Here is a 60,565-nt window from a genome sequence, read left to right as displayed (position 1 = left end):
TTGTCTAACGAAGAACTCCTTTGATACGTAAAAAAGTGGATTGTGTTGTGCGTTTATTTGAATTGGATTTATTATCTTGATATTAATGAATTTTTTACTTAATTGTAGAAGTGTCCCTGAGTGGAAGGTTGATGTTATTATCCCCAAAGTGAGTAATTGGCACCTTCTAAGGTTGCTTTGCTATCATACTCTCTAATTTTCTCTCAGAATTAATCTCCAAAATATGAGATTGTGAATTTTGATTTTCTAATTATTTTTTAGATTTTGGTGGTTTGATTTTAAAATTTGAATTTGTCTCTTTAAGATCCAATGGCGACTTAGGTACAGTATTATGATCTTAAGTAATTATAGTGCTGATAAACTTCATCAGTAATTAAAATTTTACCATCACTTATTGACATGTAATGACTGTTTTTAGATCCTGCAATATACAACCAGGGCTCACTTTAGCTCACTTTCTCATAATCAAAAATTGAAATTAGTAACTCTATTCATCCACTTCATAAACATAGCAACAAAACAATCAGATCCCCTGCTCCAAAGTTGTTTGTTTACCCATTTGCCTAAAATTGGACTGATTACGTGTAAGACACAGCATATGCATCTACTAATGATGCGCCTAAACCAAAAATGCCATGAGATTCTTGCCCTTTTTTTTTTTTTAAATATTCATCCGAGACGAACCCTTGGAGTCACTAGCTTATTTTGTTGGGACATAGCCGATCTTATGATGCTTATGGTTTGCCGGATGGCGTTTGTTTTGTTATTGCCCCTTTTCTAAAAGGGGTATTTTAGTCTTTTAGTATTTAAAGGCATACAGATGAATAAAATTTTATCCAGGATTCTTGTAATCCAATTTTATTTCATTATCAATTTTCATTTTAATTATAATTTCTTTTATAAAAAAAAAACCCCATTGTAACCTCACTACTTACTAACTAGAATTAACCATGATAGAAAGAAATAAAACTAGTAAACATATCCTATCATGGTTATTTAGAACTGATCACATCACTAAAGGGCTAACCATGATAAGAAAAGCATTTAACCTCAATTAAGGTTATCATAGTTAGAAAGAGAATAACTTATATCTGTAATCATAGCTAACAAGGTTATAAAACGACACGCCTCAATAAATTATAATAGCAGTTCAGATTTGATTATATAGTTAATACTAATAACAACTAAACTCACGAAAATTGCTATTATCACATCGTGGATCCACAAGAATTCAATCACATGCAATCTAAGGGCCTCAGGCCCACTACCAGCACCCTAATCCAACGTCCAGACAAAATAAACCAAAGATAGAAGATATAATACGTTCATTAAGGCAAACGATATAAAAAATATAAGAAGGAAAAATAAGTTCCAAATGAATGCAATCCTAATGCGTGGTAATATGAAAAAGATTACATAAAATAAGGTCCAGAAGCTTTACACTGTCAGCTACAACTATTAAGTCTCAAAAGTCTTCTTTGAAGGTCCTGCTAACGTATTGTTCCCAAAAATAGTAAAGCAACGGGAGTGAGACAATGTCTCAATAACTAAATCCCTACCTATCACACACCTTAGTATGGGCTAGTGAAGTGTCAGGTGGGGATACATAGAGTTAATAATAGTTGATAGACATTGTTTAACATTTAAACTCATAATAATCATATAAGACAAATATTTCCACTAATCTCATGCAATTGATACATTTCAAAAGAAATAACATACTTATCATTTATTTAAAAGATATAAATATCAATGAACATCCTATGTCATATGCAATCTCTGAACCCAAATCCATCCTTATATCCTCCTTATTTCTGCCAACTGGACCCATGAGCTAAGTTTCTTCCCATTTGACTAGCAACTCTGATAAGCTCACCACACAAGTGATGTGGACCAACCAAAAACCACAGAGTACTCGGTGGACCATGGGTCCCTCCTCGAAGAACTAGTGGGGTATCACAGTCCCTCGAAGAATTAGTGGGACAATAATAGCGGCCAACCATAGAGCTCCGTACAAAGACCAATACCATGTGGCAAGTATATGAATCTCAATAACTCCAATTATCTCCTTTTCCCACCCAAAATAGATGCACAGGTTCAAAATGACATATTTATATGCATAATCAACCGAATTTCATAATAACACATCATAATCATGATCACCAATTTCTTGCAATACAAGCTATGCCAATCTTTTTTAAAATAACATCCTACAAGACAGTTCATACAAAACATAATATACTTTTATAGAATTAGTTATAAAGCCGCTCACCAACTTCATACTAGAGCATGTAACAGATAGAAATTTAGTTACCTTCATAGCTAACAGTCAAATACAACCAAAGTCTAACCTCGAAAATACCACAATAGAGTTTATATCTACACACAAAATTAAAATGTTATCTCTATAGTATTAGAGTAGACTACTCACAAGATTCTAGTCTCTAATTCCTCCTCTAAAAGCTTTAATTTTTACTCATAATTCTGCTCTAAAAGACCTTTTTTTAAGGTTTGGAATGAAAATATATATAATTTAGACTCGATTCCTAAATTTTTCTTGCTAAGTATCCTTTAATTATTAGATTATATTATTAGAATCATCAAATTCATAACGTAAATAGACAAACCGTAATTTATAACTTTTATTCTTCTTCGAATGACTTAGATAAATAGATTTAATATGAGCCAGGTTATTCTCACTACAGAAGTTAAACCCTTAATCGACCATTGAATTTAATTTCCTATCTATCATGATACTATCCTCCAAATTATAGCTTAATCTAACGGTGAACGAACTTTAAAATGCTAATTTACTATTTAGGACTCTATCTGCTAAATATATAAAAAAAAAGTAAAAACGTACTAATAACTTGTAACTCGAAGATCAAAATGTCGATCCAACCATTGAAATTAATGATTTGTATGTTCCAAATGGGCTTGACCAAATTTCAGTCCGATCCAACGGTTAAGAAACTCAAAACTAGCACTTTTCTGAGACTATCTCAATATGTGTGAAAATTATTTTCTCACTTCAAACTCCACCCACTATCTCCTATATATAAGCTCCTCCTCAAACTCCTTCACTCTAAAGATTAGTCGATGTGGGACTTCTATACCATGGTATAATTTTCTAGAATATCATCCATACACACACCACACACACACACAAACATTATTAAAATAATAATAATTTGCCTATATCTAAATTTTTTGTTAACTTAATACTAAAATATATTATTTATAAATATAATTAAATACTAGATAAAAATAAGGATGTTACACCCCATCATACCCGAGAGCCTTGTGGATTTTTCTGTCATGAATATAATTTACATGTATTTAGCTTTTTATTTCTTGAATCAAATACAGGTCAAGCCCAATGTTTAGTTTTTTTGGTTTGTAGTCTTCTTCCTTTAAATATAATTTACTTGTAAATTGATATTTAAATATCATTTTATTTTTAAAATTTTTAAAACTAAATTAGTAAAAGTTGATATAGGATGCTGAATTGAGATTAATATCTTTATAGGAGAAAAACTGATAACTAACTTATGTATTCTGTTATTTATATTTAAAAAGATTAATATAAATTTTGGTCCCTTAAATTTGGCCCATTTTGGTATTAGTCCCTAAATTTAAAATCCATAGTATTGGTCCCTCAAATTGTATCCGTTTCTAGTTATTGATCCCTGGTAACTTTAGGCCGCCAAAATCGTCTGAGTTGGCACTAACTCTGTTATATTGATGATGTACACATAGAAGTTGGCATGTGCGGATCTTATATGGAAAAAAAAAAAAAAAAATAGATAAATGGACATTTTAAAATGTAGTACAGATGTAAGAGAAATAAGTTACCTGAAGAAATTGACACATTAGCGGTTGAGAAAGAAAAAGGGAAGGGGTTAGGTACTTAGGGTTGAAGAGAAGGCCATCGGTGACGACAAAGATCCGATACCCATAGATAAGGTGATTGAGGAGAAAGATCCGACAAACGAATTTAAGATCAGATGAAGCCAACAAAGATCCGCAATTTTAGGGAAGGGTGATTGGTATTTAGTAAGTTGTTGGTATAAGTTTTTTATTATTTGCAGCATCTTTCCTATCCCATCTTCTACTTATCTTCAACATCTCTCCATTAAAATTACCTTTCTTTGAACTGTTTTTTTTTAAATATATTAGAGAATTGGTTTTCTCAAAATATATTTGAGAACTGATCTTCTCAAATACATATCCAAGAACTAATTTTTGGTCTTCTTGAATATATATTCAAGAACTAGTCCTCTTTGTTGTTCTCAAGGTCCCAGACATTGAGTTCGTTTTACTCCCTCGCTCTCCACTACTTTCACAACTCTCACTTCTCTCTTTCTCCCCATCCATTTTTAACCTGCAGAGTAAAACAATAATTTAAAACAAAACACATGAACCAGTGCAACATAGCACATAAAGAATCAACGCCATTCCAATCGATTATGCATAAAAAGAGCAACATTGTCAACGAAGCAAAAAACCCATCCATATTGATTCACAATAACACAGTCAAAGCTCAAAGCAATGGGTTAATGCTCCAAAATACAACCAAATGAAATAACAATTTATCTAATCATCATACCAATGTCTTCCCATTCAAGAAATGAGAACAAAGCATACTTGAACACATAGCACGCAAGAACGACAACATCAAACGACTTAATAGGTAAAGATCAAATGTACCACACCTCTCAAATATACATCGATTGAACAAAAAATTAACAAAAACAAACATGCAGAGCTCACCAAAACACTATCATGGCTTTAACAAGCATAACTCGGCGAAAATCAACTTTTGTTTTCTCACATTGCACAAGTTATTACTAGAACGCATTAACATATACGGTAGATTCTCACCTTTCAACCAACAAAACTCGCTAAATTACAGTTACTGTTTCTTCCCTTGACTACCGTCGATAAATCACGTTCCTCTGGTGATGGACACGTCATAGTTCTTCGACAAGTGTGGGTCCACTTCACTATTGACCTAACCTTTTTCCCCTTCTTTTCTCGAGTTCTTGCTCTTTTTTATTGCTTGTTCATGTGTTTTCTTTTCAACTCAGCATTTTTTCCTCCATTGCTTATATGTATATGTCAGCAATCCACATTATCAAACTATTTTCCACCTTATTCTTTTTAAGTCAGATGCCACATCATAGGTTAACAGAGTTGATGCCAACTCAGACGATTTTGACAGCCTAAAGCTATCAGGGACCAATGGCCAAAAAGGGATACAATTTGAGGGACAATACAATGGGTTTTAAATTTTAGAGACCAATATCAAAATGGGCCCAAATTTGAAGAATCAAAATTTATATTAATCCTAAATATAAGTCGTATTATTCATGTTGTATATTGATATCTCACCTCGTTATTTGCATTCATCCCTTGCGGTGGGAAGGGGGGACTACTCAAATTCTCTTTTTGTATTATTTTTAAGGTATTTTTTAATGGTTTTTTTTATTATATTTGATTTACATAAAACCTCAATTAGTAAAATGCTTGAATTACCCCATCACTGACATTAACAGTGCATCTTAAATTTATAACAAAGTGACCTATAAATATATATTCAACAAATTATTTAACAAAATAAGATAAATTCAAATGGTTACGTTATTTAAAATTTAAAAAGGTCACATATATTTATTATGCTACATGTAACATTGGGCGAAAGAAGTTAATCACGTAACAAGTAAATTTAAATAGTTAAAAAAAAATTAAATGATTACTTGACTAGATAAAAAATAAAAATGCAAACTCTTGTCAGACAAAAATCAATAAATAAGTTAAATTTAACGGTAAAGTATACATTTAATTTTTAAATTTTATATAAGGTTTTAAATTGATTTCTTAACTTTAAAAAGTATATTTTAAATCCTTTAATCCCAAAATCTTCAGTTTTAAATAATTTTTTAATAATCATAATTATTTTAAAATTTAAACTTAATATATTAGTATTTAAAATTTTTTATCAGTATTTAATATCTCAATATTATTTTTTTTGTTAATAATTTTAGAGCTAAAGAGCTAAAAATATATTTTTAAAATTAAAAGATTATACTAAAATATCTTGCATAAAATTAAAAGACTAATAATATGCTTTGGCTTAAAAGTAAATATAGGATAATAATAATCAGGATTTAAATGATTATTTCCCCAAGAAAAACATTCAAATGATTATGGACAGCATTTTCAGAATAAAAGCAATGGAATAAAATTAAAGATTTATGATTTCATTTCCTTTTTTATTGTAAAATCTTAATCTTAATCAGTAGTTTATGGTCTATTTCTATATGTTTTACAACTCTTGAATTTATGATAACTAATCATGAATATGTTGATATAAATTATAGGGCTGTTCACGGGATGGATCGGGACCGGAACAGCCCGTCCCGAGTGAACAATAACGGGACAGATTTTCTGTCCTGTGTCCCGCCAGTCCCGGGGTTGTCCTGGTCCGGGTTGGACGGACGGATCCGGGACGGGATCGGGACGTCCCGAAATTTTTTTTTATTTTTTTTAAAAAAAATCTGATTTTTTAATTATATTTTTTGAGCTTAAATCTTATAAAAACATCTTTTTATTTTTTTTATTTGTTTGGCCACTTTTAAACAAAATCTCAAAATATTACATATAATAGTCATTAAAAACTCTAAACAAAAGCTTTTAACACAATCAAAACTTGCTAAAAATTCTAATCATCAATAATCTCAAATCATTAACAAATATAAAAACTCTAAATAAATATATCCATAGTTCCATACAATAGTCTCAAATTTAAAAAAATATGAAAAAATGATATTATATAAATAGAATAAAAAATAAAAATAAAAAAAGGAACCGGGACGGGACCGGGACGGGACGACCCCGTCCGTGTCCCGTCCCGTCCCGTCCCAGTCCCTTTTTTGTCCCGTCCCGTCCCAATAAGACCGGGACCGGAACGGGCCGACCGGGACGGATCGGCCTTGAACACCCCTAATAAATTATGCTCAACAGTTGCTGACATTTTAGTCCAACGAATGATTTATCAAATATGTAAATGAAGTAACGATTGTTGTGCATTTATTCGGGTTGGATTTACTATCTTGATATTAGTAAAATTCTTACTTGATTGCAGAATCATCTTGAGTGAAAGGTTGGTATCATTGTTCCTAAATGCGAGTAGCACCTTTCAAGGTTGTTTTGTTGTCATATTCCCTAATTTATTTTCAAAATTATTTTCATATAGTATGTCTAAAAGGCGGTATCACAGCTTGCTTGCTAATTCTCTTTTGTTCACAATTTTTATATATGATGCATTATAGATATTTTTTTATTTTTTTATTTTTAAAAAATTTCACTATCAAAATCATTAAAACGAAGCTAAGTTTTCGGTGTGGAGTTTCAAATCAAGAATTTCAATTTGAAATTTATTGCCTTTTGATGAGATCTTTGCTCATATATTATTTCTCTTGCTTTTATGAACTAATTTATGGACTATTTTTATTTGTTTTGCAACTCTTATGAATAGTTGAGTTCATAATAACTAATCATAAATATTTTAAGATAAATTATGCTCACTGACTAACTTTTTGTCTAATGAAGAACTCTTTTGATATGTTAAAAAAGTAATTATTGTTGTGCGTTTATTTGAATTGGATTTATTATCTTGATGTTAATGAAGTTTTTACTTAATTGTAGAAATGTCCTAACTGGAAGGAGTTTGATGTTATTATGCCCAAAAGTGAGTAATTGGCACCTTCTAAAGTTGCTTTGCTATCATATTATCTAATTTCCTCTCAGAATTAATCTCCAAAATATGAGATTGTGAATTTAGATTTTCTAATTATTTTTTAGATTTTGGTGGTTTGATTTTAAAATTTGAATTTGTCTCTTTAAGATCCAATGGCGACTTAGGTACAGTATTATGATCTTAAGTAATTATAGTGCTGATAAACTTCATCAGTAATTAAAATTTTACCATCACTTAGCAATATACAATCAGAGCTCACTTTCTCATAATCAAAAATTGAAATTAATAATTCTATTCATCCACTTCATAAACATAGCAACAAAACAATTAGATCCCAGCTCCAAAGTTGTATGTTTACCCATTTGCCTAAAATTGGACTGATTACGTGTAAAACACAGCATATGCATCCAACTAACGGTGCACCTAAACCAAAAATGCCATGAGATTCTTTCTTTTTTTGTATTAAAAATATTCATCCGAGATGTTTGTTTTGTTATTGCCCCTTTTTTAAAAGGGGTATTTTAGTCTTTTAGTATTTAAAGGCATACAAACAAATAAAATTTTATCCAGGATTTTTTTACTACCAAACAGATTCTTAGAATCCAATTTTAATCATTCTCAATTTTCATTTTAATTATAATTTCTTGAGAAAAAAAAAAAACCTCCCATCATACCCCATAGCCTTGTGGATTTTTCCGTCATGAATATAATTTACATGTATTTAGTTTTTTATTCCTTGAATCAAATACTGATGAAGCCCAATGTTTTTTTTTTTGGTATATAGTCCTCTTCCTTTAAATATAATTTACTTTTAAATTGGCATTTAAATATCATTTTATTTTTAAAATTTTTAAAACTAAATTACTAAAAGTTGATATAGGATGCTGAATTGAGATTAATATCTTTGAAGGAGAAAACTGATAATTGACTTGTGTATTCTGTTATTTATATTTAAAAATAAGTCGTATTGTTCACGTTGTATACTGATATTTTATTATTTTAAGGTATTTTTTGTATTATTTTAAGGTATTTTTAATGGTTTTTTTATTATATTTGATTGACATAAAACCTCAATTAGTAACATGCTTGAATTACCCCATCACTGACATTAACAATGCATCTTAAATTTATAACAAACTGACCTATAAATATATATTCAACAAATTATTTAACAAAATAAGATAAATTCAAATGGTTACATTATTTAAAATTTAAAAAGGTCACATATATTTATTATGCTACATGTAACATTGGCAGAAAGAAGTTAATCACGTAACAAGTAAATTTAAGTAGTTAAAAAAATTTAAATGATTACTTGACTAGATAAAAAATAAAAAATACAAACTCTTGTCAGACAAAAATCAATAAATAAGTTAAATTTAATGGTAAAGTATACATTTAATTCTTTAATTCTATATAAGGTTTTAAATTGATTTCTTAACTTTAAAAAGTATATTTTAAATCCTTTAATCCTAAAATTTTCAGTTTTAAATTATTTTTTTGAATAATCATAATTATTTTAAAATTTAAACTTAATATATTAGTATTTAAATTTTTTATCAGTATTTAATATCTCAATATTATTTTTTGTTAATAATTTTAGAGCTAAAGAACTAAAAATATATTTTTTGAAATTAAGAGATCCAACTAAAACCTTGCATAAAATTAAAAGACTAATAATATGCTTTGGCTTAAAATTAAATATACGATAATAATAATCAGAATTTAAGTGATTATTTGCCCAAGAAAAACATTTAAATGATTATGGACAGCATTTTCAGAATAAAAGCAATGGAATAAAATTAAAGATTTATGATTTCGTTTCCTTTTTTATTGTAAAATCTTAATCTTAATTAGTAATACCGGTGTACACACATGTAATGGGGGCATGCACCACAACACAGAATCAAATTATTTCCTTTTCCTTACCAATCAGATTACATGCGCCGCTTTTTTAATCCAAAATTCATCAACAAACTGGAAAAAAAAACTTGTACTGCGTATCTGAAAAGCACAAAATTTAAATACCTATATTTTTTTTAATTTTCAGCCTCTTTTTTTAATATTTCACATCATACTATTTCTGCTCTTTAATATAAGACCTTATTTGACTTTTATTTTGATTCTAAATATAAAACTCCAATCCACTTTGTCTCTCATATTTATAAATTTTTTTCTAAGATAGTCCTTCTAATAATGGTAGTTCTAGTCAATACACTTGATTAGTAAGGATATTTTAGGAAAGACAATACTTATTTAGTACAAATAACTAACTTAACTTCTTTCTTAATCTCTTCAAATTAGTCAACTAGCTCTTATAATTAAGACCGGAAAGTATATTCTAATAATATTGGGTTTTAAACAACATTAGTTCCTTTTTTATAAGAAAAATAACAATAACTGTTATAAAGTCCGAACCTTGATTTTGTTCAACAAATATTCAGTCTTTTCTCCTCAATTTAATCATTGATTGATATACCTGAGATCCTTAACTTTTAATAACATAAACTTGAGCTCCTTAATTATGACTTTCCCATTAAACCCTCAATCATTAACCATGATCATCATATATTATGGTCCTATACTTTTTCTGTTTTTTGTTTTTTAAAAAAATATTATCAATAATCACACTAGGCAGGCAAAAGGAAATATCGTCAATATATACTGTCTCTGTTTTCCTGATTAGCGCCTGCCTCACTGGTACTTCCCTTCTCCTCTCTCTCCTCTCTCTCTCTCTCTCTCTCTCTCTCTCTTCTCCCGGCACTTCACCGGCAATGGCGAAAGAGAGAGAGAAGAAGCTGCTTCTGCCTCCTGGCGTACTGGGTAACTATACAGCAGAGCTCAAGCTTCTTCTCATCACTCTTCTTCTTCTCTGTTCGGTCGCTACTCTGCTTCAGTTTATCCCTTCTCGTTTCACCATCTCTGCTTCAGATCTCCGCGTTTGCATCTCACGTGTCTCCCAAGTGCCTCCTGCTTCTTCTTCGTCTTCCTCTAATTCGTCCTCTGCCTCGCAGAAATCTGTAAAGCTATCTTCACCGCCATCTCTTCCCCTTCCACCTCCTCCCGAAGAGAAGGAACGTGTTCTCGAGAATGGAATCATCAAGAGAGTTTTCAAGCCCTACGGTTCAGCAGCTTACAATTTCGTCACCATGAGTGCTTACAGAGGAGGTCTCAACAATTTCGCCGTTGTGGGTTTATCTTCCAAGCCTCTTCACCTTTATGGCAAGCCCACTTATGAGTGCGAGTGGCTTCCTCTGGTCCGCGACGACTCTGCTAAACCCATAACCACTGTCGCTTACAAGATTCTCCCGGACTGGGGCTATGGTCGCGTGTACACCGTCGTGATAGTGAACTGTACCTTCTCGCAGCCCGTCAATGTCGACAACTCCGGCGGGAAATTGATCCTCTGCGCTTCCACATCCGGCGGAGGCGACACGAATTTCAATATTACTGACAGAATGGAGGTTCTAACGGAGGCTCCAGGAAGCATGGACGCTTCGATTTTCACATCGGAGCCTAAGTACGACTATTTCTATTGTGGGTCATCGCTATTCGGAGGCTTGAACCCGCGCAGAGTGAGAGAATGGATCGCTTACCATGTCAAGTTCTTCGGACCGAAGTCGCATTTCGTGATTCACGATGCCGGTGGGATTCACGAGCAAGTGTTGGAGGTATTGAAGCCCTGGATTGAACTGGGCTACGTGACGTTGCAGGATATAAGAGACCAAGAGAGATTTGATGGGTATTATCACAACCAGTTCATGGTGGTGAATGATTGTTTGTTCAGATACAAGTTTATGACTAAGTGGATGTTCTTCTTTGACGTTGACGAGTACATTTATGTGCCGCCTAAGAGTACCATCAAAAGTGTCCTCGCTTCGCTTTCTGAATACTCACAATTCACCATTGAACAAAGGGCCATGAGCAGCAAGCTCTGCCTCTCTGCTGATGCCAGCAGAATGTACAGGTACCACCAATACTCTTCTCTTTCAATATATTAACCAAAGTTTCTGGGATCTTTGGTGGTGTTTATTATTTAATTATTCTGGTAATTTGTGTTTGTTGAAGCATTTTCCTATATCGCTGTTCATAATTGAAGAGCTGAAGCAGTAAATTAATCAAATAAATTTAAGTCTATCGATTTGGAATTCTGATTTATTGAATTTCTCCATTGATGAACGTTGAAGAGTGGTAAGTCATTGAATTAATGGGCATTCACTCCGGCCGTTAGTTTGAGGCAATGAAAATCACTTGCCATGCTCTTGGGTTGTTTTGGTTGCTATGAGTGGTTGAAAGCGATTTTGATTATTTGGTGGGTATTGCTTGGATTTATTAGCCCCCATTCACATTCTGTTTCACTCCCACCGTACCGTGAGAGATGGAGTTGCCTTGAACTGTGTTCTATCTTTATTGGCTTCTTATGTCTGAGCAGGGCCTCCTCTCATTCACTATTCCATATAGTAATTTTTCTAACCATAATCACTAATGTTTATTTTTCCTAGAAAAACATTTGGTGAAAAATCTTAAAATTTGATAGTAAATATGATTGTGAACAATAATTATGGTTCTTAAAATTTTTAACCTAAATTTTTATAATTTGGTTTGGATGCAAGCTTCCCATGATGCGAGTAACTGTTTCTGTCATTTTTTTTTTTTCTTTGGGTGCTTTTTCAGTCTCAAGGCACAGCAAGAGAGACAAAGGAACAGGGAGTGGACCTCACCTATGATGGGGAGCGACACTCCCTATTTCTTTCTCCCTCCAATCACATCGTTATATAATTACCACGCAGGATTAAAGTTGACTTTTTCGCCAAGACAAGAAACAGTACTGTTATATGAGTTGTAAAATGTACTAAAATTTTGTATCAGATCACCCTGAGTTGTCTTTGTGCTTGCTTTCGTAGTGAACACGTTACAGTTAAAATCACAAACAATCAACTGTTATGCTTTGATTAAAAATCTGAGTTAAATGCAGCAGAACAGCCTGAATGATTTGGTGTTTTTGAGGTTTGAACTAAATGGGTATCTGAATGAATGAATGGTAATGCAGGAGATGGGGCATTGAGAAATTTGTGTACAGAGACGCGAGGAAAGGCATTAGGAGAGACAGGAAATACGCAGTGCAACCTCGGAGGCTGTTTGCTACAGGAGTTCACATGTCTGAGAATGTGCAAGGGAAGACGACTCACAAAACAGAAGGGAAGATCATGTACTACCATTATCATGGAACCATCGCTGAGAAGAGAGAATCTTGCAGAATGCTTCTGAATTCAACACATGCCACATTTGAGAAAACCCCTTATGTGATGGACACCACCATGAGAGACCTTGCTGGTTTCATCAGGAAATTTGAGGCCAAGATGATTGGTTCTAGGTTACAGAAGCCTCTCCAATGACACTACTCTTCATCTCCTTCATCATCTCTTTTCTTTACAAATTCCTTCTGAGCCTTTTCTTCTTTTTTTCCCTTTTTTAAATTTGGAATTCTGTGTATGATATCTTTTGTTTTTCTCCCTCCCCATGCTCCTTGCGTATAGATTATTCAGATGGGTATATGTTCTTGTTTTATTTTTAATAATGATTCTTTTGGTTTCTTCTATTTTATGGCCTGTAAACAGAATTATATTATAGTTATAATTATTATTATTATTATTAGTATGAATAAAGATGAGTGGTTTAATAATGCTGTCGGTGTGTGCATGGGGACCAGGCAATCGCTTTCTGCTGTGCGGCCATGCCAGATGGTGGCCAGGGATCTTGTGGCTCTGCTCGGGGGCACTGGGCAGCCATCTTAAATGTATTACTATGTTTTGAAAAATGGATTTTATATTTAGGACCAAAACCAATTCAACTATTAGGTTCTATATTAAGGACCGGAGGAGTATTATGTTTTGAAAGTTTCTGGCATGTTTGTTCGTGTTAATGAAAATTAAATTAAATTACTATGAAACTTTTTTAGTTGTTTATGAGACATGCTTAAGTAAGATGAAAGCGAAAGGCACAAAGTGAGATTTTCCTTCTTTTTTTTTGTTTAATAAAAGAATAATAACGAGGCATGAGGTGGCCCTTGTGCATGATGGTTTTGTCAATTCAATCCTTGAATCATGTATTTCTGCATTAACTGTTAAGTTGCCGTTGCCGTGTGAATTTAATCGTTATAATTTGATAAGGCCGTGATTTTTTGTGCATAAATAGAAGGTCTTGTTTGGGTTAAGTTCCACTCCCTTACTATTATTATTATTATTATTAATTATTAATTTTAAATTTGACCAGATGGGATGAAATGATAGGCAAAGTCATAGGATTCTTGTTAAAGAGTATGGAATGTATAATTGCTGAAGTTGGTGGCGGCCCAGTCCCCACAAGGGAGATAGAGAGAGCGGAGTAATGTGTGAAGGAAAGAAAGGATTGAGGAAGAAGCAAACAAGGGAGAGTGAATTAAAAAGAGCAAAGAAGGGATAAAAATGGCAAAACATTTGATAAGTCAAGGAAAACAATAACACGCATGTGGGGGCCTCATAGAACGACAAGTCCTGAGTGCCCCACATGGCTGCAGTATGATTCCACCCCAGCACCGAATCATTTTTATTTTTTGCCTATTAATTCTCTACTGTTTCCAGTTCATCATGCTCCCTTTCCCTACTTTATTTGTATGTACTATCTCCGGTTTTAATTATAAGAGCTAATTAATTAATTTAAAGATATTAAAAAAGTAAGTTAAGTTAGTTATTTGTCTTAAATAGGTGTTGTCTTTCTTAAAATATCCTTACTAATCAAATGTATTGACTAGAACTATCATTATTAGAAGGGCTACTTTGGAAAAAATATATAAATATGAGAGACAAAATGGATTGAGATCTTATATTTAGGACCAAAATAAAAATCAAATAGAGTCTTATATTAAGGACCGGAAGTAGTATATATATATAAATATATATACAGGCCACAAGCTCCCTTTCATAATTCTGTCCTATCTTCCCTGCTTTCTACAAATCCATCCATTATTTGTATATTCAGTTCAATTAACTACTCCATGTTTAGAAACTGGGATCACTATTAGGAGTGTGTGTTACGCAGGTTAGGACAAAAATCATGTTGATTTATGCTTGGAATTTTGGTTCAAAAAATGAACGAAATGACTTTTCAATCCCGTCTCAAAATGGCTTCAAATTTTTGCAAAATGAGTTAGAAGAGAATTAGATCAATAAAGAATGAGATTATGAGATGGTCCTAATTATTAAGAATGCCTTCTTTAACTCGTCTGGATGAGTAATAATATTTTGGAGTCTGTAAAGATTAATATCTACATGCAAAAACAAGTGTTACATTACGAATTAAATTCATTTTCACGGTGTGCTTTGCTCATTAATTCTGCCTCAAACACATTATTTATACTAATATCACTTTGAAAAGCACACACAACCTTCACTTATTAATATCACAACTCTATCATTACATGATTTACAAATTATTTCTGCTACTATTCCTTCAAGCATAAAGTTTGTGTTCACTCCAGTCAGCTTCCAGGTGGCACATCCGTTCATGTATGGAAATGATACAGCATGTGAATGTGATTGGTTAAATCATAATAAATGAATAAATAAATGTGGAAAAAAAAAAAGGCAAGTTTAGTATTTGTGAGATTCCTTCGTAACGAATCCCGCAAAGGAGGGAAGCGTGTGTTCTAAGACAATCATTTCCCATTTCTCATCAAATAAGTTTTTTTAAATGCATGTGTTTTGTTCACTCCTCAACACATCCGCATCTTTGCGTATAGTAAAATTTACTCGCTTTTTTTTTCCAAAAAAAATCATTAATGAAAAATAATTAAATTTTTATTCATACATGAAAAATTAGTTGAAAATCCCTCTTTAACAAATTAATTGAGGAATAGGACCTGCAATAAATAGAAAGATATGGGCCCCTCAAGTGTCAATTTGGTAGGAAAAAAACAATTTTGTCTTGACAGATGCTATTGCATATGACAGATCATCACTTGCATAGTACGGATTCTAATTGCATATGATGGAGACTAGTTACATATGGGATCTTATTACATATCACGAATCCTAATTGCATATCACTGATCCAAGCTTGCATATTGCTAATTCTAATGCATATTATGGATATCTAGTTGCATATGGTATCTTATTGCATATTATGGATCCTAATTGTATATAATTGATTCAAAATTGCATATTAGTGATTCTAATTGCATATGTAGATGCTTAGGTGTATATAAGATCTTATTACACATTACATATCTCAATTGCATATTGCTGATCCAAAGTTGCAAATACCTGATTCTATTTGCATATTATTTATTCTAATTGTATATATATTATTATTTTCATAAACAAGTTCTTTTGTGCAATACTCACAAACAAATTCTTATCTACAAGTTAACATGGTAAAAAAGAAATCATTCATATGCAATTAGTATTTGTAGTTAAGAATTTGTTTGTGAGTCACAAACGAATTTGTTTATAGGGGTGTTTGAGTAACCTTATAATCACTTTTCAGAAGCACTTTTCCGTAAATCGAGACAAACTCCTCAACATATTTGCTTCATATACCGTAAAAGCACTTCTGAAATCATAGTTTTGTTCTTACCCAAACACCTCGTAAGTAATTAAATAGTAGCATATATGCAATTAGAATCAACAATATGCAAACTTGTATAAATGATATGCAATTAGGATCTATGATATGCAATAAAGTCTCATACATAACTAAGTATTAGCAATATGCAATTAGGATTCATGATATGCAATAAGGTCTCATATGCAACTAGGTATCCACATATGTAATTAGAATAACTGATATATAACTTGGGATAAATTATATGCAATTAGGATCCATGATATACAATAAGATATCATATGCCACTAGGTATCCATAACAAGCGATTAGAATTATCAATATGCAAGTTTGGATTAACAATATGCAATTAGGATCCGTGATATGTAATAAAATACCATATGTAATTAGAATCCATGATTTGCAAGTGAGGACTGTCATATGTAATTAGGATCCATAATGTGTAATAAGGCCCTATATGCAACTATGTATCTTTCATATGCAATTAGAATTTATGATATGTAAATCAGGATTCGTCACATGCAATTATCATCCATTAGGGTAATATAGTCTTTTTCCTATTACACTTATTAGCATTTGAGGGGCCCAAACCTTTAAATTTATTTCAGGTCCCATTTCTCAATTAATTTGTTAAAGAAGGACTTTTAACCAATTTTCCCTACATTAATTAATGAATTTATTTACTGTTCATATGTAAATAATTAACAATTTACAGGAAATTGACTGACGATTTTTTTAAAAAACTTTTTATACTATCTTTGACCCTTAATATAAGAGCTAGTTTAACTTTTAATTGGTCCTAAATATAAGATTCTAATCTACCTTTTTTTCTCGTATTTATCTATTTTTTTTCAAAATAATCATTGTAATAATTGCAAATGTTGAAAGTTTCATCAAATGATAATTCTAACTAATATACATAATTAATAAGTGTATTTGAAGGAAAACAATACCTATTTATTACAAATAACTAATTTAACAAATTTTTTTAATCAATTCAAAATAATTAACTAGTTTTTATATTAATTACTGTAAGTGGTAGTTTAAAATTATATCACTATATCCTCAAAGATTCTTTACACATTTGTCGGTGTGCACGTTTTATTATTATTTTTAAAAAAACTTTAATCTAATTTGCAAAGCTTTACGTATTTTCAAAGGAAAATATTATTCAATATTTATCATGGACATAGGACGTATTGCTTTTTCTTTCTCTTTTTCGCCAGCACTCATGGACTTATTACTATAGTTTATATTGTGATCGGTATTAATTAAATAAACTACTACTAGTAGTTTTTCAATTTTTAATTATTGAAATACTCCACTTTCCATTCTTTCTCTTTACTCTTACTATTTCAATTATTTTTATTACATAGATACAACCATAAGAAGCGTATCCCCTTTCTTTTGACGGAAAGGGCATCCCCCCCCCCCCCCTTTTAATATTTTCACTTTTTCAGAAATATTATCATTACGAAGGGACAAGTAGAATTCTAGACGCTTATTATTTTAGCAAGGAACGAACAAAATTTTGAGTCTTGCTCACACAGTCACAAAACACATTTGGCTCAATTAAATATTTCTTTATGCTTATTTTGATGCACTCTTTAATATTTATATCAACCTAAGTCAAGAGGAGAAATAGATGAGAAAGAATATTCATGTAACACATATTTGTGCATATCGCGGAATTCCTGTGTTTTTCACAAAATATTAGAAATTAGTCTGATAAAAGTTTATGAAATGAAATACATTAGAAAAAGATAAAAATGGTGCAAAAAAATAAAATAAAACACATAAAAAAAAGTAGGCATTTAATTCTTTAACTCTATGTAAAGTCTTATTTTAGTTCTTAATTTTATAAATAATTAAGATGTAAAATTGCTTAAGAAGTTTTCACTCAGAAGCATTAAGTACCGGAAAGTTTTTTTAGATGTAAATTTACCTTAAAAATTGAAAATTATAGCAATATCACCTCATACTGTTAAAAAATTGATATTGTCTGTTAACGATATAAAGTAATATTAGTATGATTTTAAATTTTCAAAATAAATTTATCTCAAAAAAACTTTTGGGTGCTCAACATTTTTGAGTAAAAATTTTAGGATAAATTTGCAGCTTGACCTTATAAAATATCTTTTAAGTCTTTTAACATTAATATTGTTAATAAAAAAAATATTGACATTGAATTTTAAATTTTAATACATTATTATTAATACTAACATATTAAAGTTAATTTTCAAAACTAATGATTATAACAAAAAGAAACAGTGTTAATGTTAAATGATCAAAAAATATTTTATTAAATAAAAAGACGAAGCTAACATTTTATATAAAATTAAAAAAATTAAATATGCACTTTTACGTGTGTTTATATCATACACACAAGATATGGTTGGCCTATAATTCTGGTGAAAATATAAATATTATGAAATTGAATTGGGCATGCTTTATTTGAAAGGTGCAGGGGCTGGCCCCCTTCCACAATGACAACCAACCGACACTCCATAATGCCTCGTTCTAAGGGTCTGTTTGGTTTGAGGGGAGGGGAGGGGAGGGGAGGTTTCATCCTCACCTTGTTTAGTTTGATTAAAAAGGAGGGGAGGGAAGGGTATTTAATGATCCCTTGTTTGGTTCAAAGAGGGGAGGGGAGGGATAATAATAATCAATTTACCATTTTACCCTTACATATTAGTTTATGTTTTTTTATTGATATATTATATAAATTAATTTACATCTTAATTTAAATCATATAATTTAATAAAAATTCAGTCTTATCATGTTAATATGTGTATTAAAAATTGGTACAGTAATTTTTTATTCTAATTAATATAATAATATATTTAAAATAATCAAATTAACAAATTTTATATGCTCTAAGAAAAATGAAATTTTATTTTCTTTAGGCTATCTTTTTTTTCCAGCTTTAAAATATATTTAATAAATAATATATTTATAAAAAAACAATTAATTTTATAATATTATAATTTTTTATTTAAATAATTTTTTATTTTAAATAATTTTTATAATATATTTTTAATTATAATAATGTATATATTTTTTATTTTTTTTACTTAGGATAATATATTTTTTATTTGAAATAAATATTATAATAATATATTTTATGGGTATAAGTAAAATATTAAAAAAACTATAAGGGCATAATGGTCCAAAATTTTGGCTCCCTTCCAAAAACCTCCAATTTGGAGGGGAGCCAAAATGGGAGAGGGGAGGGGAGGGGAGGGGACATTTTAGCTCCCCTCCCCTCCAAAATTTTTAACCAAATGAGGGGAGGGGCTCATTTGCCCTCCCCTCCCCTCCCCTCCAATCAAACAAACCCTAAAAGTGTTTAGTAACCTCTGAAAATATTTTAAAAAAGAGTTTTGATAAAACTTTTTTTATACACTCATTTTATATATCTTAAAATCATTTTTAAAATTATGACTCATTTTCTATTCAAATTCCATTTCTCTTTTCATTCTTTTACCATTCACTTATTCTCCTTCACAAAAATTATTCCAAAAATTATAAAAATCATTATTGTAATTTTATTTTATGGAGTGTCAAGGGTTGTTTCTAGTATTCTTAATCAGTAATTTTATAAGTTTTGGATTTTTAAGTGTTATTTTTTAATGATTTATTATACAGAAATTATATGCATTTGATGTGATACTGACACAAAGGGCATCAATTTCTTCGCATGTATTACAATAACCACGAAGTAGCAATCCTATTTATTTTGGCAACTATCGCTCAGAACATCCCAAGGATGCACTTTTTGGTATTTAAAATATTCTAAAAGTAAATTGTATGCAAATCCTTTAAGTAATAGTAATATTTATAAAGTGAAATTACGATTAACACCAATGCATGTACAAGAGCTTTAAAAACTAAAAGGTTCTAGAGAATTAATAAAGCAAAAAAAAAAAAAAAGGATGCATATAACTTTTTACACAGAATGAACTAACTTTATCCTTTTTTATATCTTGATTGGGATATATGAAGTTTTATTTTTGAGATATCAATGTCAATCAATACCCATTATCAATATTAATACTAATTTATTCTTAATATAACAGCTCGTTAATTGATTTACATGAATTAAAAAACTAATTAACTTAGTTATTTATATAAAATATATGTTAGTTTTGTATGATATTCTTATTTTTTCAGAAACAATATAAAAATTTTACTTTTCTAAAAAATAGAACAATATAGGTCCTATGATTGAAAAAAAAAATACGATAAATAAAGTAAATTAGGATGTTTAAAATCCAAACGAACAGGTCATTTAATTTTTATAATTAAGGCAGATGAGTGTTAAATAATTTTTTTACCAGCGATGAGTACTAAATAATTTGTACCATTTACTAACACTGAAAATGATATTTAATTTCTTAAATGTTATCTAATGTATGCTTCCTTTCATACATACATATATATAATTATTCTAAAAATGCAAAAAAGATTATTTATTAATAACTCCGGCGCCTTGCAATAAAAGCTGTACAAACAAACAAAGTGAAAAGAAGCAAAAATTAATACAAAAGGAAAAAAAAAAAGAAAAGAGGGGAAAAAAAGAGAGACAAAGACAAAGAACATGAAGACAAAGAAAGAAATGGTTCCTTTAAAAAAAAATGAAAAGAAGAAAGAAATGGCTCCTAATCCCCATTGGGCAGCAGCTGTCAAGTTAGCAGTCAAGTCATAAGATTGGGCTGGCAAACTTTGACAAACAAAAATCACGCATGAATTAGAGCTACAATTAAAAAAAATACCATAAAAAAAAGTTAAAAATTGTAATATTTTAATTCAGGTACATAAAAGTTTAAAATTCTAGAAGAGATAGTGGTGCTTGATCTAATGATTTGGTATTTTATAAATGTAGTCAAATAACTAAAATGACTTTGTATTAGATTTTAAAAAAAGCTATTAAATTTGTCTTTGTCGATATATTTTTTGTTATTAATTGTTTAAATTTGTTAGTGTCAGTTTACAATTTATTCATAAATAATTCGTTATTATTAATATATTTTTTTGTCATTTGTTGTTTAACAGTTGTCATTATCAATTCACAATTTATTTATAAGCTTTTTGATACAAGAAGCATTTTTGTTAGTTAACTATATTTTTAAAATACCTAATGTGATATCACTTTTTTTCCCCTGAAATTTTGGAGTCTTAGGTATCTAAATTGAAATATTACAATTTCTATTTGATAGAACAGTTTTCAATTATTATTAAAAGAATATTAATGATCAAATATTATTGGATAATAAAGACGAAAGTTTTGTGCCCCATATCTCTCACGTGTTTTGTTTTATAGACTTGGTGATGCAAGGTATATTTTTCTTTTGGGAGATTGAGTTGAGTATTAACCAAAGTTGTATTATTTGACTTTCAATTACTGATAAATTTAGTTTTTATATGAGGATGAGACACAAAATAAAGGTAAAGAAATTTATGCTACTTAAATGTTAAAATATTATTCATAACCAAACATAAATATTTTTATTTAAATTACATTTTTAATTATTATCAACTAATCTAATGACCAGTTTGATTTTTAGCAGCTTGGTTATAGCAACTAAATAAGTTTTGGGTGAGTTATATATTGTCAATTATTGGGGAAAAAAAACTAAATGATTATTAGAAACTAATAAAGTATCATGAAAAAATATATATCTCACTTTTTTATTTTCTCCTTTTTATTTTATTAAGATGTTGAGCCAGATTTTTTCCCCAAAAATATTTTAAAGTTTCACACTTCATGCCAAATTTAATTAAATGCGATATGATTAAATTGCATCTAATATTTAAATATTTTTTAGTGACACTTAATGTTTTAAAACTAATTTCATATGCATTTAACATCCTAATTTTTCTAATAGTAACGAGCAATCTAAATTTAAAATACTTAGTATTATCAAAAAAATATTTCAAAATTTCTTTCATCCAGATTAAACACCGGCCCTCAGTTTACATTAACTTTTGGGATTCAAATACATACAAGTTCTGATATCAAACTTCAATACATATCATTCTCTCTTTTTTTTTAAAAAAAAATTCCATTCTCAAATATGTTTTTTGACAGAAGTGAAATTCAAACCTGTGCAAGCTCTGATACCAAACTCTAAGAACAAAACAGTAGCTACTGTGTCAAACACTTAATCTAATAACAAAGACATACTCTAATTCCTTTAACCCAAATCAAACAAATGTCCCTATTTTTCATTAACGTTGGCTGTCACCTAACCGAACTAGATTTACAATCCAGGCCCTGGATGTATCTTTGTATTATTAAAGATAGATGTTATAATTTTTATACATATTAATTAAGTATTAATTTATCTGGTATAATATATTAGTTATATAGATATAAATTACAAACAACATAATTAGCTTGTAAAACCTGTCATATATATCTTTTAGGTTCATCATGGCTTGCCCTATTATTAATAGAAAAAAAGGCATATAACTAATTTAATTAAATGCTACATGATTAAATTGCATCTAACATTTAAATATTTTTAGTGACACTTAATATTTTAAACCAATTTCTTATGTATTTAGCATCCTAAACTTAATAGTAACGAGTAATCAAAATATTTCAAAGTTCACATTTCACACCAAATTTAATTAAGTACAATATGATTAAAATGTATATGACATTTAAATGTTTTTTTAGTGACACTTAATATTTTAAACTAAATTGCATATGCATTTTGGCATTCTAAATTTTTCTTAATAGTAATGAGCAATCTAAATTTAAAATACTTAGTATTATCAAAAAGCTATTTCAAAATTTCTTTAATCCAAATACATAGGCCCTCAGTCTATATTAATTTTTGAGATTCAAACCCATACAAGTTCTAATACCAAACCTCAATACGTATCATTTTCTTCTTCTTAAAGAAGTTTCATCCTCAAACCTGTTTTTTTGACAGAGGTAAGATTCAAACTCGTGCGACCTCTGATACAAAACCCTAAGAACGAAACAGTAGCTATTGTGTAAAAAACCTAACCTAATAACAAAAGCACACCTCAATTTCTTTAACCTAAATTAAATACATGTCCCCATTTTGTCTTAATATTGATTGCCACCCAAATTTACAACCCAGGCCAGGCCCTAGACGTATCACTGTATTATCTATAGATAGATGTTATAATTTTTTATACACATTAGTTAAGTATTAATTTATCTGGTATAATGTAATAGTTATATGGATATAAATTATAACAATATAATTAGCTTGTTAAACTAATCATATACTCCTCCGTCCCTTAAAACATGACCTATTTAACTACCTTAATTAAATTAAGAAAGTTAATTAAATTGGATAATAATAATAATAAATATGGTGTATATTTCAAAAAAATACTCCTAGGTAAAACTTCTTTGAAAAACTGACATTCAAAAAAATTTAGACTCTAGCTAAGTCGCCTTCATGTTCCAATCCAACATCGTTGAAATTTTCTCAATCCAACTTCTTTTATTTTTTTTGGTTAGCAAGGAGGGTGTAACTTATGGCCCGTTTGGTTGGATTACATGAATGGGGAATACATGTAATCCTAATGCATCCCCACATTTCTGATGTTTGGTTGGTCAAAAATAATGTAATGGGTATTACATGATAGCATTATGATTCCCTTAAATCCAGTAATAGGGATTACATTAAAAAACCTATGTAATCCCCATTACCGCCAGAATCCACTCTTGACTTTCCTACCCTTCATCCTCGTCATGGTGTAGCTTCAACCTTCAAACCACATCGAAAGCAATCTTCACCTGTATGCTTCTTCTCACCACTGACTGCCACCATTGGCAGCACGTTATTGCATAAACGAGAACCACATCGTCCTTGTGTGCTTCTTATCCATGAAGAATTTGCTCAAATCTGAAGACCATGATTTCTCTTCCAGATCCAAAGCCACAAGGGGACAAATGAAGGTTGTGAAGAGTTTTCTCAAACCCAAAATTTTTCCTATTCAAAATCTAAAGCCACGATTTTGATTTTGTTGGGCCGACGGTGGACAAGGGGAGGAGGAGGACAACGGGCGGATGGGAGAGAGTTTTCTCTATTAGGGATATTTTTGTCCTTAACCTCTTATTTAAATTTAATTAAATCAAAATATTAAATTCCATTGTAGAGCGTACCAAACACAGTCATGTAACGCATATTGCATTACATTCCATTCCTCTCCATTACACTCCATTCCATTACTGCGCATTCAATGAACCAAACAGGCACTTAGTTTATTGTTTTGCATCTGTTTCGTTGTTCATTGTTAATTTCCCTGTTTATAAAAAAAAAGAATCAATTTTTATGTTTTTCTTCTAGGAGGAATTTTTTTTTCTATTTGATTGGGTAAAATATAAATAAAAAATTATGTTTTTCTAGCCACAAAGAAAATAGATAATATGATTAATATTTTATTATGCTATTCTTTCGAAGTAAAAAAATCCAATCACCTTGAATGGGTATTTGTATGAAAATATTCATTTAAAATTTTTTTAAAATTATTTTATTAAAAATATAAAATGGTAGAATTGATGTATGTGTGGAATTAATGAGTAATAAGTACTCACTCGCTTTATAAAATATATAGGGGTATTATTATTGAGTAATAAGTATTATTGTGGTATTTAATTATTTAATAGGGGTAATTTAGAAAAAAATTGGTAAATATGAGAAATAATTTTATATTTAGAGTCAAAATCAACCTTCTAATTAGGTCATATATTAAGATTGGATAAGTATATCTTTTAGTTTCATCATGACTTGCCCTATTATTAATAGAAAAAGACAACTATTTGTTTATTTATTGATATTATAGAATAAATAGCTTAAAATGAATTTTATTTTTACATAAATTTTATTATGCGCGTCAAATGTTTAGTTATGATCTAACAATACTACACACACAATATATATATATATATATATTAAATAATCATATACGCATGATCATTTATTATACTAAATTTTAAATCCTTATAAATGATCAATTCATAAATATATTGTATAAAATCCTTGAAAATGTTAAAATTTTCACAAAAATATAAATAATGTAATCCATTTCAAATTCTGAACAAAATACGAATACCACGGTTTAGTTTTATATTACAAAGAAATGACATATTGAAACATAATCGGTCATGCATACAGAATTTTATGCAACCTGGCATATAAAAAAAAAAAGCTATTATACCAATATTAGAATATAACATTTTGATTAATAATTAAGGCCAAATATTGTTCTTATTTGCAAATTGCAGAATCTGATGCCTTTCAAGTTCCTAATTCAATAATACACCAATTCTTGCAGTATATCAGCATGAACATCAACTTTTTTCTATTCAATAATTATATCATTATAAATAGAAGAACCGTATTATTGAATTTCTTGTGTTCTGTTGTTAGGAACATATGGGTCAACATCTGTGTTTTTTAACAAATTAATTAAATAATTATCATCTTTTAAAAATACAGACAAACTTTCGGGTCATGCAAAGTGCAGCATCATCAAGGGTGGCTATGAAGAGATTATGGTTTATTTTTTTTAAAATATTGATGGATTTTTTTAAAAAAAATTGGTAGGCACACGGCAACTTGAGGGATTGAGAAAATAATATCAAGGAGATAATTAATTTGCATGTTCATTAATGAACAAGGTTGATGAAAATATAACGGGAAGAGTTGAGTTTGTGTTAATTGTACAATGGACACATTGTCTTCGGAAATTACTATAGCAAAAATAGCAATCAGTGAAGTGACATAGAAAACTTATTGAGATTAATCTTATTAATTAACAATATTAGTCTAATTTTGCGGATAATTTTTGGATCAAGGGGAAGAACTCAATATTTAATAAACAAACTCAACTTAACCCTAACCATTGCTTATATAACACTATGAATTATATTTTATGTATACATAATCCTTTCAAACTTTGAGTTATATGCATATAAGTCCTTTAAATTTTAGAATATATGCACATAAGTTGTGAACAAAATGGCTAGTAAAGGAGCTATTTATATAAATGTAAGAGTTTAAGAAATTCATTATAAATTCTCAAGATTTAAAAGGATTATCTATATATAATATAAAGTTCAGAAGAATTATATGCGATTTTTTTTTAAAAGAAATTGATTGATATAGTCGAAGTTTTAAGAGAACTTAGAAGGTCCAACAAATTAAATAAATCCATATAAAGGTATAAGTATATAACTATATTGGGAAGAGCATTATCCTTTTCTAAATTCGGTGTTGTATCTTTTTGACAAAAAATACTAATATATAAAGTATAATTAACCCAATTTGGCATGAATAAAATCAAATCTAGTGCATATAATAATTTGTTTGTTGCGTTGCAATTAATAATATATACTGATATTCTGGCAAAAAAAAAAAAAGCACTGATATTGTGGGAACAACTCAATATATTCTTTGGAACCCACAAATACGATAATAATATTAATTACAATAATAGTAATAATAATTGAAGTGAAGAGATAATGGTTGTTGGAGTTCAATTAGTGGTGAGTGGTTGTTCTTGTATTGCTTTCAAACTTTAACGAAACTTTCAAATTCTATATTCCAAACAAACTTTCCTTTGGGCTAAAAACAAAGAAGCATTATTCTTGCTTTTTTCATGAATTAATTTCTTTCGAGAGCATGGATATTTAACTATTAGTCTATGCATAGTCAAAATTTAAAATCTTAGATTTAATTAGAAAAACGAAATAATTTTTAACATGGCCTGCAAATAAACTACTGTTTTAACTGAAAATGTTGTACTTCTTTCGGGAATGAAAATAGCTATATCTGAGGCCTCGTGCTGTGAAATGCCAAAGGGTAGAGGCACACTACTCATGACATGGGAATGACTTCTCAGTGACTATATAACATACTAACTCTAACCTTTAATATAAAAATTTGTTTGACTTTTAATTTACTTTTAAATATAAAATCCCAATCTATTTTATCTTTTATATTTATTTATTTTTTTCTTGTACATATTAAATGTTTTATTAAATGATTAGTAAAAACATTTTAAGAAAGACAATATCTATTTATTACAAACTAATTTAACTAATTTTCTTAATCTACTCAAATTAGTTAACTAACTCTTATATTAAGTAGTACAATGACTTGGCATGCAAAAGCACGGCATTTTAGATAACTATTATGATACATTTGTCATCACTGTTAAAAGTATTTATTTTTGTAACAGTAAAAACATCATTAATGGACAAATCCATTTCAGACGTTCAACTTCTAAGCATTTCCGGCCTTGTAATTCAGTATTATTCGAAACCTAGAGAATGCAGAACCACTTAATGTAAATCATACATATAACTCAATTAAAAAACCAACAGATGCCACCTTTTTCGGCAAGGTAGCTAACACCTCTTTTTTTTTTTTTGTTTCCTTTTTCTTTTGTGAATTTTCATTCAGGGTTAACATTTGATCGTTCTATTCTTCCAATATGTCATTACATGGAGCTTTAAATCACATCTACAGAGCATTCTATCACAGATCAACAGCTTCCATTTTTCTCTTTGCCTGAACCATAGGGCATCAGACAGTCAAACACTACCAAATTTTTCCACGGAGAGGCTCAAAAAATCAAACAGTCCAAAGGTGATTGACAATCCATGTCAGGCTCCGCTTTGAGTAGAAAAACGAGGTACTCGACCAAGTGGTATTATGAGATCTTTCAAGCAATCATACTCTTCCACACCTATGTGGGATCCATCTAACACCTGTTTCCTCAAGTCAACAAGATAATAGTTAACAAAGAAGTTACATAGAAGTCACATAAATGAGGTTTGCCCTCAATTATGAGATAATACTCAACAAAAATATACAATTTAACCTTCAGTATATTTTAGAATGGAGAACAAAAATGGAAGAGAATATTTTTAGACGTTTTTTGGTTGATATTTATGAGAACATTTTCTTTTTTTTTTCTATTATCATCATCCAAATAGGGCCTTAATTTTTCTCAGCAAGAAGCTTTCAAACAATGCTCAAATTAAAAAAAAAAAAAGATGAAATATAATTAAAAGACAAAATCAACTTGGTAGGCAGGTACTTTCAATGGGCCTATCTGTGATAGTGTTCAAAAACACTAATAAGCATGTTTCACGTAAACTAAGACAAAACTCCTTCTCTCATAATTCCATAAATCATGATTAAAAAACTACTTATAAGCCAATCCAAATGGGCCCAGTGTCACAGGCACAAGCTATAATCTCTGTTTGTGGCGATGGCCATAGGGCTAAGAATATATCGCCATAGCTTTATCCAAATACCCACTACCTTTATAATTTTTCCAGTGTAAAAAATGAGCTAGATAATTTTTTTTCAAAAAGAAACTTCCAGCATGCGAGCGGAGAACATTGAATGAAGTAGAAAATGGAAGCAACGCAGATGTTATACAAGGGGTCTTACCTTGGGAAGAAAGATCCTCCTATCTGTGATGTACGGGATAAGAGCAGGTATTTTACAAACAGACAATGCTTCAATGAACAGAAGACCAACCACTTGCCATTGTCTCATTCTGAATGCTGGAAGTGCATCCATAAATGACATAGTATCCAGCAAGCGTTCCTAAGTGGTGATGAGGACACAATCAAATATAGCCCATCCACAAAAAAGTAATGCAGCTGATTCAAAGTGTTGCGACTGACTAAATCTCATTTTCAAGCACCATAAAGATTTATAGTTTTAAGTTATTCACTCACTAAGCAAGATACAACACTTCATCTTTAATGTATATAGCTCTAATTCAATGAATACACGAGTTGACAAGCAATAACTAGAGACATTGCAACCCTTATCTTCAACATACCATCCATAAGTGGCCAAAGAGTTGTTGCAATCCTGACAGGACTCTGACGGTTTAAGTTTATAATCAGTGATTTTTGCATAATTTCTGAGCTCTCACACGATGTTTAACTTTTATATTGCTCACCCAAAACAGAGTATTTTTATCCTCTAAAGCAAACTATAATAAACTATGATCCAGTTGACACTACAAAGAAGCAAAATAAAGGAAAAGGGGCTGAATTTATTGATCAATCAATCAATTCTGTAAGAAGGCTAAGATCCCATAAGACATCAGCATTCCATAGGCATTGCAAGTAACTCTTTATTCCACTAGGACATGAAATCCAAAACTTGATCGCAAACAACCCTACTGCAAATAGGAAATAAATTCCTAATCAAACTTGCGGAAAAAAAAAACAAAATCCCAAAACCAAACCAACTTTTCATTGCCAAGTTCCCATCTACACCCTATCCCAAATTACAACAACTAAACTACAATCACAATATTTTCCTCAACTCTACATAGTACAGGCCTAAAGCCTATCCTTATAAAAACCAAATAATGCATCACTGCTGTGGGATTCCAGTAACCTGACAGCAGAAACTGTCATCCATGGCCTTAAACCCACATCAAGTCACCCGACCCTAATTCCAAACAAACACATTTTGTCCCTTTTATAGAATAAAGTAATTTGGGAACCTTAGAATTCTTCACGATTCCCAAAAAGCAAGCTCTTTTCTGTCCCACATTCACCATTTTCCATAAACAATAATGATATTCATGTCATACTAAATATGAAGGAGGGTTTACTTTATCACCGAATCAGCATTCAATTATAGTATATGCTGGCCCTTATAAAAGGCAGTGAATTATATATCTCCATAAATTAAGCCATGAGGAATGACTAAGCAACAACTATCCTCTGTTCCAAGTTTCATTTTTTGACTCAACAATGACAAATCATAATCCAGAACAAAAATCACATAACTCCTATATCATACCATCCCTTTCTCCAAGGTAGATATCGGTGTTGGCAACCTGAGATCAGCAACGAGTCCAGGTAAAGCTCGAGCAAGACAACTAGCAAGAGCCTGTTTTATTTCAGATGACCGACCATCAGCTAAGATAACTTTACAGGGATATTCTCGCCCATTAACTGTTAGATATTCTTCATGTGAGCTTTCATCCCTTCCATAGATGAATGCTAGAGAAGATGATGTTATCCATGAAAATAAAGCATTCCACATCATTGCAAAAGGTGACAACTGGAAGAAGTTAACAAAGCATTAACCACTTTACACATAAAAGCATGTCTTGAAAATGCAAACAACTTGCAGAAATGTTCACAGTACTTACAGTCAAACTGAACCCCTCTGGTGGCGGGTCATACCATGAATCTTCCAAGTCAAACAAATCATTATCTGAAATTCCAGGCTTTCTAGGCCATTTCAGAGAAACTAGATCCTTTTCTCTTGAATCAACTTCTTCTACAGTCTGCTCTTCACCAGGATCTTGAGGGCTTGGCAATATAATTATACCAGCTTCAGAAACTAAACAAGATTTAGGAAAAAGTCAAGAAACCTGTAAAAAATGAGCAGTAAAGTCTAACTAGAAACCTAAAAAGGAAAACAGAAATTACCAGCCTCAGCAATATCAGATCCTCCAGATGCAACTGCTTCTGATGCCTGGCTCAAAGCAACTGCACAGGCTTCTGCTGAGGCATGACGCAAAATAGCTTCATCATCATCAACATATGTACTACCTACCAAAGATTCTTTTACATCGCTCATTTCCTTAACCTCACAAAGACTCTTACTCCCAGAAGTGTCCATTTTCTTATCAGCCCAGGTAACAGAACGACTAAGTTTCTTCTCACCAGATGTTTTAAGAGCAGACTTGAGTTTATTCTTGCTCAACCCAGTTTCCTTCTCTACAAGTTTCTCTTCAGCATCTCCAGCATTTAATTTGAAAGCAGAAGTGTTGCCATGAGTGGCAACTACACTCTTTTTCCCATTTAGTTGCAGTGATTTCTCCTGAGACTCATTCTGTTCCACTTCGCATTGTCTTTCTGATATGAGATTGTGGTTATCAACACCACTTTTGCCTAATCTTTCAATAGAAGATTTGGGCATTTGTTCGGATGATATGATGCTTTCCCTGGCATTTAGTTCCTTCTCTGCATCTGACATACTTATATGAACACCACTTTTAAATGATGAAGACAGCTCCTGAATTTCATGATCACTGTTCCTCACAATTTTATTACTGACTCCTGTTGGCTGCTCCAATTTCCTCTCAGAATTAATCTTCAAAGTATGAGATGATGATTTCAGACTTTCTATTTGCTCTTCTAGATTTTGGTGATTCATTTTTGACGGTTTAACTTTAAAATCTGAATTTGTCTCTTTCAGATCCAACGGCAATTTAGATACATTATACTCATCTTGCGCAATTAGAGTGCTGGTGAAATCCATCTGATCGATAATCAGATTTTTACTGCCACCTAACTTGCCATGACTGGCTTTAGACCCTGCAATGCACAATCAAAGCTCACTTTCTCATAAACGAAAATAGAAATTAGTGATTCCATTCATCCACTTCATAAACATAGCAACAATTAGATCCCCAGCTCTAAAGTTGTATGCTAACCCACTAGCTTAAAATTGGACAGATTACATGTAAGACAATAGCAAGAAAAAGCATATGCATCTGACTAATTATACATCTAAACCAAAAATGCCATGAAATTCTCACCTTTTTTAATATTCATCCGAGAGGAACCCTTAGAATTACCATCTCTTTGTTTTGGGACATAGCCTTCAATAGCATTTGATGGACCAATCCACTGCTCCAGAGACACATCTCTAGTGCTAGTTTCTGTTTTTTCCTGAATTGTCAAGCCAGACAAACCTAATTCTTCAGTCTTTCCAACTTTTTTGTCTGGTTCCACATCCATATTGCCAAACAACCTAAGAATTTCATTAAGTTTCTGTGTGTCTAAAACCGAGCACCTCTTGTCTTGCAAGCTCCCGGCAAAGGATTTACTATTAATGACACAACTGGAAGAACAATACTTGTATGTCTCATGTAGATCATAAACCTTATGCTCCTTCAAAGAAATTCTATATCTACCCTTCCGAGGGCGATCGGATTCAGATGGCAAAGGATTAGAGCAGAGTGGATAACCACAAATGTCTGTTATGTATCGTTCAGTTACCACATCTTCATAATCACTCCTTGACATCAAAGATCCTGCTGCAAACAACTGGTTTTCATTTTGAATGCCTTCAAGAAGAAATAGTTGCAATTTAAAAACTGCATCTTTCACAGATGCTGGTTGGTCCTTGGCCATCTTGAAGAGCAAATTTCTGGAACTGCAAAATAAAGAGAGAGCACATGATTAGGTTACTTTGCCCATCACATTCTTGGCCTAAACTCCAGAGTAATGGTTAAGTAAAACATGGTACTACATCATAATCAATCAAAATTACAGCTAACTTTCAAATAGGAAAATGATGGTTGAGGAATACATAAAGAAACAAAACAAAACAAGCTCTTAGTTACTATTTAAGAATTCTATTTCACACCTAGCATAAGCAACAATTTTACATTAGCTTGCATAGTTTCAATAACTTAGTAAAAACCAAAACTATACTAAATAAATAAGGAAACTTTAACTAGAAGTTGGATGTGCCAGAATGCCTCTCTTAAATGTCTGACAAGCAACATGAGAATGAAAATGTGAGTTGCCAAAAAAAAAAAAAAAAAAGAGATCAAGGTTTTTACGTCAATGTTCCTTTGCGTGTTTTCAATTAAATCATTGAAATTTAAAACATATATACAAAACCACAAGTACAGAAGAAACAATGCTTGCATCCAACAGAAACCCCAACATTGAAACCCGTTCTCTTACAGTTGAATTGTTTGCATTCCAATCCCCTTTTCCCTCCATGTCCTTGGAATCCAAACAAAGACCAATGGAGCCAAAATTCACAGATAAACTAAACTGATGAAGAACAATAAATCCATTCATAAATGGATACTAAGGGTTTGTCTGGTGCTAGAGATGGTTGTCTCAAATTCATGTGGTGGTGGTTTCACCATAGATGTTTATAATACATCAAAGGTCAAGTGTCAAACTAAATTCAACAGAGATCACATGAAATTCAACAATCCTATTATGAAAACCACCTATCCATACATACCTAAAAAGACAGGATCAAAAAGAAGGATGAAGCAATGGACCAAAGACTAATGTCAGACCCAAATTCACCCGAGTTCATAAAAAAAAAAAAAATTTAAAACAGTGAGGCATCATAAAGCAACAGACAAAAGATTTATTTCAAATTCCCGTCTAAATCTGTAACACTTACGCTTTGACTTCTGAACCCGGAAAACCAAGTCCAATAAGGTTTAGACTTTCTTGTTTTGTTTATTCCATCTACTTGCTTAGTGTCATGACCCTCTCCCTCTCCTAAACAGGATGATAACAAGACTGAAAAGCAGAAATAAACAACAAACGAGAGTGGGAAACAACAAAGAGAGAGGGGAAAACTTGCTGTTACTGGATAAACAGGTTTGATTACAAGGGAAAGGATGATTCTTACACTAAGATACATAAGCGAAAACCTAAATAGGGATTACAAATCAACAATAAACAGAACAAGACACAACACAATGACATGTAAATATAACAGGTTTGCCAAGCTTTTGAGAGGTTGGCACTCTCCACCCAAAGGGCCAAAACCCCACTTCAAAAGTTCTCTGCCTTTCCTGCTAAACCAAATGGAAGATTTATAGACTCAAAAGGTGACTTTCACAGCCCCCAACTCATAGACTTTGACTATAGCAGTCATATAGCTTCCCTATTCTCTACTTTCTTCAAAATAGCAAGTCAAACTTCTTCCAATAAAAAGTATTTTCCTTTTTCATGTATCTTCCTAGGTTTCAAAAGATGGTCCTAACACTTTGTATTTGGACTAATCTTACCACACAGAACAGACTTGCAAAGCCACTACGTTCTACTGCCAAATGTCACCTCACATCCACTAGATAATAAAATATGAAATTTCTCAAACGGACATCTTCTCAAACAAATAGATGGTTTAGAAGCGATCTAACAATTCTAGGGTATATCTCTTAACAACAATATCTCAAGCAAATGAATAACAATAAACATAATCTTTAGCGTAAGAGTAGCAATCAACCATGTTTCTCATCCAAATGAGTGGCAATTAACATAACCTGTCAGGTAAGGATCACTACCAATTACGATTTGCAAAAAAAGACATCTTCACTTAGAGGGCAAGGGAACTGACACAATTCGGAAAACAGCTTAGAGAGAGATGAGAGAAGGGGCTACAATTAACTTCACAAAAAATCCAATTGTTCTGTTTATGACCCATCTAGCAATTACGACATCACAATATAACCAGCTAACTTAGCAAAAAATCCAAAAGTCAAAATGTATCACGTTAAAGTCACAAGAGATTGTTTCTTTTCATTCAGTGAGCTGAGCGCGCGCTATCCATGGACAAAAATTATATACACTCCAGTTGTGGCCCAATGTAGTTCTTCAATATTTACTATACTTAATGTGCGAGTAAAAGAAAATAAGCTAGCTCCAAAACACAGTTCGTTTAGCACAAACAATTGAAAGGTCCAATGGCAAGATGCACGGAAATATATTAAAAAATGGAAAGTAAAGCTCACAACAAGTTCAGGGCACCAACAAAGTTCAGCTTCCAAGTACCAAGACTGACAGCACAGACAAATCAACCTTTCCAAATAGCTCAAAAGAGGTAAACTTGCATCATTTTATTCACATAGGGCTTCAGCAATTATGGAAGCCAATTGAGACTATTCATGAGCCACATCTATAAATTTACAGGAAAACTTGATAAAGAATATGTTAAAATCAACTGGTGTGTCCCCCACGACCCACAGTGTGGGGACACCCTGGTTTTTAAGTCGTACGAGCTGCTCCGTTGGATCCTGCCTATCACTAATGATATATATATATATATATCTTAACTCCAAGCAAAATTTGATGAATTTATAGCCGAACAGGGAGGAAGGTGAAAGCATCAGTTCAGAAATAAACAGAGAAACGAGTTGAATCAATTAACCAAAGCCAGAAACAGAAGGCCAAAGAACGGAGGGGAAAATGTTTTTTTTTTAATAAAATATTCTTTTCTTGATCTCAAAAATTAAAAACAATTTTCCGAAACAAGAAACCAGAGAGGACCATAATTTGTTTGCTACCAATGAACGAGGATGAAGGATCGTGTAATGGCCGTTCGCTGCTGGTATCCTGGTCGATTGCCTTAACTACAGCTTAAATTTACTGATTGCCTCAGCTCCGCCACATCTCCCTCAGTCCCTCTGGTTCGTCTTGTCCATGTACGGGAAGCTCTCCTTTCTCAACTTAATTCTCTGCCTTGCATTAGGTCTATATGGGGCTCTGAGTAGAATTGGAAACCGACCACTTTGGTGTAATAATCAAAGACTAGGCTCTATCAATACCGCCGTAGCCGCACAATGGTTAGATGAATCTGACGGTTTTATAATGTTAAATAAATTAATGAAATGAGAAAGAATCATGGCCGCTAATTTCTTCCAATCCTATCCGTTTAAAACTGTAACTTTTCTTGCCTTTTAAGTTTAGAGTCCTTCTCTTCAGCTTTAAAAAAAAAAAAGTTTAGAGACCTTCTCCAACCAAAAAAAGAAAAGAAAAGTTGAGAGTCCTTCTCAGTTTTAAAGCGTTCAAGTAAGCCCGGGGTGAAACACATTAAATTTCGAATCTTTGGTATACTTGTTCCATTGGTTTGCGGTTCTAACAGTGAAGAGAGATGAGAATAACTGATTTAGATCACTCAAGCAGATTGTATCAGCAGATTCTGCATTTACTATTGAACATTGAGCAAGCAAGAAATCATCAGAAGAAGAATCTTCAGAACAAATGAAAACCACAAACCGAATTGCATACCTATAAGATACGAATGCTGGACTCTGAAGAAAACGACCGACAAAGGGAGAGGAGCGGACGACGAAGGAGGAAGGGCCGCGGAGGCAGTAGGTCAGCGGAGACTTAAACTCGTTGACTCCCCCTGAATGGTATTCTGCCGTCCCAACCACACCAGGATGTCAGGCTTATCGTGGAGGCAAGAGCGATGATTGAACGGGATTGGAGTGTACTGTGCAGAAATTCAGCAAATTCCGAGAGCCGCCAATAGGAGTGATGCAGGCCACAGATGCTCGAACGCAAGAGGGAAGGAAAACAGTGGGGGAAGCATTCTTTCGTATCGAGCAGAATTTTTGTAGAGGACTACCACTGAGATAAACGATACCATAGCAAAGTGATTTTCGTTGCCTTTTGGATTTAAGGAGAAGAATTGCTCAGCCAGTTTGAAAATGTCATATGATTGATCAAAAGCCAAATTGGGGAAATAGAAAATGTCAAAATGACTACTTCAGTCTACAAGGAGCTTCGTCCGAAACCTCATTTAATAATTTCATCACACCAAAAATCACAACTTTGCATATACAAGTTTCAAAATCAGACTACATAATTTATCAACACTTAGAGGAAGGACCGAATGAAGGCATAAGATGAAGAACAAGAATGAAGAACAGACACTTGCCTAAAAGAAGGCGGCAGCGGCGGCTGGAAGAGCAGGTGTCAACGGCGGCAACTGGAGGAGGAGATGTCGATGAGGACACGACTGAGGGCGGAGATGCGAAGCTAAAACGGCAAACCGAGGGGAACGCAAATTCGTTTGCCTATTTATCAGTTTTTGACATAGGATACGGTTTCTTTTTTTCTGGGCCAGTAACATGACACGGATACTTTTTTGGGAAAATCCCCAAAAAAACAAAAGAATTATTAAATTTAAAATTTTAAATAAAAAATATTTATTTTTTTAAATATAATTAGTTTTTATAAGCATACTAATTAATACTGATTTAAAATTTTAAAATCCAACAGTTATTTTTAAGAATTTTTTCTTTTTCTTTTCATATATATAGTTGATACCATCAATTTTTAAAAATGAAATAAGTGAGGGCGTAAATCGAATTTATTAGAAAATATATATAGTTGGCAGGAAAAAAACAAAAAATATATCAAATATAAAAGTTTAGGTAGGTATTAATTTTTGGGAAAATGACAATAAAATACCACTTGAATTCCAAAAGGACAAATAAGGGACCTGAATAAGCAAAATGACAAGGAAGTCACTGGGAACCAATCTGGAATTAATATTTTCGGCGAAAAGACCGAAATGCCCTTAAGATGTTTGAAACTTGAGGAGATGGAGAAAAGGCGGAAACCGACTCCTCGGCGAAAACAACACCCCACTCGACGAAAGAGGAACTGCTTCCACTCAGCGAAAGCAACCCCCCACTAAGTGAAACAGGAACTAGAACTACCTCGCCCAGTCGACGAAAGCAACCCGCCGACCCGACGAGAGCAACCCACTGAAACAGAAAGTGCCCCCACTCGACGAAACCAAATCGAAGGTCCTCTAGTAACGAAAAAGCGGTCGCCGAAATCACATTGCCGCTGTCGCTTTCGAAACTAAACAGGTAGGGAACTTGAATATTGTTGTTCATTCGATGGGTCCCCGAAACTTAAAATGTAATTATGCAGTGATGCTCTTTGTGGTTCCGTCTTTGTTGTTCCCATAGAAGCTGCTCTAGGACGAAAAAAGTTGTTTCCATGTTATTGCTGATGTGTTTGGTTGTGTACATATTTGGAAATGATTGTGATTGATAGTGTTTAAACCATTTTGGGTGGCCTTTAATTGGAACAGGGGATTGCTTTTGTTGTGGGGATTGGTTTATTTTGATTTGAAGGAAAAGAACAAAATGGAAAGGATAGTTTTGTCGGTGTTATTTGACTTTTCTAAAAAGAGTATAGCTTTCTATGTGGAGAGGGTGGGATTTTAAGGAAGTAGAATTCCACTAATTTGGTCTGCATGCGCGGCAATGACAAAGTTACTTTCATTTTCATTGAATGGTTTAAGGTGAAAAGTTTGTCCTTGCGTGGGTAAAATTTGCAAAGGTTATCCTGTTGTAGTAATTTAGCAAGCAGTAATTCTATTAGCCGAGTAGTAAATTTGATGAGGTAAGTAGTAAATAGTACTAGCGGGTTTGGTTTTGAAATAACAACTGTTGGTCTGAGAAGGACTAAATTTGTGTTGGCAATGATTACATTTGTTAAGTGATATGTTAATGAAATTTACAACATTAATTAGAGTAATTGACTACATTCGGCAATGGAAAATAATAGATTTGGCAAGGGAATGACAACATGCGTGTGATGCAAATTCAATTGAGTGGACAATGATATTGAGGTGATATATTACTGAAATTTACTACATCAGTCAATGAAAGTAACCAGATTTGTTACGGGAATAACAACATTGTCGTGATGCAAATTCATTTAACTGTGCAATGGTTTTGTAGGTCATGTTAATGAGATTTACTAGATTTATTAGTGGAATTTACTACATTAGTCAATGAAAGTGACCAGTTTTGCTAGGGGAATAACAACGTCGTGATGCGAATTCATTTGATTATGCAATGGTTTTGTAAGTCATGTTAAAGAGATTTACTACATTTATTAGTGTAATTTACTACATTAGTCAATGAAAGTGAGCAGATGCAAATTCAGTTGACTGTGCAACGGTTTTGTAGGTCACGTTAATGAGATTTACTACATTTATTAGTGGATTTTACTACATTAGTCAATGAAAGTGAGCAAATGCAAATTCGTTTGACTGTGCAATGGTTTTGTAGGTCACGTTAATGAGATTTACTAGATTTATTAGTGGAATTTACTACATCAGTCAATGAAAGTGACTAGATGCAAATTCATTTGACTGTGCAATGGTTTTGCAAGTCAGGTTAATGAGATTTACTAGATTTATTAGTGGAATTTACTACATCAGTCAATGAAAGTGACTAGATGCAAATTCATTTGACTGTGCAATGGTTTTGCAAGTCAGGTTAATGAGATTTACTACACTTATTAGTGGAATTTACTACATTAGTCAATGAAAGTGAGCAGATGCAAATTTGTTTGACTGTGCAATGGTTTTGTAGGTCAGGTTAATGAGATTTACTACATTTATTAGTGGAATTTACTACATGAGTCAATGAAAGTGAGCAGATGCAAATTCGTTTGACTGTGCAATGGTTTTGTAGGTCACGTTAATGAGATTTACTACATTTATTAGTGGAATTTACTACATTAGTCAATGAAAGTGACCTGATTTGTTATGGGAATGACAACATCGCCATGATGCAAATTCATTTGACTCTGCAATAGTTTTGTAGGTGATATGTTAATGATATTTACAACATTTATTAGTGGAATTTACTACATTTGTCAATGAAAGTGACCAGATTTGTTACAGGAATAACAACATCGTCGTGATGCAAATTCATTTGACTGTGCAATGGTTTTGTAGGTGATATGTTAATGATATTTACTACATTTGTTAGTGGACTTGACTACACTTGTTAATTGAGTGGACAATGGTATTTTGATGATATGTTAATAAAATTTGCTATATTTGTTAGTGTAATTGACCACATTTGTTGATGGAATTGACGACATTGTTGTGAAAGAAATATAGTACTATGAATGACTAACAAGTGGTGTCATTGCAGCAGGGAAAATGGAGTTACAAGTACAAGTAGAAGGACAAGGAGAGGGAAGTGGACAAGTGAAGAGTGGGTACATGCTGTTTCTGCATGAATTTAAGGCGGGCAAAGCGTTTAGGAATAGGAGAGAAGAAGTTAGGGAGGGAGCAAAGGCATGGAGGGAGCTGCCACCAAAGGAGAGGAAGAAGTATAATGATAAAGTGAACAAACCAAAGAAGCAAGGGACGAAGAAGAAGCGGATGAAAAAAGTTGCTTTTAGCACTCGTTGCTCAGTCCGGCAATACAAGTCATTGGTGGAATTTATAAATAGCAATGACAGATTGAAAGCCAAGGTACAAAGTTTGGGATTTGCAAGTTTGCTTGACATGGGATGTGAGAGACTCCCTCGTGACCTCATAGTACGCATTCTTTGAGCATATGATCCGCCTACTCATCAATTTACAATAAGGGGGAAGATCAAGGAAATTGATGCACAAGATGTTGCGGAGTTGTTGGAGGTACCCCACACAGGGGAAAAGGTAAGAACGGATGTGGATGATGATGATGAAACATACAAGAGGTTGAAGAATGAATATGGTAAAGTCTCTTTTACCAAGATACTCAAAGACATTAAATCTGGGGAGAATGAGGAGAATTTCGAGTTCTTGTTCATGCTGTACACACTTGGGAGTTTTCTAGCTCCTACCTCACAAACAACAGTGAGTGACAAGCTAGTGAGGGTGATGTGTTGTACTATGCATGAATTTCACCAATTTGATTGGGCCACATACATTGTGAACAACTTGTGAAAAGAGATGGAAGATTATGTTGAAGTGTATAGAAACGTAGGGGAAGACAATGATGAAGGGAGTTGCAACGTCGGAGGATGCATCTACCTCTTATTGGTATGTATTTACTACCATTGTTTTTTGTTCTATGTTTGAATGGAGTGATGATAAAATTAATAATTTGATGTTGCAGTTATATCTTGCTGAGCGCTTCCCATTATCTAAATCTGTTAGAGATGGGTCAATAAGTGCTATTCAATTCTGGACTGATGAGAGGATAAAGGAGATGACAAAGAAGGAAAGGCGGAGCAACAGAGGCCTATTGTATAAGCAGAAGGGCTCGAAAGTTAGGGTTGGAGATGAGGAGAGAAGAAGGAGAAGTGTCGCTGACTTACACCCGGTGTGTTTATTTGCTTCGTAATTTCAATGTGCATTAAAAAGATAAAGTGTTTGACCTTTTTTTAATGATGTGATGCAGGAGTTGCAAAGCTTACATCAAAAGTTGATGGCTGTAATTGATTTAAGCTACAAGAGACTTGTTAGTGCAAGACTTTACTGGCTGATATGAAGAGCGAAGGAGAAGTCAAGCGACACATATTTGATGCTGACTTTATGGTAAGGTTACTAAGATTAATACAAAATAGTTACTGCTACATGACTAATCATTTGATGCTGCAGGCAATACTAGCTGCGAACCCATCTCGGTGGGATGCTAGAAAACGAGAAAAGCAGTTGCTGCCTGAATATGTCGGTTACAACATAGGAGACTGTGACTTGATATTTGGACCTACACTTGTTGGTGCTCACTGGTTTTGTCTTGTGCTTGAGCCTAAGACAATGAATTTCTATGTGCTGGACTCAATGAAGCCAAGTTTTCCTACTAAGAAGAGTAAGAAGAAAGGTGCAGCTGATGATGATATGATGACTGTGGTGACCGGATGTGTAAGACTATTGTTACTGTTCTTGTGTAGCATGCTCTTTGTTTACCAAATTATTTACAAATGCAAGTATGTGTTGTGCAGAGGGATCGATTTTATGACATGATTGAGATAGTAAAGCCCAATACCATTGGAAAGAAGCAGATGAGTGACATTATTTGGGCCCCTGTTCCTCAACAGAACAATCTGTGAGTGGTATTAGTTGTTGATGTAATAATGTATGAATGCTACTTCGTGTTTCACTCATGGACATTGTTGCCATGTGCAGGCGAGACTGTGGCGTTCATGTTTTAATATGGTTGAGCAAATGGGAGCCCGGTGTGACGCTTGACTACGGTGAAGAACATGTTGCTGATTTCCGACGAAACCTAATGTGGTGGCTTGTTAATCATGAGCTCAATTCAAGACGTGAAGAAGCATTGAACTTGCTGTCATCCCCAGAGCCCACACCAAGGAAAAAGCAGCGTGCATCACGGCAGTAAATGACGCTGTCTAAGTTTAGTGATGTGTTAGTTAATGTCATGTATGTAAGGGAATTTGCAAACTGTTTTCAGGGATTGTAAAGGCAACTCATTTTCAAGTAATGTTAAACCATTTTCCCAAATTGTTACAACACATGTGACGAGATTTACAACTGTAGAAGCGAATTTTACCACTTCTTGAAGGGGTTTGACAACCTGTTTTGAGCGGCAGGGCAACTCAAGAAAAACACAAATACCACACTGAGTTTGACAAAACACATAGTGGGAATAACAACTTTTACAGTGAGTGTTACTACTTGTTCAGTGGGTTTTCCAACCGTATGTTTATTGGGCTGTGCTACTTCGTCCTAAAACGGTAAAAGTCGGAGGTGAATTTTGCAAAACACACGGAGGGATTTACAACTCTCCAACTGAGATTTACTACTTTTACAGTGGGTTTTGCATCCCTAAAAAAATTGGCCTGCGCAACTTTGGTCTCAAAACGGTAAAGGTCGGAGGTGAAATTTGCAAAACACACGGAGGGATTTACAACTCTCCAACTGAGATTTACTACTTTTACAGTGGGTTTTGCATCCCAAAAAAATTGGCCTGCGCAACTTTGGTCTCAAAACGGTAAAGGTCGGAGGTGAATTTTGCAAAACACACGGAGGGATTTACAACTCTCCAACTGAGATTTACTACTTTTACAGTGGGTTTTGCATCCCAAAAAAATTGCCCTGCGCAACTTTGGTCTCAAAACGGTAAAGGTCGGAGGTGAATTTTGCAAACACATAGAGGGATTTACAACTCTTTCAGTGGTATTTACTACTTTTATACTGGGTTTTGCACCCTCTTGCCGGGCTGGGCAGATTTTCTGCCATGAACAATACAATGCAACAATATGACAGCAGATACATTACATATATTCAAATCACTACACCTCAAGTACATCACGATAAACATGAACCGTTTACTTTCACACTAGCTACACTAACTACACGTGTAATGGGATTTACCATTCACGCAACAGTATTTACCAAAAACCAGCAGCAATATGACAGCAGATGCATTGCATATATTCAAATGACTGCACCTCAAGTACAGCACGGTAAACATTGAACCATAACTTTCATACTAACTACACTACACGTGCAATGGGATTTACCATTCACGCAACACTATTTATCAAAAAACAATAGCAATATGACAGCTGATACAGTATTTATGACATGATTGAACCATTAACTTTCATACTAACTACACGTGCAATGGGATTTACCATTCACGCAACAGTATTTACCAAAAACCAGCAGCAATATAACAGCAGATGCATTACATATATTCAAATGTCTGCACCTCAAGTACAGCACGGTAAACATTGAACCATAACTTTCATACTAACTACACTACACATGCAATGGGATTTACCATTCACGCAACACTATTTACACCAAAAAATCACCATATCTATTGACATCTAAGTTCAACTTGGGTTTGGATTCTTGCACGTTCTTCTTGTGTGCCCAACTTGTTTGCATGTGCTACAATGGTAGATCTTCCTATTCTGGAACTGTGACTCTCGTCTTTTTACTTTAGGCCTTCCTGGCGGTCGATTAGTCAAAGGCGGTGCCAAGAACACTTGACTTCCTATATTTTCCACCCAGTAATTGTTAGGATTTGGCATGTCTACTGTCGCCACTGGAATCATACTCCTGCCATAAATCTTTTGCTGTGATGTAATCTTGTAGCATTCATCAACAAAATCATAGACATTGCAATTCACAGCCTTAATCGCTGCACAGGCATGGGGACATGGAATGCCTGACATTTGCCAAGCTGCACAGGTGCATTCGCCTAGACCAAGATCAACATGTACAGCTCCTTTTGCTGTATGGACACACACCCTACCTCCTCCATAAGGTACACTCAGCATGCATGCTGATCTAGCAACATTGTCCACCAATTTTGCATCTATGTTTGGGCCTACACCATTTTTCCAATTACTCATTGCTATGCTTGCTGCATACATCTTCTTTGCCACTTTCTCACGATGCTCATGTATAAGTTGGGCAACATTATATCGTCTCTCTTTCAACATCCAAGCATTGAATGACTCAGCAAGGTTTGTTGTGATGTTATCCCACCGTTTAAATGGGAATTTACTTAAGGCCCACCTTTCAACATCACCATGATTAAGAAGCCACTCAAATAATTGTGGATTGAACTTTCTCATGTTATCCATTGCACCATCAAACTCGGTGTCAAGCCTTGCATATGCAATGGCATCCAGGTATTGCAGTCCCTCCTCCCTTGCTTTCCCACTAGTCTTCCTCTTTCCTCTATTTAATTTAATCATTTGTGCACTGAAGTTTTCCTTAACATGTCTGTAACAGTATGCATGCCTCTCACCACCAAATATTGCTTGCACGGCGCCTATTATTGCATTGTGTCGATCTGACACAATTGTCAATTCCATCGAGCCAACTATCTCCTTAATCATATATAAGAACCATGTCCAATCCTCAAGTGTCTCTCCCTTTACAATAGCAATCGCAAAAGGTAACAATTCGTTGTCAGCATCATAAGCAGACGCCAACAGTAACGTCCCCTTATACGGTCCACTTAAATGACATCCATCAATGTACAGTACATGTCTAGCACCAGCTATAAAGCCTTCTATACAACACCCATATGCTATGAATGCACGCTCAAATGTGTTATTAGTATTAGCCACCCATTTGGCCACGGTTTTGTTATCTGTTTCCTTCAACCGTTCACATATCCACGGAATAAGCATATAAGACTGGTCAGGCCTGCCATGTATGTCCTCTAAAGCTTTTTGCTTCGCCTGTATGCTTGTTTATATGTCAACTTCATACCATAATCTCTTTCTAAAGTCTTCCTTATATCATTTGGACGCCTGTCTATGTGATCATTTACCTCATCTCTGATGATTGATGCTGTCAAGCTAGCTGAACCACAATGTTCCACACAAAGATTGTCTTGTGCATTATGGACATGCTCATTTATGAATGTTGCCACACGTAAAAAGGGAGTACTCTTTCTGCCCACTCTTGCACTTATCCTCCACGGACAACCTTCAACACTACATTTCACATACATTTTTCCCCTACAATTTTTCACATACTTGTACTCAAACTTGTTTGCAATACTGAACTTATGTACTTTCTTCTTGAAATCTTCTGCATTTGCAAAAGTTTGGTTCCGTCCTAACAACAATTCCTTCCATTTCAAAGAATTCATCTCCGGCAAAGGTGTAGGTGCACTCACTACTCCGTATGGTAGGCTTACATTAGGTCTTTCACTGCCTCCAGAACTTGTACTTTCCAAAGCATTTCCCTCCAACGTAGGCTCATCACTCTGTTCTGACAGTCCTTCCATTCTTGAGATCCTGCATTTATAATTACCACTGTTGTTAAGAGATTTACTACAACATTACAACAATTATCAACTTTCATAACCACCAAAAAAAAATTTCTCACTTACATTTCTGGATAACCCATTCCTTCCTCCACATTGTCATTACCTTTATGTGCTATATAAATATGTGCATTACGGTCATTATATTCAAATAGATTATCAACTCACCATCATCTATAAGATCTACCAATACCCTCTCATCAAAACTCAAAGTGTATTTAATATCACAGCCATGACAATCCATGCTGCACCATTCGCCTATCATTGCCCTCAAATCTTCAAGTTTTGTACCCTCATTTATTACTCTTACTCTGACAGTCCCACCACAGTATTTAACTTCGCCATTGTCCTTTTCCACAAACTTCCCATCTACGTGAAAATAACAAGCAAGTCTTTTTGAAGATGTTGATACAATGTTACAAGACATCACCACTTGCTAACCTGCAGCAAACAACATTAAATATAAAAAAATTAACTTCTCCGCCAATTAGTTTCCATCAACGTACGTGACACCCAAAACACACACAAAGAGAGAAACTTTTCTTCTATTCGCAACTTTATTATAGGGTTTCACAACTCCATTATTGATTTTAACAACGTTCACCACTTGAACGCAAACTTCACGCCTACGTAATTGCTTGCCACCTTTCTTGATTTCCGCTACGTCATTCGAAATAGTCAATATAAAGTATAAAACCTCATCTCCAGCACACCTGTCCCCACCATTGCGCCATAAAGCAGACACAAAAAGGAACTACTCAAACCCCACCATCAGTTAATGCGACATGTTTACTCTCTCTCTTGCTACAAAACCTCTTGCCCACAACCAAAATCTATTAAATCAGCAATCCCAAAAAAATTATGATGCGGAGGAGTAAGATTATACCATTTCCAAAGACTACCGACTTAAACTCACCTCTTTTCAGCTCTGATGTGTTCTTCCAGCGTTTCTCTTTCCTTCTTCATGTGCTCAACCGGTGCTCTGCTCTATCTTTATTTTCATTTCAGTTTCACTTCATTTTACCTCACTGATAAGGGCATTTCGGTTTTTTCGCTGAAAATATGAATTCCAAATTGGTACCCAGTGCCCTATTTGTCATTTTGCTTATTCAGATCCCTTATTTGTCCTTTTGGAATTCAAGTGGTATTTTATTGTCATTTTCCCTTAATTTTTTCTCTATCTCAGTTCGGTAATATAAAAACAAGTTAATTAATTTAAATAGATTAAAAAAATTAGTTATATTAATTATTTATAATAAATATGTATTATTTTTTAAAAACATTTTTATTAATATAATATATCGACTAAAATTATTATTTTTATAAAAAGATTTTAATAAAATAAATATAAAAAAAAAGACTGATATTTTATATTTAAAATTAAAATAAAAATTAAATAAATTTTTATATTAAGAATCAGAATAATAATATTAAAATATGATTTTTAATTGAATAATAAGTAGAAAACAGGCTGAATGAAAATTAAAAAAATATGCATTCAAAAAAAAAAAAAAATCAATGGATCTCAGAAAGAAATAGGAAAAAAAAAATCTACAAATTTGAATTTCCGGATCCCTGTAAAGATCATCGACTCTGGGAAGGCCTCGTTTCGTCGACACAGGCGGGAACTGAATCAAGTTCATGGCGGCAGTAGCTGAAGAAGAGACAGTGAAGAAGGAGGAGGAATCGTTTGTTACGGTAAATCAAGAGGAGGATGAGTATGATTCCAAGGACAGGGTGCTGCAGAAGTACTTCCTTCAAGAATGGAACCTAGTCAAGTCCATTCTCGACGACATTGTTTCAAATGGCCGAGTCTCTGACCCTTCTTCAGTTCACAAAATCCGATCCATTGTACTCCTACTCTCCTTCTCTCCTTGTGCTTTTTGTTATGTTTTAATTTTGTTCAGTGGTTTTGTCTTTATTAATTAAATGTGAAGAGGGAAACATTAAACCTGTTTGTGATGACTATGGGCCTTTGGGTCTGGGGTTTCTGGCCTATGCACTTTTCTGTTTGTGAAATGCATGCTTCATTTTTTGAGAAAGTCTTTCTCTCTATATGCAGTTGGATAAGTATCAGGAGCAGGGTCAGCTTCTAGAACCTTACCTGGAAAGCATTGTTTCCCCATTGATGTACATTGTTCGTTCTAGAACAATTGAACTTGGTGTAGATTCAGATGAAATTCTTGAAATAACCAAGCCAATATGCATCATTATCTATTCATTAGTTACAGTTTGTGGATACAAGAGTGTGATCAAGTTTTTCCCTCATCAAGTTTCTGATCTAGAACTCGCCGTAGCTCTGTTGGAGAAGTGTCATCACACGAGTTCAGCAACATCATTGAGGCAGGAAAGCACAGGAGAGATGGAAGCTAAATGTGTGATGCTGTTGTGGCTTTATATACTTGTATTAGTTCCTTTTGACATCTCCACTGTGGACACCAGTATTGCCAACAATACCAAGCTCAACGATCTTGAGCTCGCCCCTCTTGTGTTGAGAATTTTAGGGTTTTGTAAGGATTACCTCTCAACTGCGGGGCCTATGCGCACTATGGCTGGACTAGTGCTCTCTAGGCTTCTAACACGTCCAGATATGACCAAGGCTTTTACCAGGTATGTAGAACTTTGTTTCTTTACTAATAATGATATAGAGTGTCCTTCATATGCAATAGCCTGGAATTTCAATGCACCGACCATCTTGGCATGTACGTTGGTGTTCCACTGCTTCACAACAGAGTTACCAAGGATACTTATAAATGCGTATAGGAAAAGATACAGAACAGGCTCTCGGGTTGGAAAGCAAAGGCCCTTTCCCTTGCTGGTTGAATAATGATATAGAGTGAAGAATCATTTCAGTTTCTTTTCTTTTTTTTTGTTTTTTGTTTAATAAAAAAAAGAATCATTTCGGTTTCTGCATAAACTAGTTTTTCTGATGTCTTCAGGTTTGTTGAGTGGACACATGAAGTGTTGTCTTCTGTCACGGAGGATGTCTTTCATCACTTCCAATTACTTGGTGCTGTTGAATCACTGGCCACCATTTTTAAGGTTCTGTTTTCGTTATTTTCATCTACACTCTCAGATGCAAATATTTTCCTTGTTTTGGTTATAAATATTCACGCAAATGGATTCTCTTTCTTTTAGGTCCGGATGTGGGGAAAAGTTTCATGATATGCATCTAACCAATAGAAAGATTGGCTATCTAGGATATTTAGTTTTGCTTTTATGAAAGTGGTCATTTGGAAAATTGCTCTGTTAACATCATCTCTTCTACCTCTTGCGGCATCTATTTGTATGCAGGCTGGTAGTCGTAAACTCTTGCTTGATGTAATTCCTGTTGTTTGGAATGACACTTCGACACTATACAAGTCCTCAACTGCAGCACGAAGTCCTTTGCTTCGCAAGTATCTGATGAAGCTAACTCAGCGAATTGGGCTTACTGCCCTTCCTCATCGTTTGCCTTCATGGCGTTATGTGGTCAGTCTTTTTCTTTTACAATCTTTGATGTGATCTCACATCTTATCAGCTATACGTAGTTCTGTAACTGGCAAAAATGGATGTTTAGACTAGGGGATTTTGATAAGAAACTTTGGGAGAGCTTGCCCAAAAAGATAGCTCATGATGTTGGAGAGCACAAAGTCTCTGTAACACCAAGTCAAAATGGCAATGCTTCTGATGTGGAACTCAAATTCTACACTTTGCTATGGATTCAACGAATTCATTATTTGGAGCCAGACTTTATGAGGTTGATACTTAGATCTTAGATTTGTCCCATTAAAAAATGAAGCAGCTACTAGGAATGAATTGCTTTTTTGTCATGTTAAAAATAATAAAAATACAGAAACAGACCCAATTAACTGTTTATTATTGTTGTTGTTGTTATTGTTATTATTTATTTTTGGATAAGAAGGCAAGTGCTAAGCTTGAAGGAAAGAACAAAAGGTTACAACAAATCCAAACTAAAAAACTAAGCACTAATAAGTTAAATCATTCAGCAGAAGGCTCCTGCAATACTCAGGAGGGCGGACCAGATGAGTCCAGTTGCATTTGACTTATGCTTTCTTTGCAAGGATGTCAGCACTGTTGTTTATTATTTAAATATTTAAATTATTAGAATGAAGTTGTATGATCCTCCCACAAAAGGCAATGGTCTCGTTGATATGTACTCCAGAGTTCATTCTTATACCTGTTCCAATGGTTTGAACTTCTCTGATGATTTTTTTCCCCTCTTACAAATATAATTTTTGGTATTTTAATATTATTTATTTTTTTTTTTTTTTTAAAAAAAAAAGTTCTAGTCCATTTCATTCTTTTGCTGAAGACTTTTCTAGGAGCTAATTGATTGGCACCATTTTCTAGTTTTAACTGTATGCCTATCATGCAGGGAAGAAGCACCTCTATAAATGTTGCTTTGAATAAAACCGGTCAAATTGATCAGGGCAATTATGTTGTGAATGATGGCTCCTCTAACATAACCCAAGCTATAGATGTGGCACAAGATGAAGAAGACATGGATGTTCCAGAAATTGTTGAGGAGATCATTGAGATGTTGCTATCTGGTTTGAGGGATATGGTATGTCCAAAGGGTGAGATTCTTATTGATAATTTTGTTTTTCTCTTTCATGCTAAAATTTGCTAAGATGGGGAGAAGTCTGGTGTTGTCTAGAAGTAAGCCAATGGTGATTTCTTTGAAAGTAAGCCTTTTGGAAAATATTTTGTATAAACCATGTATCTTATTGGAAGTTGGATTAACTATATTAATGTTATTTTTCGTATAAGCCATTCATGAACATGGTTGATGTATTTAAAAAAAAAAGAAGAAGAAGAAAACGCATGCATCTTTGCAGATTATGTGCCATTGATCTGCAAACAGTATGGTCCTTTTGAGCTTGATGTGGATAAGGCACAAGCCCAGCATAGCTGTTGCTAAAATTTCATCTACTTAGGACATTGAGGGCTGCATGTGGATAAGGCACATGCCTGGCATAGCTGTTGCGAAAATTTCATCTACTAAGGACATTGAGGGCGCAAGTTCTAACTCCTTCTGATATTATGTCAACAAATCAATAATCTTGAAAGGATTAAGATGTTAGAGGTATGATGGGAGTGTAATTTACTTATTGAAGCCTATGCTCAAGTTATCAAAATAATTCTTGGTCCCTTGCTTAGCAAACCTCATCTCTTAGGGTTAACACTACAAATCATGCTAGCGTTCAATTGACATGATGTTGTGGTTTGATCCTTATTTCTTTTCTTATAATTCTTATATTTTAGTTAAAGAAGTTTTTAGTTGAAGATAATGTATTTAATAATGCACTTTATCAATTTACCTGTAAGCTTACCCATGATGTTGTATGATGGGCACCCAGGTATGGTAGGGAACCTTTTCCCATATGTTAGATACTGGGATGAGAGCACTAGGTCATTTAAGCACCCCATGTAGCATTCCCACGCTACTTAATGGTCAATGACTTAGTCATCTTAGATTTATATCAATTGGCCCACCTTGGGAGAGACAAGATCCCAATGGCTAAGCTTTGTGACACTTTGCTTGGCGACACATACTTGACTCTATCACCAGTTCGAACCCTCCTTCGGCAGTCCCTTCTTGAGTTGTTGACACTAGCTTTGATTACAGTTGATGGGCATCCAAGTGAGGTGGGGGATTCTCTTTCAAAAGCTAGCTATTGAGGCAGGAAAAGTGCCCTACTTAAAATATGTGATAGAGTATTTTATACTACTCTTATGTGAAACTTAGACATCGTTTACTATCTTAGTCTTCATTATAGTGCTTTAAAGCAATAACTAATGATCTCTTGCTTGACAGCTTATGCATTTACGTCAATGGATCTAATTATGCAAATAATTTAGTTAGACAAGAGAACAGAAAATCCTGCATGATGAACTTATTGTAGTGACTGGCAGTTTTACTTAATTTTATCTATCATTGACTTCTTTTCCTCCCTTGTTGTTTGTTTATTTGAAGTTGGTGTGTATGAGGTGTGTACTGATCTAAACACAAAACATTACTGGTGGCATACTGCTGTTTAGAAATAGCTTCTCTTTATCTGGTATCTTCTGGTGACTTTCAAAAGACAACCATAAGCTTCACATGGATTTGCATCTAATAGCAACTTAAGCTTTTTATATTTTCACTGTGTTTTAGTGTCTGATTAATTTTTTTTTTTTATCACTTGTTACTGCTGGATTTCAGGATACTGTTGTCCGTTGGTCTGCAGCAAAAGGCATAGGTCGCATAACTTCACGGTTGACATCTTCTCTTGCTGAGGAGGTTTTATCATCTGTTTCTGAGTTGTTTTCACCTGGTGAGGTATGCATTGACGGTTGACCCTCCTTTGCTGACCGTTCCTATGCTAGTCATGGTAGTTAAATGGTTCCCATTTACATTTATCTCTGTATGGATGTACTCTATATGAATCCAACATCACTATGAACGCTTGGCTGAATGTCACTATCAAATTTGACGAGGCACTGCTTCTTCTGCTGCTGCTCACAAGTAAATTTTTTCCCCAGGGTGATGGTTCATGGCATGGAGGTTGTCTAGCTTTGGCTGAACTTGCTCGTAGAGGCCTCCTCTTGCCTGCTTGTCTTTCCAAAGTTGTTCCTTTCATTGTGAAGGTGGTATTCCTGTTTGCTACGAGGATATGCTTAAGTGCAGAGATATTTGATTTGTTATTTTAAATTGCATTAGCTGCTTATAATTTTTTTATTTGTCAAAACACATGATCATGTTTTACCCAGAGGTCCAAGATTTAGAAGCTTGAATAGATGGCAACTTGCCAGTAAATAACTAGTGCATATGGTGCCTAAAGGGGGGAAAAAATGGTGCATATTATCATGGGAGAGGAAGATATGATGAAAATGAAAATAGATTGGACATGGTCCTAGATTGTTGATGTCGTTGCCAGTATTTATATTGATACTAAACCTGATATTGAAGATTTTGTGCTCATAACTTGAGTAATCTGATGAACAATGGGAGGGGTTACTCATGTCTGTGGCTCTTTGTTGGAAGCTAGTGGTTTTTGTGGCGTGGAAAACAGAAAAAATGTGAATGGAACTAAACTTTGGTGTTCCTGGAGGTAAATCTAATCAATCAGAATCCATGACCTGGAATTTCTCTTCTTTTTTTTTTTTTTTTAATTGTTGTTATCCTGAATAATTCTTAATATATTTCTGGGTTTATTAGCCTTTAGTTCTGTTATCTTATTTTTCAAATTTAAGCCTTATATCCTGTTTTCTGCTCTTGATCTTTCTTGATTTTATTCTGCTTTTATTTCCTTTTATCCTGTTGCTGTTTTCACAGGATCTTGTGGTTAGTTTGTAGATTTTGTTCATGTATATGTGCTCCCCCCCCCCCCCCAATGTGATAAGAAGTATTTAGAGCCTATTTATCTGAAATTCTATATTTACTTTTTTAAAGGGAAATTGGGGTTAGGATTCATGGTGGGTGATACGTGTGCTTTAATACCATTTGTCTCAACATAGGAGCTCTAATCCTTTTTATGACTTTCATATGATTTTACGTTGCGTCAGTACTGGTTGTTGTGAGGATTTACTATCTTCCTATTTGGTGTGATTTCCTCTCTTTACAAAACCTCTTTTTCTTTATCATTAACTAAAAAGAATGTCTTCGAATGGGATCTTTTAGTAAAAATTTATTTAATGAGTTGGTTGTTGATAGCCTTCTTATTGTTTGTGTTGTATCATTAACCAAAAAGAAGGTCTAATAAATCATTTTTGAGAGAGGACATTGATTTCTATTAATATTATTGACATTGCTAAATGCAAACTGAAGTTGAGTGCTTCTTTCAGATATACCTGCTATGAACTGATGGAAATAATGCGCAAAATTACTGTACAGGCCCTACATTATGATGTTCGTAGGGGTCCACATAGTGTTGGATCTCATGTACGTGATGCTGCTGCGTATGTGTGTTGGGCATTTGGACGGGCATATTATCATGAGGAAATGAAAAATATCTTAGAACAACTTGCCCCCCACCTCCTAACAGTGGCATGCTATGACCGTGAGGTGCCCTTTCCATCAAATGAGTTATTTTTAAATGCTAAAGCATGAATTGTCATCTGAGTAGATTTGCTAATGATGCTTAGGTTAACTGCAGAAGAGCAGCAGCAGCTGCTTTTCAGGAGAATGTTGGAAGACAAGGGAATTATCCGCATGGCATTGACATAGTTAATACTGCAGATTATTTTTCACTTGCTTCCCGAGTAAACTCTTATCTTGATGTTGCTGTCTTCATTGCTAAGTTCGAAGGATATCTTTTCCCATTCGTGGATGACCTACTTGATAGAAAAATCTGTCACTGGGTATGCTCAAATTTAATCTCTCCTTCTCTCTCTCTAGTTTTTTCTTAGCTATATCTTTATTAAGTGTTGATGGAGTGTTTAGTTTCTTTTTCTACAAAATGAAACTTTCATCTGCCAAACATTGTGCTCACTTTTTAAACATAGCCTCTGCATTATTGTTTGCTTGCTAAGAAAAGCTATAAATCAATCTAGCCTGATCCTTTTGCTGAGCTGCACTTTGTGGTGCAAAGGAATCAGTGACATCTCAAAGTTGAGACGGGATAAGCCCAAGAAACCAACCGCAAAAATGATGTTGTACGGATATCTCAGCATTATTGAAGGAATACTCAGGCTTCTATATAACTTCAGTTTTATCAGGATTTGCTGAAGACATGAAATATTCTAATTTCCTTAATTTGTTTTTTTTTATTTCTCCTTTTCCTAAGTATGTGAACTGGCTCCCCCTCCCCCTCCTCGTTGGTTTTGTCATATGAAAATCTTTGGTTGTTTGTGCATGTGATGTCCAAAATTGGTTTTTGTCTAATAATGATATTGCGAATATTTATATGCATGTTTGTTGCTAATATGATTTTATTCAGGTCTGGAGTCATGTGACCAGTGTTATTTCTACCTCCTATTAGTACTTCTTCTCCTCTAAAGTGGTTTCTTTTACTTCTAGCAGCTGAAAATGAATAATATCTTGATATGCAATTTTACTAGTTTATTGTTTGTTTTTGCTAGTCTGAATTGTAAGTTTAAACAGTATATCCTAAGGACTAAATTAAGGTCGCATTGTTGTCCTTCTTACTGTTTCCACAGCACCAGGAACTTTGTTATTGGTGTCTCTGTTTGCTCAATTTTCTTGAGTGGTACTTTTTACTAATACTTTTTGGAATTATATATTCAGGATAAAGGATTGCGAGAACTTGCCGCGGAGGCCCTTTCCTCTCTCGTAAAATATGATCCTGAGTATTTCGCAAATGTGGTCATGGAAAAGTTAATTCCTTGCACTCTTTCATCTGATCTGTGCATGCGCCATGGTGCAACATTAGCAACCGGTGAAGTTGTTTTAGCACTACATAAATGCAATTACACTCTTTCCTCAGGTCACACATTCTTCTTTAAACTTATGCTCCAACTATTCTTAATAGATGCAAATCATATTTCTTTTAAATAAGCAAAATAGAAATCTTACATATAGATGTGATTACAAAATCTTAATCTATAAATTTCAGTTAATGATGACTCCTTAATGGATGATCTCATGATTAATCTCTTACTCTTTCTATTGAGGAATCCTTATAACATTCATATGTTCTTTGCATTTTCATACTTCCATTATCAGTTATCCTAGAATTTTCATCTTCTGTTAGGTAACTAATTTCAAAACATGTTGACAGACCTCAACGCTTTGAACTCTTCATGACAGATAAGCAGAAAACCCTTGCTGGTGTAGTTCCATCGATTGAGAAAGCACGACTTTATCGAGGAAAAGGAGGGGAGATAATGCGGGCAGCTGTTTCTCGGTTCATTGAATGCATCTCTGTATTTAACATAACATTAACAGAAAAGATAAAAAAAAGCTTGCTTGACACCCTGAATGAGAACTTGAGACATCCTAACTCTCAGATACAGGTTTCATTCTTTTAAAACAAGAGTTATATATATCTGTTTATTTCTTTCTTTATTTCATTGGGATATTCCATTTAAGGCCCTGAATCAAAATTGTGTTTTGATGAACAGAATGCTGCTGTTAAGGCCCTGAAATACTTTGTCCAAGCATATCTGCTTGTTGATGATAAAGTCATGGGTGATGTTATATCAAAGTACCTCAATATGTTGAATGATCCAAATGTTGCTGCAAGAAGAGGATCTGCTCTGGCAATAGGTGTTTTGCCATTCAAATTTTTAGCCAGTAGGTGGAGAAATGTGCTTTTGAAGCTCTGTAGCTGCTGTACGATTGAGGTGCATTTTCACTGCTACTGATTTTACATATTATGTTGTTATGTTAGTTAGATGGCTGTTAAAATGATTTTGTTTTAATGCAGGAAAAACCTGAAGATAGGGATGCTGAAGCACGTGTAAATGCTGTTAAAGGGCTTGTAGCTGTATGTGAAACATTAATTAAGGGAAGAACAGATTCTGTTACCTCTCTCATGGAGGAGGGGGACTTCTCTCTGTTTCTTTTGATAAAGAATGAAGTGATGATGACTTTGTTTAAAGCTCTAGATGACTATTCTGTTGACAACAGAGGTGATGTGGGCTCTTGGGTTCGTGAGGCTGCATTAGATGGACTTGAGAAATGTACATACATGCTCTGTAAGAGAGACTTGGCTTGTTTGAGCGAAGACCAGGAAAAAATTCTACTGAATCTGTAAAGCAGCAGTTAACTAATGACATTGTCAAGAACAATCAATATTTTCCATTGTTTGATGAAAACCTTGCTACCTGTTTGATTGGAGGAATTGTTAAGCAAGCTGTGGAGAAGATGGATAAGCTAAGAGAAGCAGCTGCAAATGTTCTTTACAGAATTTTGTACAACCAGATGGTTTATATTCCTCATATTCCTTTTAGGGATAAGCTTGAAGAAATTGTTCCTAAAGAAGCAGATGCGAAATGGATGGTTAGTGATGAGATTGTTTTATCAATTCATGAGACGGGTAGAATAGCTTTTTTCTTCATTGAAAGATGAATTGTTTCCTTGCAGGTCCCCACCTACTCATATCCGCGCTTTGTACAGTTGCTTCAAGTTGGTTGTTATAGTAGACATTTGCTATCAGGTTTAGTTATATCAATAGGTGGGTTACAAGATTCTTTGAAGAGGGTGTCACTCTCCGCACTGTTAGATTATCTACAAGGGTCAATAACCAGGGAGTGCATGTTTTCTGGTGACATTCTGTGGATTCTTCAACAATACAAGAAACATGACAGGGTTATAATACCCACTCTGAAGGTAATTAGCTTTCGTCAAGCTTTTATTTTCATGTAGCTTTCAGTTACACTGATTCATGAATGAGAAATTGGCTGGTTGTTCAGGCATTTGGTTCCAAAAATTATGATAGTAGGTACTCTGCTGTTTGGTTCTGTGTAACAAGTTTTCCAATAGAAAAATCTTGAAAATGTGTTGCTCGAGGAGAGTAAGGGTCTGGAAGTCCTTTCAGTGTTTTAAAGTTCTATTAATTGTTGAAGTTTGAATTTCGGATGGCCTGATCAATGTTTGTCATTTGTTGTCTGTTGCTTGAGCCCATTATAGTTGGATTTTGCTCTTATGCAAGCAGTTGTTAGTTTATGTAAATTTGTTGACTGGTTGAGGTCATACTACAAATTGTGGTTTATTGAACAACTTAGTGATTGTTCAACGGTCTTTCTGCAAATTGTGGTTCTTTGAATTCTTTTAAAAGTTCATTGCAAGTCCCTTATGAGTTCATAAAACTGTTGAATTTAGAAGTTGTACGTGAAATTTATTCGGCTGCAAGGCAATGCCAATTAAAATTCTTCTGGTGATTGACTTTTAGCTGGTTAATTTTCAGCTTGAGGTTTGATATTAAAAACCTATCAAAACTATATTTAAGTATTACATAGTGCTTAATGATCATGGATACTATTATCCTCATAGATGATAATATTTGGTTTCTTTCTCTATAGATCAGGATGTCAGTCTTGTAATTTATCACTGTTTTGTGTGTTTATGCTTTTCTTCAATGATATTAGAATAGCAGATGGAAGCTTTCGTTATTCACCTTCATGTTTGTCATGTCCCTGTTTATCAAGCCTTCCTCTTCATTTGTCTATTAATTGCTGTGAATCACAACATCATCAACATTAAAAAAGATTTTATTTTTTCTATATTACTTTTTCATCTTTTGCTGATGACTCGTTCTGGATGGAAAATAATGTTTTTTATTGCTTAAATTTATTCTCCTAGGCTACACTCTGGCCTGGCGTATTGTCATTCTTTTTGTTGTTAGTAGGTGAAAATCATATTCTTGGGATAAAGCCTGGATATCTTGTCCCCAGAAAAACTTATAAGATAATACCTTTTATGGTTCACTTTTAGTCCTAAATGTTGTATTAATTAGTGGGTTTTACACTGGGATGTTTGTAGGTTGCTCTTGACTTGCAAAAATTCAAAATTTAGATTGCAACATAGATGCTAAAGTTCTAGAATTGGTTTTCTATGCCTTTTTGGGTGAGTTTAGGGATTTGGAATTTTAGAATGAAGTTAATGATAAGCTGGGTCTCAGGCATTCTTTTAGGCGAATAATTATAGTCAGACTTTGTGAAACTAGTAGAACCAGAACCCTAACTTTCTTCTACAATAAATCAGAACTCTAACTATATAATGAGCATCTGCTGCGTTCTTCTTCAATGCGATTGCTTCGAGCATTCACTTTAAAGTCCTGATATATTGATAATTTTCTGCATTTCAGACCATTGAGATCCTGTTCAGCAAAAAGATATTCCTTAATTTGGAGGTTAGTTTGGCTTTCCTGTTTTCAGTCTATCATGCTGGTTGGAGCTATAAAATCCTTTGTCCATCTTTTGTCTCTACGGATTACCCTTGATGGTTAAGTAATTCTTCATATCTCCATGTGTTTGTCGCAGCTTGTGCGTTAATTAATGGGATAGAATTTGTGAAGAGAAAGGAAGATGAAAATTGAAGTCCATTTGGTTTTTTCCTTTCCTGCTTTCATTTTCACTTGAAACATAAAACATGCATGATTTTAAAAATGGGATAAGCTTGTTGAAAAATGGAAACGGAAATGTCCAAAAGATTTCCATGTTTCCACTTAACAAAACGTGTAATTTAGGTAATTTTACAAGAAATTCACTCCCATTACACTTCAACCTTGTGACTCTGATCATCTACTGATGGTCAAACTGAAAATAAGTAAATGCATTGTCATTTAAGGTTTTTCAAATTGAAAATGGAGACCAACAAGTTTTTAGATTCATATGACAATTATTTTAAAATATTGGAAACTCGCACATGAAGTTAGATTTTAAAAAATGAAAAATAGAGAATGAAAGCTGGAAACGTATCCAGAACCCAAAGGCACTTTAAGGTTTCTAACGAATCCAGAGATATTAAGCCCATAACATGCCAGGTCCTGACCACTAATTTTGGCAGCATCTTGTGTTATCTTTGTCAGTAATGAATTTTGCATTGTCCAAAGGAAGGAATACTTCACGCTGGTTCCCTATGATAATCAGTATTGTCGTGTTCTTTTACAAATGTTTAAGTAATCTTTAATATCGTAGAACTGATTAATAATAAAGCTTCTTTTCAAGATCAAATTATGTAGACCGGGGCTGGAGTTGTGCTTGGAAGGGGAGGTGGATTCTAAGGGGGATTTTGTTTTTGTTTTGCCTTGCTTTTCTCATTAATGCTCATGGATAATATATGCTATTCTCTTAAATGGGTTTAATGCTAATTTTGTGAGATTCAAGTATTTTTGAGCGTGATTTAAGAGGACCAGGCTTTTTTATTTAACTTAATGTACAAAAGGAATCATGAGTCATTTATACTGTTTAGTAAAAACTGCTGAAAGCTTGAGGCTCTATTATTGAATTTTTTCACCTTGACAAATTTTTAGTGAGATTTTATTCAAGTGTAAGATTTTGTTTCCAGGCTTACATGACAACTTTTTGTGCTGGCGTTTTGGATTCGTTAGCAGTTGAATTAAAGGGATCAAAGGATTTCTCTAAGTTATATGCTGGTATTGCATTACTTGGTTATGTGGCTTCAGTGCCAGACCCGATCAATACTCGGGCGTTTTCTCATCTTCTGACCTTTCTTGGTCATCGGTTTCCCAAGGTAATTTTCAAACATTCATTTAATATGGCCTTTTATGGGTCTAAGTTATATACTGTTGTTGTACTTTGTTACATGTTAAGGTTAATATTACTCTCTTTTTCTACCAAAAACAGTTAAAAAATCTCGTAGCAGATTTGCTTAGAAAGCCAGGGTAGATAGATAGTAAGATTTCTTGCTCACCATTTTTTTTTTCTTGGTCGAGGCAGATTCGAAAGCTTCAGCGGAACAAGTTTACCTTGTCCTCCTACAAAATGAGAGTCTTGTGGGAGAAGACAAGATAGAGAAAGCTCTTGAAGTTGTTTCTGAGACTTGCTGGGACGGTGACATGGATACTGCAAAACATAAAAGAATAGAGTTGTGTGACTTCTTAGGTTTGGATGTGGGGCCAGTAAGCAAGAGTAGTGGTGATGGAGCATCGAGTAAAAGCAGCAACAAAAGAAGCAGGTAGATTTGGATGAAAATGCTTCGTATTCTTCCTTGGTTGATTCATCTGGCTTCTGATTTTTGTGATATATACCACCAAGTGTGTTTTTGTGTGTACATTGTTGCTTGCTAGGGTTTGATCATTAGTATTTACAGTTGACAAATGCCAACAATTTTGTTTCCTTCTCTGTTTGTTGTGTAAACCCGTCATGACCTTCAAGAGTAGCTATATTTTCATTGGATCAAAATAGTTTTTAACTTCTCATGAATTTACTTTGAAAAAGCAGAGTTAAACTCTATTGAATCTGGATGCTTTGAACGTGAATGAAAAACAGAACAAAGTTTACAATTTAGAACATAAATCAAATTATTCGCTATGCATCGCTCAAGAAACTAAACAATGATCAGAAAGCCAAGATGGGCATGAGAAGAATAATGTTTAGAATTCAGAGCCCTACAACAAATGTCTAGTGCTTTGTTTTTTTTTTATTTTCCTGATAAAACCTTACAAGTTAACAAAA

The 60,565-nt window shown here is 33.6% G+C and overlaps 4 protein-coding genes across 9 annotated transcripts; 2 read left to right on the top strand and 2 right to left on the bottom strand.

Annotated features, from left to right (window-relative positions):
- Positions 1-10,497: 10,497 nt before the first annotated feature.
- Positions 10,498-13,361, top strand: LOC114717560 (galactan beta-1,4-galactosyltransferase GALS3-like). Its single transcript, XM_028902745.1, has 2 exons — positions 10,498-11,729; positions 12,813-13,361. Exons 1-2 carry the CDS (start codon positions 10,537-10,539, stop codon positions 13,156-13,158), a joined length of 1,539 nt encoding a protein of 512 aa, XP_028758578.1. The 5' UTR covers positions 10,498-10,536; the 3' UTR covers positions 13,159-13,361.
- A 14,206-nt stretch (positions 13,362-27,567) lies between these two features.
- Positions 27,568-36,880, bottom strand: LOC114717561 (putative RNA polymerase II subunit B1 CTD phosphatase RPAP2 homolog). 6 transcript variants are annotated; one of them, XM_028902748.1, is made up of 7 exons: positions 36,844-36,880; positions 31,955-32,574; positions 30,840-31,730; positions 30,557-30,750; positions 30,202-30,465; positions 28,822-28,980; positions 27,568-28,130 (listed from the first exon to the last, which is right to left on the bottom strand). In XM_028902748.1, the coding sequence occupies exons 2-7, from the start codon at positions 32,550-32,552 to the stop codon at positions 28,026-28,028; spliced, it is 2,211 nt and encodes a 736-aa protein (XP_028758581.1). In that variant the 5' UTR covers positions 32,553-32,574; positions 36,844-36,880; the 3' UTR covers positions 27,568-28,025. The 6 variants fall into 6 exon arrangements, with proteins under 6 accessions (XP_028758581.1, XP_028758585.1, XP_028758580.1 ...); XM_028902752.1 differs by lacking the exon at positions 36,844-36,880 and adding an exon at positions 36,189-36,341; XM_028902747.1 differs by lacking the exon at positions 36,844-36,880 and adding an exon at positions 35,465-35,506.
- Positions 36,881-43,520: 6,640 nt separating this feature from the next.
- Positions 43,521-46,204, bottom strand: LOC114717563 (uncharacterized). Its single transcript, XM_028902754.1, has 4 exons — positions 46,192-46,204; positions 45,545-45,593; positions 44,978-45,449; positions 43,521-44,885 (listed from the first exon to the last, which is right to left on the bottom strand). Exons 1-4 carry the CDS (start codon positions 46,202-46,204, stop codon positions 43,521-43,523), a joined length of 1,899 nt encoding a protein of 632 aa, XP_028758587.1.
- Positions 46,205-47,091: 887 nt separating this feature from the next.
- LOC114717562 (tubulin-folding cofactor D-like) lies at positions 47,092-60,343 on the top strand. Its single transcript, XM_028902753.1, is given in 19 exon segments — positions 47,092-47,329; positions 47,541-48,088; positions 48,418-48,520; positions 48,773-48,949; positions 49,857-50,045; positions 51,687-51,803; positions 52,007-52,111; positions 53,358-53,528; positions 53,609-53,824; positions 54,711-54,909; positions 55,233-55,438; positions 55,547-55,768; positions 55,852-56,136; positions 56,184-56,426; positions 56,511-56,756; positions 58,234-58,278; positions 59,436-59,621; positions 59,824-60,051; positions 60,054-60,343. Coding segments are annotated over 19 exon segments (3,765 nt in total). The 5' UTR covers positions 47,092-47,119; the 3' UTR covers positions 60,123-60,343.
- The last annotated feature ends 222 nt before the right edge of the window (positions 60,344-60,565 follow it).

The sequence above is a fragment of the Neltuma alba genome, unplaced genomic scaffold (assembly GCF_004799145.2).
Source record: "Neltuma alba isolate B1F8T4 unplaced genomic scaffold, ASM479914v2 tig00011755_pilon, whole genome shotgun sequence".
NCBI lineage: Eukaryota > Viridiplantae > Streptophyta > Magnoliopsida > Fabales > Fabaceae > Neltuma > Neltuma alba.
The sequence above is the reverse complement of the archived record's forward strand: the minus strand, read 5'-3'. Positions and strand labels throughout refer to the sequence as shown.

Excerpts from the sequence above, each read along its gene's own strand:
- LOC114717560 (XM_028902745.1), top strand. The coding sequence starts at position 10,537 with ATGGCGAAAGAGAGAGAGAAGAAGCTGCTTCTGCCTCCTGGCGTACTG. Across the intron at positions 11,730-12,812 it reads GATGCCAGCAGAATGTACAG|GAGATGGGGCATTGAGAAAT; the intron begins GTACCACCAATA and ends ATGGTAATGCAG.
- LOC114717561 (XM_028902748.1), bottom strand. The coding sequence starts at position 32,552 with ATGGCCAAGGACCAACCAGCATCTGTGAAAGATGCAGTTTTTAAATTG. Across the intron at positions 31,731-31,954 it reads TCGGATGAATATTAAAAAAG|GGTCTAAAGCCAGTCATGGC; the intron begins GTGAGAATTTCA and ends TGTGCATTGCAG. Across the intron at positions 28,981-30,201 it reads CTACCTTGGAGAAAGGGATG|GAACGCTTGCTGGATACTAT; the intron begins GTATGATATAGG and ends ATCACCACTTAG.
- LOC114717563 (XM_028902754.1), bottom strand. Across the intron at positions 45,450-45,544 it reads GGAATGGGTTATCCAGAAAT|GATCTCAAGAATGGAAGGAC; the intron begins GTAAGTGAGAAA and ends TTATAAATGCAG. Across the intron at positions 44,886-44,977 it reads CATCAATCATCAGAGATGAG|GCGAAGCAAAAAGCTTTAGA; the intron begins GTAAATGATCAC and ends ACAAGCATACAG.